Raw genomic sequence first — 72,089 nt, 5'->3', positions numbered from 1 at the left:
TCCCATGAGCGCATTATAGTCGTGGACACAGAGGGGCTTTTCAATGACACGGGTTGCTCGCTCAATTTGGATTGTCGTGTCTGCGTGAATGGAGGAGAGCATGTAAACGTCACGCTTGTCTCTCCATTTCACCGCGAGCAGTTCTTCGTTACACAAGGCAGCCCTCTCCCCTCTTGCAAGACGGGTGGTTACAAGCCGTTGGGGGAAGCCCACGCGACTAGTTCGCGCGGTGCCACAGGCGCAAATCCGTTCTAGAAACAAATGCCTAAAGAGGGCCACACTTGTGTAAAAATTGTCCACATAAAGATGGTACCCCTTGCCGAATAAGGGTGACACCAAGTCCCAGACTGTCTTCCCACTGCTCCCCAGGTAGTCAGGGCAACCGACCGGCTCCAGGGTCTGATCTTTTCCCTCATAGACACGAAATTTGTGGGTATAGCCTGTGGCCCTTTCACATAGCTTATACAATTTGACCCCATACTGGGCACGCTTGCTTGGGATGTACTGTTTGAAGCCAAGGCGCCCGGTAAAATGTATTAGGGACTCGTCTACGCAGATGTTTTGCTCGGGGGTATACAAATCTGCAAATTTCTGGTTGAAATGGTCTATGAGGGGCCGAATTTTGTGGAGCCGGTCAAAAGCTGGGTGGCCTCTGGGACGGGAGGTGGTGTTGTCGCTAAAATGCAGGAAACGGAGGATGGCCTCAAATCGTGCCCTGGACATAGCAGCAGAGAACATGGGCATGTGATGAATCGGGTGCGTTGACCAATATGACCGCAATTCATGCTTTTTTGTCAGGCCCATGTTGAGGAGAAGGCCCAAAAAAATTTTAATTTCGGAAACTTGGACTGGTTTCCACCGGAAAGGCTGGGCATAAAAGCTTCCCGGGTTGGCGGATATAAATTGTGTGGCATACTGGTTGGTCTCTGCCACGACTAAGTCCAAGAGCTCCGCAGTCAAGAACAGCTCAAAAAATCCCCGGGCCGAACCGATTTGAGCCGTCTCAACCCGAACTCCAGACTGGGCGGTGAAAGGGGGAACTACAGGTGCGGCTGAAGTTGGTGACTGCCAATCAGGGTTTGCCAGCACCTCAGGGATTCTAGGGGCTCTACGGGCCTGTCTGCGCGGTGGCTGCGACGGGGTAACTAGTGCACGTGCCACCGTACCAGCTTCAACTGCCCTTCTGGTGCTCGCCACGTCACCATGTTGTACGGCAGTGCTGGTACTAGGTCCAGGGAGGGCTGCGCTGCTGGTGTATGCCTCACCACGTGATCCGGCAGCGACAGCCCCACTCTGCTGCTCTTGAAGCGGATCCTGCATAACCTGTGGTCTAGCGACACGGGGCCGGGTACGCCTGGTGCTGCCAGGGACCTCCACCTCCTCGTCCGAACTTTGGGTCAGAGAGCCACTGCTTTCCACAGGTTCATATTCTGACCCGCTAGATTCATCAGATGAGGGTTCCCACTCCTCATCCGACTGGGTCAGAATCCTGTAGGCCTCTTCAGAAGAATACCCCCTGTTTGACATTTTGGACTACTAAATTTAGGGGTATTCCCTGAGACTACCCAAGAAAAAAAGCAAGCCTGTCTTACAAAGGGGAGGCTAGCGAAGTACCGGAGGCCGCTGCGGTTGATAAAAAATATCAAAACTGATTTTTTTATCGCCGCAGTGCGTGTAAAATGAATGTGCAGTGATCAAAAAATATATATTTTTTGTCACTGCGGTGGGGCGGGCGTGGGTGAACGCACGTGTGGGCGACCGATCAGGCCTGATCGGGCAAACACTGCGTTTTGGGTGGAGGGCGAACTAAAGTGACACTAATACTATTATAGATCTGACCGTGATCAGTTTTGATCACTTACAGATACTATAAAAGTACAAATGCTGATTAGCGATACGCTATTCAGCGAATAAAAGTGACTGCGGTGCGGTGGGGTGGGCGCTAACTGACGCTAACTACCTAACCAAGGGGCCTAAACTATCCCTAAAACCTAACAGCCAATACTAGTGGAAAAAAAAAAGTGACAGTTTACACTGATCACTTTTTTTCCTTTCACTGGTGATTGACAGGGGCGATCAAAGGGGTGATCAAAGGGTTAATTGGGGTGCAGGGGGGTGATCAGGGGCTACAGTGAAGTGTTTGGTGTACTCACAGTGATGTCTGCTTCTCTGCTGGATCCAACCGACGAAAAGGACCAGCAGAGGAGCAGAGAAGCCATATAACAGATCATATTTACTAATATGATCTGTTATATGGCTTGTGATTGGATTTTTTAAAAATCGCCAGCCTGCCAGCCAATGATCGTTGCTGGCAGGCTGGTGACGAACTTGTTCTTTAACTTTTGCCGGCCCGCGATGCGCATGCGCGGGCCGGCTTGGAGCGAAATCTCGCGTCTCGCGAGATGACGCGTATATGCGTGACTGTGCGCAGCGCTGCCACCTCCGGAACGCGAATCTGCATACAGCGGTCCGGAGGTGGTTAATAGATGTATATAGTTACTCTGGTATAGAGCTGACAGAGAGCAGTTATCTCGTCATACTCCTATTAAACCGGAGTAGGAAAATAGAAAAGGATCGAATCCCTGAGGATAGAATAATAGTAAAATAAAGAAAAGTGACCGCAAATATAAGCAGTAATTAATAAGAACATACTCCATTGCTGCAGGGCACAGCTGCACTTTAATTTTAAGACAATTTTTTCTTTTTTCTTTATTGTCTTCCCGTATATTTTAAAATATGAAGTAAATGTTACGTTTTAAAATCAGACCTTAAACGAGAATCCATTAGCCGCAGGCTATTTGAACCTTAAATGAGCATATCCTGACGCAAAAAAGGGACCATGTGATACAGGCCTTACGGATGCTCTAAAGACATTGTGTTGTCCTTCTGACAGATCAGCAGAAGGGTAAAATAAATAGTGATGTAAACAACATGGCAGCAGAGGCAGCAGGTGTGTGGCATCAGGCGGGTGGAAGCTTCAGAATAGTGGCTGAAACAGGTGGCCAGAAGAAACCTGTCTATTTTTAACAAAGTTTTGGTGTGGCACCCAGAATGATCTTGTCTGATGCGTCAGGCACTGGCTTATGGAAATCCTGGCTGATCCACGCCTGATTCATCTTTACAAAGGTCAGTCTCTCCATGTTTTGGGTGGAAAGGCGGGTTCTCCTTGGGGTAACTATGCCCCCCGCTGCACTAAACACCCGCTCTGATGCCACACTACTGGCCAGGCAGGAAACTTGTCCAGGGCAAACTCAGCCACAAATCAAGTTTGGCTGCACAGTAGTCCAGGGGATCTTGGATGTGGGGTGGCATGGTACAGTCCAAGTATGCCACTACTTGCTGGTTCAGGTTCTGCTCCATGTCTTGCTGCTGCTGGTGGGTGGTTTCTTCAGTAGGCAGGTGAAGAAAAGTGCTCATTTGAGACTCCAGACTTTTAAGTTGCTGCTGATTAAACTGGTGCTGCTCCAGCTCCCCTCCTCCAGCAGTCATGGTAGTGGAACATAAGTGCAGAGGGCCCTCCCAGTCAGACCTTCGTGAGGATGGGTGATGGCGCACATAGGCAGCGGCCAACTGACTACATAAGATGTCTCGATAGTAGAGTTCATCCTCTCTCTCAACAGGTGGAAAAAAGGCCCCCATTTTGGAGCAGTAGCGAGGGTCTATCATGGTGGAGAGCCAGTAGTCATCCTTCTGCCGAATGGTGATAATACGGCTGTCACTACACAAGCAACTCAGCATGCATCTGGCCATTTGCACAAGGGACTGGGAGGGACTATCTGCCTCCATCTCCACTGCATACTGCCACGGTGTGTCAGGGTCATCTATCTGGTCTTCCTCATCGCTTTCTAGCTCCTCCTGCTCCTCTCCTATCACTTGTGTAGAAAAACCACCCAATTCTGTATATATTGCTTGTGCGTGAATGTCCTCCTCCCTCTCCTCCAGTTCAGCCCCCACATGGCTCAGGTGGCAATGAGATGTAGGCGTCACATCTCCAGTCCCCTGGCCAGCCAGATTTATTAGCATCTGCTCCAGGATGTGAAGGAGTGGAATGACGTCGTTCATCCTGTAGTCCTGGTGACTGACAAATAAAGTGGCCTCCTCAAAGGGCCTGAGCAAACAGCAGGTGTCACGCATGAGCTGCCACTGACTAACGTCGAAGTTACACAGGGGAATGCTCCTGTCCGCCTGCATCATCAAGAAATTGTTTACAGCCTTCCTCTGCTCATATAGTCGGTCCAACATGTGGAGGGTGGAGTTCCAATGGCTGGAAATGTCGCATATTAGGCGATGTTGGGAAATGTTATTCTGCCTTTAAAGCTCAAGGAGCATGCTTTGCAGTGTAAGAGTGGCTGAAGTACATGCACAGTTTCTTAGCCATTTTCAGGATCTCATGATCAGTTGGGTGGAAGACTTCAGGAACCGCTTTACAACCAGATTAAAGCCGTGCGCCATGCAGGTCGCATGGGTCAGCCCTCCTTGATGCTGCGCCGACACAATGTTCTTCCCCTTGTCGATGACCATTGTCCAATTTTAAGTTGGTGAGGATTTGATTTCCTCTTGAAGGACGCGGAGCAGTTCCTCCCCGCTGTGATTCAGTTCGCCCAGGCAAACCAGGTGCAGAACAGCGTCACACCGCCGTCATGTAGCCCCCAGCTTTATGCCAGCCATCAGCCTCATGTAGCCCCCAGCTTTATGTCAGCCATCATCCTCATGTAGCCCCCAGCTTTATGTCAGCTAGCAGCCTAATGTAGCCCCCAGCCTCATCTCAGCCCCCAGCCATCAGCGCAAATAAAATTAAAATAAAAACTACTAACCTCTTCTGCTCCTGGATGACGACGCTCCTCACCTCCAGTGCACTGTGTCTTCTTCCTGCCGCGGCTGTGCTGTGAACCAGCGCGCACAGTGTGAGGTCACAGTGTGCCCTCACACTGTGCGTAGCCCTGCACAGCCGACAGCAGAGGACCAGGAAGCGGTGAGTACAGATACTTCACCACTTCCCGGTCATCCGGTACTAATGAGCTTCATTAGTATTCGCTCCATAAGACGCAGGGCATTTTCCCCCCACTTTTGAGGGAAAGAAAATGCGTCTTTATGGGGCAAAAAATACGATATATAGAAAAAAATATATAAAACACCCCAAAACTTGTAGGCCGCAATTTCACAGCAATTCTACAATTAGGGATTAACGAATATATTTATTGTTTAATAAAATTTGAGTAACATAAAATGTGTAATATCAAGCCGCAATTTCACCCCAATTATACAATTAGGGATTAGCGGATATGTTATGTATAATAAAATGTCAGTACCCTAAAATCTGTATAAAGCCGCAATTTCACCCCAGTAGAGAATCAACTATTAACGGATTGAGTTATATATAAAAGAATGTGAATCCCCCAAATTTCGTATTATCAGACTGCAGTTTCACCCCAATAACAGAATTAAGTATTACTGGAATTACTGATGTATCAAATAATTCAAACAGCCTAAAATCTGTAGTATTAGATCACTTTGTAACCCCAATTAGTGCAGCAAGGTGCAATAGAATAGCTCCTATTACCCAGGCTTTACATTGTGCAATTGTCCCTGCTCTCTTCCCTATAGTGTGCATAATGCCTCCCTATTATATCCCTACACTATCACTAAGCTGTCCCTGAACTGCTTAAAGGGCTTCTGTCACCCCACGAAAGTCTTATTTTTTTGGGGGGGCTACTTATAATCCCTATACTGCGATATATCAATACATAATGTTATTAATCATTTTGGTTCAGTAGTTAATTAAAAAAACAGACTTTTATCATATGCAAATTACCTGTCTACCAGCAAGTAGGGCGGCTACTTGCTGGTAGCAGCCGCATCCTCCTTTCATAAAGACGCCCCCTCCTCATGTTGATTGACAGGGCCAGCGAACGTGCTCGTTCTCTGGCTGGCCCTGTCTGCATTCAAAATCTGCGCTGTACCTGTTTTCAGTCGGCCGGGTGTAGATGTGACGTCATCGGCGCAGGCGCATTGAGGATGGAGCGGCCGAGCGAGCATCCTCCCCTCAGTGCGCCTACGCCGACTGAAGACAGGTACGGTGCAGGCTCCAGATTTTGAATGCAGACACGGCCAGAACAAGCGCGTTCGCTGGCCCTGTCAATCAACATGAGGAGGGGGCATCTTTATGAAAGGCGGATGCGGCTGCTACCAGCAAGTAGCGGCCCTACTTGCTGGTAGACAGGTAATTTGCATATGATAAAAGTCTGTTTTTTTAATTAACTACTGAACCAAAATGATTAATAACATTATGTATTGATATATCGCAGTATAGGGTTTATAAGTAGCAAAAAAAAAAAAAAAAAGACTTTAGTGGGGTGACAGAAGCCCTTTAATAGTAATATTTTGTGAATGAAGGCTTTCATAAACACTGTCCATACTGCCTGTAACATTTCTCCCTGCACTAAGTTCACTGTAAAATGGTGGAGACCAGGCATGAGGAGGCTTTTTATAGGGCTGTGACATCACAGGAGCTGGCTATCTGCTCATTAGCTGTCTACACTGCATTACGGATGCCCCCTCGTTCCCGGGCCTCTTACTTTCACTTTGTAACATGTGCATCAGCCATTTTTGAAAAAATACGACTTGTTACCACGAAGCGTAAGGAAATTCTACTTCGGGACGAATCAAATTTTTACTGAAATTCGGAACGAATTCCAATTCGTCACCTTCGATTCGCTCATCTCTAGTAGTAACACTCGTTTGCAATCATCGTTAAGTGTAATACTCCACTGACTGCCCGATGAATGAGTGTTCGCTCGCATAAAAATTTATGTTTGCCAGCGGCAGATCATGCTATCTAATTACGTTCTGCGACTGGCAAACCACTATACAGCATGGGGACGAGCAATGGCATGGCAATCGCTCCTCCCCATGCTGCAGATGAAATCGCTGCATGTAATAGCAGCAGTCTCCTCCACTAGCGAGCAGGCGATTGCCGGGAGGGGAACGCTTCCCTCCTGACAATCGCTTGGTCAATAGGCCTGTGTCATACAGGCTTTAAAGGGTTGTCTCATATGGCTAGGATATGCCACCAATGTCAGATAGGTGCAGGTCCCACCTGTGGAAACCGCACCTACAGTATCCCTAATATGAAGCTCCTAAAGAGAACGATAGAGCACAGCTAATGTGCAGCCATCCACAGAAGTGAGTACAGCACAATGCACCCTCCATTAATTTTACAAAAATAGCCAAGCATGCCGCTTGTCTATTTTCGGTGCTCTCGGGGTGCGCTCTCTGCTAGACCTGGGTTCGATCCATTTGTGCCTTGCCTCCTATCAACTTTAGGTAATATGTTGCAGTATTTCTTTTGATTGATGTCTATTACTACTACTGTTGTTCCTCCATACTGCTTATGGGCTAATTATAGGTGCCGTACATCTGGCTCCTCTTTATGGCTTTTACTTGGCAGTTTTTGTATGTTTACTTGTGGAGGTTTGAGGCCTGCACACACATTGGGGGTAGGGTTTATATTGCTTGCTTATTGCGGCATTTATTATTTCCCCATTCCTCCTCTTGATTTCGGATCCATTATACCTGGTGGTTGAGTCTGGTGGTTGAGCTGCTTATCGCAGCGCTTGCCTGCACTGCTGCTATTCATTTCATTTTAATGTTTGTCTATTATATTGTCTTGTAATATTTATTACTTAATAAAATTTTCATGTTACCATTTTAAAAATTGTGTGGACAAGGGCCTGCTGCCGAGCTGACCATCTAAAATAAATTGTGGGCAAGGGCCTGCTGCCGAGCTGACCATTAAAAATTTTTTGTGGATGAGGGCTTGCTGCCGAGCTGACCATTTAAAAAATGTTGTGGACGAGAGCCACCTGCTGCGTTGACCATTTTAAAAATTGTGTGGACGAGGGCCTGCTGCCGAGCTGACATCTAAAAATTTTTGTGGGCAAGGGCCTGCTGACGAGCTGACCATTTAAAAATGTTTGTGGATGAGGGCCTGCTGCCGAGCTGAGCATTTAAAAAACTTTTGTGAATGAGGGCCTGCTGCCGAGCTGACCATTTAAAAAATGTTGTGGATGAGGGATTGCTACCGAGCTGACCATTTTAAAAATTGTGTGGACAAGGGCCTGCTGCTGAGCTGTTCATTTAAGAAAATTTGTGGATAAGAGCCACAGCTCAGTCTGGTCCCTTATCCCCTGCCACAGCTCTGCGACGGTGTGCTGTTTGTCACCTAAGCAAATTAGTTTCAGCACGGCCTATTGCCGCTTCCCCACTGCAGTGCTACACTGCTTCCAGCTACTGACCGATGGCTGACTGGTGCTGCAAGATGATAATTCAGAGGTGCAAGTGGAGGGGGATGCGGAGGAGGAAGAAGAGGGGGGTTGCAGTCAGTAACATAGGTGGCAGCGGAAACCCTGATGGAAGTAGGGCCCGAACTCCTTGGCGTCGGTAGCACCAGTACCATCCCAGGTTACGACCCGCTCCCGTCCTCCACAACGTTCATCCAGTGTAAAGTCAGGGAAATGTAACGTCCCTGGACAAAAGCGCTTGTAATGTCACTGCCACCACCACCTAATAAAAAATTAAACTGAATGAATGTCACTGATATTTAGGATGCGCACACGTTATACAGTAGGTATAGCGCAAGTAATGTTGCTGCCACCACCGTCTAATGAAAAATGACCCAGAATGAATGTCACTGATATTTAGGATGCGCACACGTTAAACAGGAGATTTGGTGCTGGTAATGTCAGGTCACTGTCAGAATAGGACACAGTCTATGGAAAAATTAAATTTATTGTCACCGAAACAATTTTGAAGCGCACACGTTACACAGCAGATGTGTGCCTGATCAAGTCACTGTCAGAAGCGGACACCATCTATTAAAAAAAAAATTTATGTCACAGAAAAAAAATTTAAACGCACACATTACACAGCAGATGTGGGTCTGGTAAGGTCACTGTCAGAAGAGGACACCGTCTATTGAACAACTGAATTTTATGTCAGAGAAAAACTTTAGAAGCGCACATGTTACACAGCAGATGTGGGCCTGCTCAGGTCACTGTCAGAAGCGGACACCGCCTACGGAAAAAGTGCACTGGATGTCACTGACATTTTTGGGATGCGCACACTTTACACAGGAAATGTAACATAGTACATAAGGCCGAAAAAAGACATTTGCCCATCCAGTTCGGCCTGTTATCCTGCAAGTTGATCCAGAGGAAGGCAAAAAAAAAAAACCTGTGAGGTAGAAGCCAATTTTCCCCACTTTAGGGGGATAAAAAATTCCTTCCCGACTCCAATCAGGCAATCAGAATAACTCCCTGGATCAATGACCCCTCTCTAGTAGCTATAGCCTGTAATATTATTACACTCCAGAAATACATCCAGGCCCCTCTTGAATTCCTTTATTGTACTCACCATCACCACCTCCTCAGGCAGAGAGTTCCATAGTCTCACTGCTCTTACCGTAAAGAATCCTTTTCTATGTTTGTGTACAAACCTTCATTCCTCCAGACGCAGAGGATGTCCCCTCGTCACCGTCACAGTCCTGGGGATAAATAGATGATGGGATAGATCTCTGTACTGATCCCTGATATATTTATACATATTAATTAGATCTCCCCTCAGTCGTCTTTTTTCTAAAGTGAATAACCCTAATTTTGATAATCTTTCAGGGTACTGTAGTTGCCCCATTCCAGTTATTACTTTAGTTGCCCTCCTCTGGACCTTCTCCAGCTCTGCTATGTCTGCCTTGTTTACAGGAGCCCAGAACTGTACACAGTACTCCATGTGTGGTCTGACTAGCGATTTGTAAAGTGGTAGGACTATGTTCTTATCACGGGCATATATGCCCCTTCTGATGCAACCCATTATCTTATTGGCCTTGGCAGCAGCTGCCTGACACTGTTTTTTGCAGCTTACTGTAGTTTGCTGTTTATTAAAATTCCTAGATCCTTTTCCATGTCAGTGTTACCGAGTGTTTTATCATTTAGTATGTACGGGTGACTTGCATTATTCCTTCCCATGTGCATAACTTTACATTTGTCAGTGTTAAACCTCATCTGCCACTTATCTGCCCAAGCCTCCAATCTATCCAGATCCCTCTGTAGTAGTATACTGTCTTCTTCGGTGTAAATTACTTTATGTGGTGCGTATAATTTAACTGTCCGCAGCGGCCTATTACACTGTATTTAGCGCAGGATGCGCTAAATATATATATTGCTGCTGTCACACACAATAGTCCTTAAAAGGACTTTTGGGTCTCTGAAAAGTTTTTTGTATAAAAAATCTTCCTATTACACTCCCTACACTGTCCCTTCCTATGCACAGCTCTCCCTAACACTGAGCAACTTAGCGCAGGTTGCGCTACAAAAATATATTACTGCTGTCACACACATTAGTCCTTACAAGGACTTTTGGGTCTCTGAAACGTTTTTGTACACTTATATATTCGATTACACTCCCTACACTCTCTGTTCCTTCCTATCCTCAGCTCTCCCTGACTTAGGCCTCATGCACACGACAGTATTTTTTCACGGTCCGCAAAACGGGGTTCCGTTGTTCCGTTTCCGTGTGTCTTCCTTGATTTTTGGAGGATCACCAGACATGAAGGAAAGTGAAAAAAAATCTAAGTCAAGTTTGCCTTGCAAATGATAGGAAAAAAACGGACGCGGACGACAATCTTGTGTGCCTCCGTGTTTTTTCACGGACCCATTGACTTGAATGGGTCCGTGAACCGCTGTCCGTGAAAAAAACAGGACAGGTCATATTTTTTTGACGGACTGGAAACACGGATCACGTACGCGGTTGACAAACGGTGCATTATCCAAGTTTTCAACGGACCCATTGAAAGTCAATGGGTCCGCAGAAAATCACGGAAAACGGAACATCGGACACGGAACACAACAACGGTCGTGTGCATGAGGCCTTAGAATGAGCCGAACACACGTCATCAGGTGCTATATAGCACCTGATGACGTGTTTCGGCCAGCCAATCACTGTAATGCCAGTAGCCAACATGTCTACTGGAATTACAGTGAGGGCAGTACTTACCTGCATGTTTATTGGCTGCTTAGCAGCCGCGAAACATGCGGGGAGGAGACTTGAGCATTGCGCTCGAGCACATGCGGTACTCGGCCGAGTACCGCCATGTACCGAGCATAGTGATGCATGCTCGCTCACACTAGTAATCATTAATGGGCAAAGCTACATTGGCTGTCTTGAGTGGTCACCTTCATAATTAGCAATGAGAATACGCGTCTGGATCAAATCCTGATCTAAAATATTTATTTCAAAGGTATGTTCAGGCCATGTGAATAAAATTGTCCAATACAATTTAATTGGAACAAGAAATTCTATGGAATCATTAGTGACCACTAATACGCCTTTTTACTGAAGTAAACAGAGGGGGTTTTAGCTAAACAGCTTGCTTTAATCAATCATTGCATGTACTTAAAATGGTGCATTAAAAACTATAACTTGTCCTGCAAAAAATAAGACCTCATACAAGTACATTGATGAAAAACAAAAAAGTTATAGCTCTTAGAATGCAATTTTTTTTTTTAAATACGTGTGGTCACTAAGGGGTTAAATTACATCTTTGCTATTAAGCTTTTCATTTCTGTATACCGTACCTTACTAATTCTTCAAATTATATACACATTGTGAGGCAAAAGTCTGGACACACCCTTTTAACTGGTGTAATTTGTAGAAAATTGACATAAAATGTAAAGGTATTAATCAGGAGGGAGGCAACATTATTTTGTGGAGGAAAGGTTTTTGAAACCCGCAATATGGTATTTAGTACAGGTTTTTCTAATAGGAATCAGTCTTGACTGTAGTGTTTGACATGATGTGATTGAGGTGTCCACCATTCTGCTAGATGCATGGTTAAATGTTTAATCCAGTCTTCGTGAACATGCTGAAGAAACTAAGGTGGTGCTTCTTCACAGCACTGTAGGATTCGCCATTTCAGTTAAGCCATATTGTGTATTTTTTTTAAGAAATAAATATTTGAGGAACTTATGTTTTAATTTTTGTATATATGTCTGATCAGTGAACTTAACATCCTGTGGATAGTGTATGTAAAAATGTCTAAGGTGATAATACCGCTTCAAGTTCATTTAGTGCTCAGCCAGATAAGCTTTGACACTCTGGACAAGCATAGACTGCGATATGAGTGGAGACATCACATTGCAAAATCAGACCCTGTTGTAATCAAAGTAATATGTCACACCTGACTGCATAGACAGATGTACAGGATAAGCATCCATACTCCACGTTCCACCTTTATTAATTTTAAATGACACATAGAAATGGCGATGTTTCAATCCTGTGTTACAGCAGAGTATTTTTCAAGCTAATTTTTTGATTAACGAAGATGGAAAATTGAAAATATATGCTGTGGCTCCATCTGCTTTTCCTGCACTGATGCAGTGGGAGTAAGGACTATCCTACATATCGTAGACATTCAGATATTCTCAAGTGGTCTATGCTGTCCTAAACTGGTTACCAAGTTGCATATACAGATGTTCCCTTACGTCCTACCAGCAGCACAGATGGGGTTAACTGCCCCCCGTGGACTGGTAGGACCGGCGGAATTTTGAATGAGCCCAAAGAATAACCAATGAAAGAACTCCAGCTCCCCTAAAGGAAGGGGTTCGCCCCCCAGCCCACCGTGTTTTTTTCTGTCCTTTGGACAGGTGGACTGGCGAGTTTTCTCTCCCTCTCTGGGAATTGGAGACTGTTTTACTATGAGTTCATCCTTGTCTCCTTTTTTTAGGATTGCATTCCGCTTGAATGCGCTTTATTTTTATTATTATATTCCCCCCATTTAGCTGGCTTGGGTTAGCGATACCTGGGGGTAATGCTTTGCCTCACTGAGTTGCTCTCCCCTCCTGGGATGTGTCGGCTGCGCTCCGATTCCGGCGTGGCATGGGCGCCGCCATGACCGGAAGTGCCGCGCAGCCGGCTGCGGCGTCACTTCCGGTCTCTCGGTCTGACAGCGTTTTTCTGTTACTAAAGCAAACTTGGTTATGCCGGCCGGGTTTTTTTTCCCGAGGGGGGGGGAATCAAGATAAAGGGGAAGGGTATTCCTTTTACCAAACTAAGGTTTAAAACAAGATATCTGTGGCAGTGACGTTCTGGGGGAGGGCCTGGGTGGAGTATTTCCCTTCTTAAGTTCCCTGATATCTTCAGTCTGTCTCTGGTTGCGCTGCTTTAACAAGCTAGCTCCAGAATTTCCTGTGCTCAGTTGAGAGTTTTTTTGCTATCTTCTGAATTTTCTTCAGCTTCTAATATTTTTCAAGTGCCTGACTTTTCTCCTCTAGTTAGTGCCGCTAACTAATGTGTTTAACTCCCTTAGTTTTTTAGGAATGTTTTAATCTCTTCTTTCGTTTCAGCTATGGCTTCTCCTAGAGAGTCAGACCAGCAGCGGAAGTCTGCGGCCAAGAGGAAACACCTGGCCTGTTATGATTGCAACACGCCTCTAGACGATAGTAGCCCCTATTCCAGGTGCGACAGTTGCCGTTCTGGCACCGCTACAGAACCTACGATGCAAGACATGTACCAGTGGGCGAAGACGTATGTGGACGACTCCATCAAGGGTGTTGTACGGGTACTGAATGAGAGGCTACCAGGCCCCTCTCAGACTCCGATGGAAGTTGCCGCTCCTACTGACAGACCCATGCCTCTCTCTGTGGGGTCATCTTCCTTTGATGAGGAGGAATCGACTTCGTGTTTTTTTACACCCGAAAAAACACAGAAGTTATTGAAGTCCATCAGGTCGGGGGACCATGATGTTGACATAGGGGAGTCTTCCGATCCCACCTGTTGGACTCAGCGGGTCTTTAGGGCGGATGAGACCCTTTTTTCCGTGATGCGCACAGAATGGAAAAAAACAGAAAAAGGTCCAGTCCTCACCCGAAGGTTTAAACTGATGTTTCCGATGGCTAAACCCTTAGTGGAATCATGGGGTTCCATCCCTAAGGTGGACATGTCTATAGCAAAATTGTCCAGGCGCACTCTGGTTCCTGCGGACGATGGGTCTAGCCTGCAGGACCCTCTAGATAGGAGGGCAGAGTGCACCCTGAGAAGGGGCTACTCGACGGCCGCAGCCTCGGCCTCAACTTCTATTGCAGCCACGGAGGTCTCTTCCTTCCTACGTTCTAAGCTGAACCAGATCCAGACTGATGTCGACCAGAGTGTCTCCCGGGACGACATCCTGGCCGCATTTAAATCCGTCAATCTGGCCATGGATTTCCTATGTGACACATCCCAGCTACAGCTAAAGTTGGCAGTCAAGACAATGGCTCTGGTGTCAGCTGCTAGGAGACCTCTATGGCTAAAGCCCTGGAGTGCGGATAACGCATCCAAATATAATCTCTGTGGGCTCCCCTTCGAACCGGACCGCTTATTCGGTTCGAAACTGGACACCATCATGGAGGGACTCTCCGATAAAAAGGGAAAGAGTCTCCCCCAACAACCCTTTCGGGCCCGGGGCAGGCAAGATCGCGGACGCAGATCCAGACAGCAGGCCAGGCGTAGAGATTGGGGGGGGGGGGGGGCAGTCTGGAAGATTTTCCAGACGCTCCCGTAAACCCACCAAGGAGGCAAAACCCTCCTGACTATGGGCCTCTCAGAGGCTCTTGGTTAAACCCTGCTACTCCTGTCGTTACGCCTCTGGATTTTCCCGTACCCCTCCCTCAGCTCCCTGTAGGGGGTCATCTTTCCCATTTCCAGCACGTTTTGGCCCAGGAAATCTCAGATCCCTGGGTGCAAAGCATAGTGGCTACTGGCTATCTAATAGACCTCGTTTCTCTCCCCCCAGAAAGATTTGTTGCCACTCGAAGTTTCCTGCCAGCCAGACAGAAGATCCTAGAATCTTATATATTCAGGACTACATTTCCAAGGGAGCCCTGGAGGAGGTACCGGCAGGGGAGAAGGGTCTAGGGATTTATTCTCGAGTATTCCTGGTACCCAAGAAAACAGGAGATCTCCGGATGATCATAGATTTGAGATTCCTCAATCGATTTGTAAGGAGAACCAGGTTCCGGATGGAAACCATAAGGTCAGTCAGCCAGCCACATCCTCAGTCCTGGGGACGTGATGGCTACTCTGGACCTCAAGGATGCTTATCCTCCACATCCCGATCCATCCTTCCTCTCGGAAATTTCTCAGGATCGCGGTCCAGATTTCAGGCGTGCGCAGGCATTTTCAATTTGCCGCTCTCCCCTTCAGAATCTCTTCTGCCCCTTTTATCTTCACCAAGGTGGTAGTGTCGGTGGTGGCAGCTCTGAGACTCCAGGGACTGACCATTGTTCCCTACCTGGACAATTGGCTTCTTCTAGCCTCTTCGGTCCCTATACTTACTCATCATCTTCATGTCGCAATTTGCTTTCTGCTCCGCCTCGGTTGGATCATCAACTGGCAGAAGTCGAACGTGAGCCCTTCGACTTCAATCCATTATTTAGGATTCGTGGTCAACTCTCTGGAGATGTCCCTCCAGTTGACTCCAGAAAGAGGAGCACGGATTCGGGACCTGGCAAGGTTCCTCTTCGTCCCACGACGAGTCTCCATCTGTACTCTCATGAAGATGTTGGGGCTCATGTCAGCGGCTGCGGATGCAGTCCCTTGGGCTTTATGGCACCTCCGTCCTCTTCAATCGGAGGTTCTAGACAAATGGAACGGCAGCCCTGCGGGGCTAGATTCCCTGTGCTCCCTATCCAACCAAACCCTGAATTCCCTCAGATGGTGGTTCCATCTACCAGCAGGGAAGTCTATGACCCAACCAGTTTGGCTCATATTGACAACAGACGCGTCCCTTGTAGGCTGGGGCGCCCATTTAGACGGATCCCCGGTCGGGGATCTTGGTCTCCTCAGGAGCAGCATCTTTCTTCAAATCTCCGCGAGTTGCGTGCTATCCGGCTAGCCCTCCTCCACTTCGCCCCTCAAATCCGGGGCAAAGCAGTGAAAGTCCAGTCAGACAACATGACTGCAGTGCTTTACATAAACAAGCAGGGAGGCAAAAGATCCTTGCCCCTTCTTTCAGAGATCGGGGTTATCTTGCGGTGGGCAGAGCTGAACCTATCCCATCTATCTGCCACTCACATCCGAGGCTCCCTCAACATCATTGCGGGTCGCCTAAGTTGCGGCTTACCGACCATGGAGTGGTCACTACATCCGGAGATCTTCAGGCAGCTAGTCCTCAGATGGGGCATGCCAGAGGTGGATCTCATGGCAACCAGGTTCAACACCAAGGTGCAGAGGTTCTGTTCCCTATACAGGGATAGACGCTCTGACGATACCGTGGAGGTTTAGGCTGGCCTACATCTTCCCTCCCTTTTCCATGATTCCGAGGGTATTGATGAAAATCCGTCAGGATCAGGCCTCGGTAATAGCCATCATACCATTTTGGCCCAAGAGATCCTGGTTTACCCAGCTCATTCAGATGAGTCGGGGACAATATTGGAGACTCCCCCCGGAGCAGACCCTGGTGTCGTGGGACACTCATCTCTGCCCAGATTCAACCTGACAGCCTGGAGGTTGATCAGGCCCTTCCCAGAGTGGATGGGCTCTCTGAGTCGGTCCTGAGAACCCTGTTGCATTCCAGAGCAGAGTCTACCAAGAATGCCTAATCCCGGATCATGAGGATCTTCACATCATGGTGTAGTTCCAACCAGGTGGCGTCTGCAGATCCGCCCCTCTCTGCAATCTTACAGTTCCTCGAGGATGGGTTAGACAGAGGTCTCTCCCCATCTACCCTGAAGGTTCAAGTTTTTGCCATCTCGGCCTGTCTCAACAGATCATATTCTCGGGACCCGCTCATCAAACGCTTCCTTAAGAGAGCAGAAAGATTGAAGCCTACAATAATGAAACCCGTTCCCCAATGGGACTTGTCAGTAGTTCTCAAGGGGTTAGCATCTCCCCCCTTTGAACCTTTGGAGGAGGCAAGCTTTAAGTTTCTAACTCTTAAAGTGGTTTTTCTTCTGGCTATAACCTCAGCCAAAAGAATTTCTGAGCTGCAAGCTTTCTCCGCTTTACACCCATACATCATCTTTTTACAGGAGAGAGTCCTAAAATTTCTACCTTATTTTAGACCTAAGGTTCCAACTTTTCAAAATATTAACCAGGTAATTTCTCTACCTGTATTATTCTCCGCCTCCTCCTCTGATGTTCCAGTTAGACATCCACTGGACATATCGAGATGCCTCCAGATCTATGTGGATAGATCCAGAGAATTCAGGATAGATGAGAACCTCTTCATCCTGTTTGCCGGTAAGTCTAAAGGCCGTAAGGCGTCTAAAACTACTATTAGTCGCTGGGTCAAGGAAGCCATTAGGGAAGCTTTCACCTCCCAATCCTTAGATCCTCCGGAGTTTGTGAGGGCCTATTCTACTAGGGCTGTAGCTACCTCTGTCGCGGAGAGAAGTCTTCTCCCCCTAGAGTTGATCTGTAAGGCGGCTTCCTGGAGCTCTGAATCAACCTTCATCTCTCACTATAGAATAGATGCTAAGGTAGCAGAGTTTTCGGCCTTTGGGCAGATAGTTCTTACTTCTGCCAGGCATGAGGACCCTCCCTAGGGGATTCTTCTTGCTATCTCCCCATCTGTGCTGCTGGTAGGAAGTAAGGGAATCGTTAATTTCTAACGATAATTTGTTTTCCCTTAGTCCTAACAGCAGCACACAAATTTTCCCGCCCTAAGTACTTTCTTGCTATAGACACAGTGGGCTGGGGGGCGAACCCCTCCCTTTAGGGGAGCTGGAGTTCTTTCATTAGTTATTCTTTGGGCTCATTAAAAATTCCGCCGGACCTACCAGTCCACGGGGGGCAGTTAACCCCATCTGTGCTGCTGTTAGGACTGAGGGAAAACAAATTATCGTTAGAAATTAACGATTTTCTTCCCTATTCATCTTGCTTTGGAGGAGGGTAAAGCATGGCCTTATATGCTATATAGACAAAAGTATTGGTACACCAACATATTATACTTGCAGGAGCTTTTATGACATCCCATTATAAATCCATAAGCATTAATAAGGAATTGGTTCTCCCTTTCTAGGTAAAAAAATTTCCAATCTTCTGGGAAGGCTTTCTACGAGATTTTGCAGCAGCCTGTGGGAATTTTTGTCAATTCATCCAGAACAGCATTTGTGAGGGCCTGGTTAGCTATCTACATTCTAGTTTATCCCAAAGTTGTTGAATGGGGTAAGGTCAGGGCTCTGTCTGGGCCAGTCAAGTACTTTCACACCAACTTCATTCAACTATGCATTTATTAGTTTTGCTTTGTACAGTGGGGCACAGCTGTGTTGGAAAGGAAAAGGGCCTTCCCCGAAATGTTCCCACAAAGTTGAAAACACAATTGTTCAAAATCTCTTATGATGAAGCATTAACGGGGTTGTGCAAGAATGAGGTGTTTTTTACCCCCCACCCACTTGGCCAGACCTGTAAAGGAAAGATTACTCAACTGTTTCCCAGTCCCTTTTCCTCCAGCCCTGTGATGCTCCACTGGTTTCCCTCAATGTCAGAATCCGGTTTGAAATCACTGCAGCCAATCAGTGGCCATGGTGGTGACCAGCTCTCCTTACATCATGGCACATGATGCCCGGAGATGTGGTCTTTGCTACGGCCAGTGATTGGCTGCAGCAATGTCAGATATTGAAGGAGCCCGGCGGAGCATCTCAGGCCTGAAGGAGAAGGAGCAGGTAAGTAATCTTTCCTTTACAAGTGGGGGGGGTTTGCAAAAAATAAATAAAAATAAGAAAACATTCTTGCACAACCCTATTTAAGATTTCCCTTCACTGATATTAAGAAGCCTAGGAAATCCTCTGACATACAACCCCACAGTGTTACGGATATTGGTTGTGGAATTATTGTGAAAACTAACCAGTTTGATTTGATTTTTACAGTTGGCACAATGCAGTCAGGCAGGTAATGTTTTCCTGGCATTCGTTAAACCCAAACTCATCCAGAGTCCAGTGGCAGCATACTTTACACCGCTGCATCTGACACTTGGCATTGTGCTTGGTGATGAAAGGCATGCATGCAGCTACTCGGCCATGGAAATCCATGCCATGAAGCTCCCGACACAATTTTTTAGCTGATGTTAATGATGGAGGAAATCTGGAGCTTTATGCACTATGCACCTCAGGACTCTGCAAACCAGCTCTGTAACTTTACATGGTCTTTGTGGCCGAGTTGCTGTGGTTCCTACACAATTCCACTTTGCAATATCACTCACAGTTGGTTGTGGAATATCTAAGAGGTAAGAAATTTCATGAACAGAGTTGTTACAATCAGGGCTGTGGAGTCGGCGTCGAGGAGTCAATTTTGGGTACCTGGAGTCAGAAAAAAATGAACCGACTCAGACTACAGTTGAATAATAAAAAAAAAAGCAAGTTTAAATGTCCCAATTCACAAAAAATTATAATTAATTACCATATTTTTCGCCCTATAAGAAGCACCTAGGTTTCTGAGGAGGAAAATAATAAAAAAAATATTTTGAACCAAAAGGTGTGGTTTTGAACTAATGGTGGTCTGTGGATGACACTGTTATGGGGGCATCTGTGGATGGCACTGTTATGGGGGATCATTGTGGGGGCATCTGTGGATTGCACTGTTATGGGTGTGGATAGCATCTTATCTTATGTGTCATCCACAGATCCCCCCCATAACAGTGTCCCTTTGTAGTGAATGGGGGCCGGCATCTGTTTCTGTAATGGCAGTGGGGCCCGGTGCCTGCTTCATTCATAAAGTGGGCGGAGCAGGAGCGTGAAGTAGTGAGCAACGCTACGAGCACCTACCCGGCCTCCTGACTGCCAAGAAGTTACTTTAACAATACCCACAAGTTAGATATGACTACCGTATACTACAGTGAGCGGGGCCCGGTGTAGTAGAATACAGTGACTGCACCGGGCCCCGCTGCCATTACAGAAACAGATGTCGGCCCCCAGCCCCTCCTCCCTCTCAGCCTATTCACCGGACGGTCGCAGCATTCAGCCCATAAGACGCACTGCTATTTTCCCCCCGCTTTTGCGAAAAATACGGTACTTCTCTACTGTAAGAATAAAGGCCAATGCATGCAGTGCATCACACTACCGCAAAACGAACACGTTAAGTGACCATGAAGAAGCATGCTTTTCATATGCTTCACTATATGGCTCGCAACGCACAGTTAAGGAGCGACAATACTTACACTTTCCGCTGTTACAGGGAACGCAACGTCCATGGTTAACCTAGCCTCTCACTGATAACTGATTAAGTAAATATGTTTTTTGCAGGACTAGAGACACTTGTATAAGTGAAGGGAATGGATAGTTAATAGTTCAAGACTGAAGCTGTAAACCATTTGAAAAACTGCTGTCATTCAGCTAAGGCTATAAAAACTTGTAAACCTCAGGTTGTTAGCTTAAACTTTAAACATGACTATGGGATTCTACTAGGGAAATCATGTTTTACAATTAATGCCCCTTCCTGGATCCTCCCACTGCCCGATCTTCAGCACACAAAGGAGAAGGCAGCAGCTTCCTAGCCAGTAGTTCTGTGGTAATGACATGTATGTTGCCTTTCTTTCCTTAAAGGAATGTATAAAATACATTCGCATATTAAATACAGAGGAGTCTGAGTCGGAAGTACCAAAAACTGAGCCCTGGTTACAATGGTGGCATCCTATTACAGTACTACACTCGAAAGGAAGGTTTCACACTTTTTTTTATTCCTACTTTTTACAGTTTTTTTGGTGGAGCAAAAAACATCACAACCATAGATGTTGACTAATAGGAATTCATAAAACACCCTACACTGTTTTTGTAATAGCATTTTAAGACTTTCCTTGCTTTTTTTCATTGCCCTTGCCTTTTTTTTTTTTTTTTTTTTTTTTTTTCAATCACAGCATCCTCTGGGTATGGTTCTTTTTCAAATATTTTCCCAGAGACTTATCTATAGGGTGGCTTAAAGTATAACTGTCGTATTATATATATTTTTTTGGAGTATTGGATTGTGGTGACCCCATTTCAACTTTTCACTGTGTATTCAATTACCCCTTAATTGCACATTTTTGTTCCCTGCACTGCCTACTTTTACCTGTGCTTAAAAGAAGGTTTCTAGGCATGGTCCGTCTATCTGTTGAAGGACGGATAACGCAGAGTGCAGGGTCACATTACTGACAGCCAGGGACTGTAAGTAAATGATTAAAGCCAGGTCCTCCCCAGCAGCTGATAACAGTGCCTGGGCTGTGTGCACTTCTCCCTGTCCCTGCGCTTGGCAGACACTCCCTCACTCAGCAATGCTGGAGAATGCAGAGTTTGAGCAGCGCACAACAGGGAAGGGAGATCTGCCATCTGCTCAATGTATAATGGAAAGCAACATGTGGTAAGAGGACCCCTTTGTGCTGCAGGAGATTAACCCTTTAGGGGGGGGCTCTGGTTACTGACACTTTTGGGGGGCTATTGTTACTGGCTAGTGAGGGCAGGCGGGATTAGCCTCAGGGTGAGGGCAGTGGCGGCCATCTTAACTGAATAGTGAAATTGCAGTTTTATGCAGACTGGTTGCTAAGGGCTGAATCTTATTAAATATGGGGTAAGTCAGTCTAATAGTAACTGATTCTGGAATATCATGTTATTAGTAACTACATATATGAAAATTGAAATTAGGCTCTAAATGTGACAGTTATCCTTTAAGCTGAAAAATATTGTGCAACTAAAAAGCATCACCCCATTTGCAAGTAGGTGAGTCATACAATGGCTAATACTACAACTTCAATAGGAGATATGTTGGGCAGATTATCACCATCATTTTCTAGCATCAGTGAAGAAACTGAGTCTGTAGCTCCTTTTGTAGGAAACTTACAAATGATGACAATTGCAAAGCATTTATTGTGTTTTATTTTGGTTTTATAAATGAACAGCATAAAATATGTTCTGATAATGATATATGGAAAAAAAGGCAGCCAAGAAACCCTAAAATAGAGTCAAATAAAATATTTTGTAACAGTCTGCCAAATATTACATTTTCTACAAGAGATTTTGAAAACAGGCCATATCATATAATCAATGCCTAAACTGCAATATCTGTGAGTTTACTCTTTGCAAGGGAACGCCAATATAAAATATACATGTAAATTGTATGGCAAAACATGAGTATATTTTCGACATAGAATAATTAAAGATTTCCAGTTTTATAAAGAATTTTTTTTTTTTTTATCCATCATATAATAAAAAGGTCATGCAACTTTCAAATCTGTGTATATCCTTTCCTTACAGCTGTCAAGATCACTGCTTGCAAGAGATCGGAGCATACAAAGATGTATCCCTCGTTTGTACTGCGACATGTCTGAAAATGTATTATATTATTCTCCTCCCGCACAATATGGAATAACCCACGGCAGATTTCACAGATGATTCTACAGCTTAATCTTCATGCTTTAAATCTGCTTTTGTTTGCCAATTTACTGCAGCTTTCTTTCTATGTACGGCAAAGGGTGAAATCCATAATAAAAACCTGCACTGCATCTTAAAAGGGATTGTCCCGTAAAAATATTCCAGTTTTCAAACCAGCACCTGGATCTGAATACTTCTGTAATTGCAAGTAATTGAAACTTTAGAACACCCACAGAGTTAGGCCTCTTTCACACTACCGTTTTTTTTTTCCGTTTTGCGGTCCGTTTTTTGCGTTCCGTATACGGAACCATTCATTTCAATGGTTCCGCAAAAAAAACGGAATGTATTCCGTATGCATTCCGTTTCCGTATTTCCGTTTTTCCGTTCCGTTGAAAGATAGAACATGTCCTATATTTGGTCGCAAATCACGTTCCGTGGATCCATTAAAGTCAATGGGTCCGCAAAAAAAACGGAACACATACGGAAATGCATCCGTATGTCTTCAATTTCCTTCTGAACCATCTATTGAAAATGTTATGCCCAGCCCAATTTTCTCTATGTAATTACTGTATACTGTATATGCCATACGGAAAAACGGGACGGAAACACAACGGAAACAAAAAAACGGATCTGTGAAAAACGGAACGCAAAACACTGAAATGGACATACTGTAGTGTGAAAGAGGCCTTATTCAGTGAAATCCATCTGCATGTAATGGCACCTGCTGTTTGTTAATTTTCTAATTTGTGTCCACCTCATTGCGGTGGACAAACTTGCTTAGTTCCATTTTTCAACTGCCATCAGGTAAATCAGAAAGCACACCACCCCTGAGCTGCCAGTTTGAAATAAATCTAGCAGACCAATTGGAGGAATCAATAGGGAGATATCTGTATCCATGTGAGGTACAGGGCTGGTTCTAGCCAGTCTTGTTAGAAAAAGATTGTCATATACTATATGTCTCATTTTTTATTTATTTTTTTACATTAATCATGGGATAATCCCTTTAACTACCTAACTGTTTTGCCCCAGTCCAGCTCCAGCAGTGGGAACAGTAGCTATCTCCTGAATGGTAGCAGCTAGAAACCGTCAACTGGTCTTGTTTGAAAGCTGACATTCCAGGCTTACATACAAGACCAGCTTTCATACATGACCGCTAAGGTCCAAGCAACAGAGGAGAAATCACTATCACAAATAGAGTCAGGAATAATCGCGGGCAAGACCTGCTGTTACTTTCTAAGTGATATCTTCCCCTATCCTGAATGTATTGCTGTCATTCTAGAATTGTCTGAAAGCTAAGCAGCCCTACCCTATCCACTGTTGGAGCTGGACTCCCGAAAAACAGTTAGGTGGTTAAGGTACATGCAGATTTTTCCACAGCCTGTAGATTAGAACCATTTTAAATTTCATCCATTCGGCTGCTACAGTAAAGTTTCCTCCCATGAATCCGGGCAGAAAATGGGCAGCATTTCCATTACGTGAAAGTAGCCTACAAGTCCTTCAACAATGTATGTGGGAAATTGCTATGTAATGTCCTCAGCCAGTGAATGCGAGTGATGAAGATTTCTATAACTTATTACAAAATACATGTTTTAGTCATACCAAAACCAGAAACAGCCTTTAATGAAAGCTTACATACCTACAAAAATAAAAGTTCGGTAACTAACTGCAACATTCCTATGTATTTGAAATAAGGCAATGATTGTTCACTGTAACATGTGGAATCTAGAAAGTCCACTATTGATAAAATAAGAAACAGGACAAAGGCAACATTACTAGCAATCAAGCAAGCAAAAGCCAAGTACATACATTCTAAAAGTATCTTTTGGAAGTAAACTAGAATTATTGCATCCTTATATACAGTCATAAAAGGCACATCTTTTGTGTTTCATTTAAACGGCTTTTCCCATGAAAACAAACCATTAAAGCACACTGACATCATACACCAGGGGTCCACTGCCAAGTTAAAGCTGCTCCCGCTCTGGTAGGCTTGGCCTAGAAGAACTGCTCACTCATTGGGGATGGACAACATAAAAACTTCCCACTGCAATGATTACAGTTGATTACCTGGGTCTCCAGAAGCTGGACCCCTAGCAAGAATCTGTTTTTAGAAAAGCAACGTTGAAATGAGAAAATGACCACTTTTATATAACATGCACTGCATTAAATTTATTACAGTTCTACCACTTCTTACCAGCCCAATTGAATAAGGAATTTAGTATTGTAACAAGTCTGAAAAGGTGTGGAAAGTGGATGTGGCCTAACAGGAATGAGGTGTGCCGCCATGCTCCAAAAAAACCTGTTGAAATGTTGTTACTTTTTAGGGGTAAAGAAGGCTAACAAATATGTGGTGGAAACTTAACTTGACACCACTGGTGCCACAGACGCTGTGATAATTGTGACAAAGTTGGAGACTGTATAAGTTTACTCTGTCTTACTTTTAGACAATAAACATAAATGTGAGCCAAGGGGGTAGATTTTTAATAGTACTTTACACTGTCTAAGAATATGAATCACAGTCCTAATATTTTACTATTCTGGCGTATGGATCTTTATACACCTTTGGTGTAGTTTTACTCCAAAAATGTGCCAACATTTGGGCACATGGATTCACATTTAGGTCACACCCCATTCTTGGGCAGCCAACCTCCTTTCCAAGAAGCCTCAAACCTTTTCAGACTCCTTGTCTGAAAAGGTTTGTTGCTTCTTGGAAAGGAGGTTGGCTGCCCAAGAATGGGGTGTGACCTAAATATGAATCCATGTGCCTAAATGTTGGCGCATTTTTGCAGTAAAACTACACCAAAGGTGTATAAAGATCCATACGCCAGAATAGTAAAATATTAGGACTGCGATTCATATTCTTAGACAGTGTAAAGGTTGTAAGACAGTTGGTAATTGTTAGGCAAAGCATTCACGTCAGTTAATTGGCACACTTTCAGTAGCAATTCTGCTCTTTTGTCATCCCTTCAGTTCTGCTACGGTCAGTATTGGAAAGGTCTTCAATGTTGGCTTTTACCCTTGCAATGTCACTGTCAATCACAGCCACCGCTATCTTGGATTTCAGAATATTAAATTCAGTAGCATATCTAGACAATTAAACACGTACAATATGTAATTTATACCGTTTTGTCATCTACTTTATAGTACGGGAAAAACAATTGTCTGATCCCTGCACAGTGCTGTGGAAATGTCAAAGAAATGTAGGTTAAGGCAGGTTAAAAGATTAAGACCACTTGTGGTGTATTAGAGATTTTCAGTGAGGATTCTGCACCAAAAATTTGCCATACAGCAAAATTCAAATAAAAGGCATAGGTCCCATTCATACTCTGCAGGAAAATAAAAATAAAAAACACCAGCGAGTTCAGAGCATGCAGTGGATCTTAAAATCCACAACATGCTCGAAGCTGCCAAAGATTAGTTCTCAATTTTTCATGGATTTCACCCACTCTTTATTGAGAAGTAAAACTGACAGTACGTAAACTTGCATGTCAATGTATATTTGGATTTACTATAGATTTATGTAGAGTTGAGCTATAGAGAAGCTCTGAAGTGCGTAGATCCAGCCCTAAGGGGAAGTGAATCTACCAAAGAACAGGATGGAGCGGCTTTGCTTGTGTATTATAAAGAATAGGAAAGGATGATCACAAGTGAATCTTGGTACAATACGAGCACATCGCAGCATAATAACGGCTCCTGTGGCAGCAGCCGCCTCTGTGCCCTCCTCATTAACCTCTACAAAAGATTTATGGAATACTTTAGACAGAACTAAATCGCGATCACCAGACATCCCTGCAAGATCACATTTGCCGACGTCAAAGGCGTCAGTCATGCCTAAACCTCCAAGCACAGATTCGAGATCGTAGTCGTTTTCCAGCTTGAATCTAGGCAAAGAGAGTTCCACTTCAGTTCTGTCCATGTTGTCTGGATTTGTCAGATCTGCAAATTTCTCATAAGTGAGTTCCTGTTCAAGCTGGAAATTAAAAAAAATTAAGTTATTATTAACCAAACGTACACATCAAGTCGACGAGAGGGAGAGAAATAAAACGCACACTTTATCAAGATTATGGTGATTGGCGTTCAACGATTAACAGATACATCCCAGTTTTATAAGAATTTATAACAAAGCTCTGTTCTCCAGCATCATGGCTTCCCTTCATCAGGGATCCATGACAGCTGAAACAGATCAGTATTGACCTATAAAGGCGTCAGTCAGGTTTCCATTGGGGTTCCAGTAGTTGTGATGACAAGAACAGCTCTGCAAACTGCAATGCTTGCCATAAAATACTAAAGCCAAAGACAAAAAAATGCAATAAAAGGGAAAATGGAAAAATAGACTAGGATGTAGCTGCAAAAGCAAATAAATTATGAAATTTGATTTCCATACACAAAATTAAAATTTGAAGCAAATAGAAAAATCTATATGTGACAAGGATTGATTGCCAACGAATTTCCAGAGAATTACATAAAACTTGCACTCGTTCAGGTTTCATTATTAGTCATGCAAGAATATTATATATATATATATATATATATAAAAATTAAAATGCAATAGCTTCACCTACTTGCAAGTAATCTCTTACCAATTTTACTGCATCCATCTTGCAAGATAAATTCTACAAAAGGACATTGAACTGCACATTACACTATTCAAATGTCTAACAAAGCAGTTGATAGTCCAGGGGTGGATACAGTACATAATGCATTTGGGGAAGAACGGTCTTTGGACCCTTTGTTCTCAAAATAGTTCAGCATATTGCTCCACCCTTAGGTCTCTCTAAGACTCCGTCAGGTATGGTGAGCTATAAAATTCATTATCTCAGTCTCTTACGGGATACACAAAGAAATTGCTGTGCACCTTCCCAGCTATTTATTATTATTATAATGTCTTGACCATGCAGCCTCCGAAAAATGCCAGTGGGAACTAATAGGAGAAGGGTGCTTACCTTGGCCTTCACCAGTCAGATACTGATGGTGCAGGTGTAAATACTACATGTGCATATACTTTTGATAATGTTAAAAGAACATTATTCTAACATTTAGTTTAATTTATTTGGCCCCTAAAGTGGAAAAAATTAGCACAGCTTTTCATACAATGTGCAGTAATCCCAGTGGTAACCTGTTAAACCTCAGGGACAATCAGCAGTGGGCACAAGAAGAAAATTCACGCATTATGTCAAATGTATGGTCTGTAATTTTGACTTCTTCTCCCATGATGTTGCTTTGATTACTAAAAGATCACACAGTTCCCCAGAAATCTCATCTCAGCACTCACCAGGATTGTGATATAGTAAAGACTGGAAATGCCCAGTGGGCAATCCCAAGCCAGGCAAGTGCTCAGGCTCTACTCCTGCTCTGTGCAGTGCACCGACAGCTCCACCATTGTCCTATGTACTGTAACTTTCTTCCACACTGGTAAGGACTGGAATTGTCAAATCAAGGACCAAAATAAATAAATATAGTGTTGGGCAGGATTTTCTTAAAGGGGTTGTCCCACAAAAATATTCTACCAGCACCTGGATTTGAATACTTTTGTAATTGCATGTAATAATTTTTGTATAGCTACTGAGTTATTCAATAAAATGTATCTGTATACGGCCACTTAATTTCTTATTTCTTTGACCACCTCAATAAGAAGGCCGCACATGTTCAGTTTCATCTTTCAACCTCCTCCTGAACTGTGATAGGGAGAGCTGAGACATGACTCCTGAGCTTCAGCAGATAATACACTCCCCTTGAGATGTCAGCTTGATATAAATCTAGCAGAATAAAAAGATAGAAAAACGACTGGCACTCACTATGTGGTACACATCAAACGTACTATTTATTATCTGCCCACTCAGCAATGGAGTAGTAGCAGCAACACATACAATTACACTAAAAATATGCACTAAAAAACCCCCTAAAAGGAATAAAAATACTTAAATGCCCTGGTTGTATGGATATATAAATACAAAAACGCATGTGTCAAATCATGGGACCTCCTGGGATATATGGATACCAACAATAGAGCTTGATGGTGTATATCCTGATCAATCCTATTGAGGATAATGTCTCTAGAGTGGCATGAATCGCCAAACCAATTGGTCTCCTATACAGTGTCCACAGTCTGTGTGTACAATTGTTCCGGATCCAAAAGGACATCCACAAGTTACAATGGCTATGATGTTGATGCTGCTGGGGGATATCACTCCCCTATATGTAATGCTTATTTCAGCAGTCCTTTGGCCGGTTTGTATTATGGCCTTGACATAGAATCTGTTAGAGGTAAATATCGCTTACCCTTAGACGAATGTTACAGACAGTCCGGTTTGGCCGCTCGCTGTGCCGCTCACTTACAGCGTCCTAGGCGGGTTTACAGCAGTCAGGCTCTGGTCACTCGCTGCACCGCTCACTCTCGGCGTCCTCGCACTCTGGTATTGGACACGTGGTACCTCAGAGGTATCGCGGGACTTGGAAATCCACTTCCGGTATTCCTGTGAGAAGGTGCTTTAGGTAAAATGTAGAGATGGAGCGCTCCACTTATGAAAGATGATTCAAATCTTTATCATCATATCCGGAATATTGCTGTAGACAGGGATATAACGCTAAACGCGTTTCGAAGACTTCCGTCCTCTTCCTCAGTAGCTACTATAGCTACTGAGGAAGAGGACGGAAGTCTTCGAAACGCGTTTAGCGTTATATCCCTGTCTACAGCAATATTCCGGATATGATGATAAAGATTTGAATCATCTTTCATAAGTGGAGCGCTCCATCTCTACATTTTACCTAAAGCACCTTCTCACAGGAATACCGGAAGTGGATTTCCAAGTCCCGCGATACCTCTGAGGTACCACGTGTCCAATACCAGAGTGCGAGGACGCCGAGAGTGAGCGGTGCAGCGAGTGACCAGAGCCTGACTGCTGTAAACCCGCCTAGGACGCTGTAAGTGAGCGGCACAGCGAGCGGCCAAACCGGACTGTCTGTAACATTCGTCTAAGGGTAAGCGATATTTACCTCTAACAGATTCTATGTCAAGGCCATAATACAAACCGGCCAAAGGACTGCTGAAATAAGCATTACATATAGGGGAGTGATATCCCCCAGCAGCATCAACATCATAGCCATTGTAACTTGTGGATGTCCTTTTGGATCCGGAACAATTGTACACACAGACTGTGGACACTGTATAGGAGACCAATTGGTTTGGCGATTCATGCCACTCTAGAGACATTATCCTCAATAGGATTGATCAGGATATACACCATCAAGCTCTATTGTTGGTATCCATATATCCCAGGAGGTCCCATGATTTGACACATGCGTTTTTGTATTTATATATCCATACAACCAGGGCATTTAAGTATTTTTATTCCTTTTAGGGGGTTTTTTAGTGCATATTTTTAGTGTAATTGTATGTGTTGCTGCTACTACTCCATTGCTGAGTGGGCAGATAATAAATAGTACGTTTGATGTGTACCACATAGTGAGTGCCAGTCGTTTTTCTATCTTTTTATTCTTTACTACTGGACTGACTGAGTGAGCAGCCCCTCGACTAGAGCACCCCTACCGTATTGAGGAGGGTGGTGAGCTATCCACAAACTTTTTACATTACATAAATCTAGCAGAGCAATGAATGGGGAGATCTTTGGATCCATGTGAGGTACAGGGCTGGTTCTAGCTTTGTTAGAAAGAGATTGTCATGTACTATATGATGACTGGTTTTAATTTTTTACATTATTCGTGGGATAACCGCTTTAAGGAGAGCTTGAAAACCTCATGGGTTCAAAGGACGGCCATTGGACACTTGCAACCTTGTTTAGATATAGTTAGGTCCATATATATTTGGACACTGACAAAATTTTTGTGTTTATTACCTGTTTACTAAAACATATTCTAGTTACATAATCGACATGGACATAAAAGTCCAGACTTTTAGCTTTCATTTGAGGGTATCCAATAAAAATTGGATGAAGGGTTTAGGAGTTTCAGCTCCTTTACATGTGGCACCCTGTTTTTAAAGGGACCAAAAGCAATTTGACAATTGACTCAAAGGCTGTTTCATGGGCAGGTGTGGGCAATTCCTTCATTATTTCATTCTCAATTAAGCACATAAAAGGCCTGGATTTGATCTGAGGTGTGGTGCTTGCATTTTGAAGATTTTGCTGAGAAGTAAACATGCGGTCAAAGGAGCTCTCCATGCAGGTGAAACAAGCCATCCTTCATCTGCGAAAACATAAAAAACCCATCCGAGAAATCGCTACACTATTAGGAGTGGCAAAATTTACAGTCTGGTACATCCTGACAAAGAAAGAAAGAATACACTGGTGACCTCATCAATGTAAAAAGACCTGGACACCCACGGAAGACAACAGTGGTGGATGATCACAGAATAATTACCATGGTGAAGAGAAACCCCTACACAACAGCCAACCAAATGAACAACACTCTCCAGGACATAGGCATATCAATATCCAAATCTACAATAAAGAGAAGACTGCATGAAAGTAAATACAGGGGGTTCACAGCATGGTGAAAGCCACTCATAAGCCTCAAGAATAAGGCGGCTAGATTGGACTTTGCTAAAAAAAAAATCTGAAAAAAAACAGCACACTTCTGGAAGAACATTCTTTGGACTGATGAGACCTCTACCAGAATGATGGAAATAAAAAAGCATGGCGAAGGCATGGTACAGCTCATGATCCAAAGCATACCACATCATCTGTAAAACATGGCGGATGCAGTGTGATGTCTTGGGCATGCATGGCTGCCAATGGCACTGGGTCTCTAGTGTTTATTGATGATGTGACACAGGACAGAAGCAGCCGGATGAATTCTGGGGTTTTCAGAGACATACTCTGTGCTCAAATCCAGCCAAACTGATTGGTCGGCGTTTCAGAATACAGATGGACAATGACCCAAAACATAAAGCCAAAGCAACCCAGGAGTTTATTAAAGCAAAGAAGTGGAATATTCTTGAATGGCCAAGTCAGTCACCGGATCTGAACCCAATAGAGCATTTCACTTGTTAAAGACTAAACTTCAGACAGAAAGGCCCACAAACAAACAGCATCTGTAAACCGCTGCAGTAAAGGCCTGGCAGAGCATTAAAAAGGAGGAAACACAGCGTCTGGTGATGTCCATGAGTTCAAGACTTCAAGCAGTTATTGTCAGCAAAGGGTTTTCAACCAAGTCTTAGAAATTAACATTTTATTTGCATTTAATTTGTCAGATTACATTTGAGCCCCTGAAATGATGGCATTGAGTTTAAAAATGCTTTAGTTCCTCACAGTTTTGTGCAATCATTTTATTAAACCCACTGAATTAAAGCTGAAAGTCTGAGCTTCAACTGCATCTGAATTGTTTTGTTCAAAATCCATTGTGGTAATGTACAGAACAAAAATTAGAAAAATGTTGTCCCTGTCCAAACCTATCTGGACCTAACTGTATGTGATAAAAGTTATTTTTCACCAATGGGACATCTCTCCACTGCCACAAAAGGTATGATAGCACACGAGTTTCAGTCCACTACCCAGCTCTGTATTAGTTTACTGGGCAGAGAGCTGGGCTAAAAATGTACAGCTGTTAAAAGACCACAATTTTATCTTAAAGAGCAACCAAAGTAATGCAACTCATTGTGTGCAACAAATGTCTATTCTAGTTAAGGACTCCTGTGAACTATTACACACAAAACAATGTAACAAAAAAAATAAAAAATGACCCATTATACTACAGAGGAGAATTTATTGTGGCCTTGAGCTGTTACACGTATAAGAACATTACTTATATTAATGAAAATTAGAGGAATAATCATTGCATTTAAGGTGTACCATATGAATAGCAAATGTTAATTGCAGAAATTGTGCAAATTATTCATGAAAAGTAACAAAAAAAAAATACATTTGGTCTTGCAAATTGTAAAACGGACCTGACAAGCATATATTCAGTGTGGAGGCCCAACTGTAATGAGTCGTTCTACAATAAATAGATTATTGCAAACCTTTAGGAGGCCAGACACCGCTTGGAGTCATGTTTTACTCTATGAGTATCTAGAAATGTATTTTCAATATGCAGCTTTAAATGTTATTTAAATTAAAAAGATTAAGTATAAAATATAAGGCACATCATAGTTAATTAAACTTGAGTTGTATGTGAGGAGTACTGATAGAAATCATACTCGTGTATAAAAGACTAATTCAGCTGAAAACAGTATTGATTTTATTACAATTTCTCAGGGTGCCGCATATCTACCAGCAAACAAGATGCTGCGGCTTTGTGTGTGAGTAATGAAGAACAGAAAAGGATGGTCACACAATATCGTTGGCACAATCATTGCACAGCGGAGCATCATAATCCCCGCAGTGGCTGCGGCAGCCTCTGTGCCCTCCTCATTCACTTCCACAAAAGACTTGTGCACTACTTTAGACAGCACTAGTTCATTATGGCTAGACATTCCTGAGAAATCGGAGGAGCCTTGGTCAAAGGCATCAGGCATTCCCATGTCACTAAGTACAGCTTTCAAGTCATAATTGTCTTCTAGCTTAAACTTTGGCAAATGCAACTTCATTTCTGTAATGTCCATTCTTTCTGGATCTGTCCATTCCAAAAATTTGCTATATGTTAACTCGTTTTCAAGCTGAAAAGAACAGAACATTACAGTTAAATTATAAAGACTTCTCAGAAATTTAGAAACCAGGCATGTTGAAGGACAACATACAAAGCTAGGCGCTGAGGCCAAATAACACCATACCCTAAAATCTAGAAACCGAGAGCCCAGTCATAGGAAAAAAGTGATAGCAAATTCACAGAATACTATGCTGACCACACACATAGGATTCATTGTTTGGCCAAAAAGCCATGTCCCCTATACAATGAAGCCTGGACCTGCCGATGATGCAGGTTTATTTCCATAAACAGACTGTGCTACATTCCTGCCAGACACTGGTGGCAGCATCTATCAGTCATGGAAGCTCCTGGGAAGAAATGGAAACCATAATGCAGTGCTGGATCCTTTGCATGCTGGACTCTATTGACTTATAATGGAGCCTGTCAGGTTCTGCCCCAATGTTCGTCATATTTGACGGGGGAAAATAAATAAATAAAAACGGACCGCATGCATCACTATTGTTCTAGTCAGAAATCTGCAACAGAGGCTCTAAAAGGAGAGATACGAGCTAACAATCTAAAGGAGATACACTCGTTATACATACAGGGTGGAATACAGTGAACACTATCAGGTCAATGTCTATACTTAAAAGGGTTCCCCTATACAATACTTTTACCATGACAATGTATAAATAAAAGGTAACATATGTGAACCTTTAACAGATACTGCTTTAAAAATACAACTACACAAAATACAAAAGCTACAGCTCTATCAAGAGATAAAGTTGTGGGTGCACCCTTATTGGGTTATATATAAAAAAATAAGGTCTATTCCAAATCCCGATAAAGCCTTCACATGTATGCAGTAATGACAATAGTTATACTGGTACTTACATGAATTGTAACCAGTTCCATTTTCCCTAAACCCATCACAGGGCAGTGTTCATGTCAGTGTCATAAAATTCTTATATCGCTTCTATATACAACACTAGGGTTAGACACTGACAGGTAAGAAAGCTGACCCTCCCACAGGCCGAGAAAGGCGGCTGCAATATTTAGCATGAACAAAAACTGTTTAAAACAAATACTTTCACTAATGTATCCATTACTGATAATATTCCTAACAGAGTATACAGTAATGGGGAACCTAGGAATGGTTGTTACATTTATTTCCTTTTTAGAACAGGTGTAATACAATTGTGTACAGAAATATACACCTTATCCATATTACTGCTTGATCAGACAAAATAATGTTCCGACAAGCCCTTTAAATACAGTATATAAATACAGTAATTATTATATCAGGTGTCTCTGTATTTTAAAGCTACCATCAGGAACAGAGACCCTCCATATCTTACTTACTCAATGACATACACATATGACCAGATTCACCATTTTCTTAGGAAAGGCTGTTTGCTGAATCTGATGCTAAAGTAAACTAATAGTAAAATGTGAATAAAGAATTACGCTAGCATGACTGAGAACGATCCACTGATGCAGGATGATGTATGAACTTCTGTTGCTATAGATGTACATATGTACACATCACATTGACCAAGAGATGCAGAAGAAGAACTGTGTGTCCTGATCTTTTGGCACGACCAATGTCTTCTGATAAAGAAATGATACATCCATAAAGCAGAAGAGCAGAATGAATATGGACATGTGAACAGTTTCTTACCTTTTCCAGCCCAGTGGTTCCATCTTGAATATCATCGGGGAGCATTATGATCATAGACAATTTGTTATTAACATATGGTAACTCAAGGACCTTGGTGAACAACTCCCCAACATAAGTCATTGGATATTTGGCCTTTTTATACATCATCTGCACTGGTTTGGTCTCATTCTGAACAAGAGAGGAGATTTGGATTAGCACTCAAAGCATTGTGTTCACACAACTTCAGAAATGAAATAGAATATGGAAATACAATATTCATTTTAATTCACAGGAATATCAGGAGGTCTATGGTCAACATGAAATTCATTTATGAATACTGATAGCTGCCTATGACGTAACAGGCAGATGTACGTATCATTTCATCTTTTTCATAGAAGATCATGAGGATTTTAAAGACTTTGGGGGTCATTTATTAAACAGAAATACGCCTAAATTAGGGGTATTTCTGGTGCAGATTGTGGTGCAATCTGCGACTTCTCCCCACTCACACCAGGTCTAAAAAAAGTGGGTGTGGCTTGGTCGGGGAAGGGGACGGCAGGCCCGTCTCATTTACCATTTTCTACGCCTGTTTCAGCTGTAGAAAATGGTCTAAAATGTAAGACAGCTAGGGATCTGTCTGACACTTAGAAGTGGCGGTGGATCTGCTGAACTTATGAAGAGGCCGGCACCTCTTCATAACTCCAGCGAATCCACCGCCAAGTAGAGGGGTTATTAAGATCAGCATCTAAAACGCCGGTCTTAATAATTGTGCCCCTTCATCTTTACAAGGCAGCTATACTTTTTTTGCTTTTTTTAAGTAGGTCGAGAATTCTGGTGGGAAAATGTAAGTGTGTCTTATGGGGCAAATACTAATGAGCGCTTCCATTGAGACATGAAGAAAAAGAGCTGGATCCTAGGAACGGTGGCGTTTCAGAACAGGAGAGGTAAGTTGATTTTTTTTAATTAATTTTATTTGCTCTGTGACATGGGGGTCTGATCGGAGGTCTGAATGAGGGTCTTTTACATTGGGGTCTGCGCTGAGGTCTGATCAGAGGTCTTATTAACATTGGGGGTCGAATTAATGGTCTAATCAAAAATATTTTTTTCTTATTCTCATCTAAAACCTAGGTGCGTCTTTTAGTGTGAAAAATACTGTCATTTCTTTGTTGTTAGAGGTGTACTGCTTCTCATGCATAAAAATTAAGTACTAAAATGTAAATACTCAGTACATACCTTATTCAGCCTGAAGGGCATCTCACGTGTACAATTTCTGTCAAACTGAGAAGCCCAATTTCCTTTGAAATAAATTGCATTGACAAGAACTAATCTGGTGAGGGAATCCACACTGCCACTGGGCAACAGGTCCTGGATCTTACCTGCAATGAAGGTGGAAACATGAATGTAGAATGCTTGTATAGTCAGAAAAATTTAAATTAAATAGACCAAAAAAGATGTTATAGCGTGTGGTCGTGGGCTTTAAACTTTAAACATATGGTATGAGTTTAAAGCTCCTTCAGTCTAGCAAAAGGTGAAGACGGAAATGGTTTGTAACAACTTCTGCTACCTTTATTGCAGCCGATACAGCTTGCAGTGAATACAGGAAGCAGCAATGCCACAGCCTCTCTTGGGCCTGGCAATCATGATCATATTTCAAAAAAAAATCCATAATATAATATAATATATATATATATATATATATATATATATACACACACACACACACACACACACACACATACATACACACATACATACACACACACACACACACACACACATACAGTGGGGAAAGTAAATATTTGATACAATGGCAATTTTGCAAGTTTTCCCACCTACAAAGAATGGAGAGGTCTGTAATTTTTATCGTAGGTACATTTCAACTGTGGGAGACAGAATCTAAAAAAAAATATCCAGAAAATCACATTGTATGATTTCTAAATAATTAATTTGCATTTTATTGCATGAAATAAGTATTTAATACAATAGAAAAACAGAACTTAATATTTGGTACAGAAACCTTAGTTTGCAATTACAGAGGTCAGACGTTTCCTGTAGTTCTTGACCAAGTTTGCACACACTGCAGCAGAGATTTTAGCCCACTCCCCCATTCAGATCTTCTCCAGGTCTTTCCGGTTTCGGGGCAGTCGCTGGGCTACATTGAGTTTCAGCTCACTCCAAATATTTCTATTGGGTTCAGGACCTTGAAATGCTTCTTATCACTCCTTAGTTGCCCTGGTTGTGTGTTTCGGGTCACTGTCATGCTGGAAGACCCAGCCACGACCCATCTTCAATGCTCTTACTAAGGGAAGGAGGTTGCGGGCCAAAATCTTGCAATACATGGCCCAATCCATCCTCCCTTCAATATGGTGCAGTTGTCCTGTCCCCTCTGCAGAAAAGCACCCCCAAAGTATATTTCCAACCCCATGCTTCCCGGTTGGGATGGTGTTCTTGGGGTTGTACTCATCCTTCTTCTTTCTCCAAACACGGCGAGTGGAGTTGATACCAAAAAGTTCTATTTTGGTCTCATCTGACCACATGACCTTTTCCCATGCCTCCTCTGGATCATCCAGTTGGTCGTTGGCAAACTTCAAATGTGCCTGGACATGTGCTGGCGTGAGAAAGGGGACCTTGCACGCCCTGCAGGATTTTAATCCATGACGGCATAGTGTTTTACTAACGGTATTCTTTGAGACTGTGGTCCCAGCTCTCTTCAGGTCATTAATCGGGTCCTCCCATGTAGTTCTGGGCCGATTCCTGACCCTTCTCAGAATCATCCTTACCCCATGAGGCGAGATCTTGCATGGAGCCACAGACCAAGGAAGATTGACAGTCATCTTGTGTTTCTTCTATTTTCTAATAATTGTGCCAATAGTTGTTGCCCTCTCACCAAACTGCTTGCCTATTTTAGGTAGGCGATCAAATACCTTTTTCATGCAAAATAAAGCAAATTCTTCATTTTTGTGTCAATTTACAAATATATGAAACAAAGAAGATAAGTAAAGAAATTCATTTTTGCATCCCTAATAGGAAAAATATATTTCTATGAAAAAAATATCTACGGCCCAATGCATCATGAAGAAATGGCGCCCGCTGTGCTCATGTGTGGGTGCCATCTGTAAAAGACCATCCTGCTCCATACATGTACAGCACTGGGCGGGAAAGGGTTAAATAATATCATCCTCTGCCAGCACCTTCTGTCTTCTGCTCCACCCAAGAATTGATCTCCTTTCTGCAATCATCTGCCTTTGTAGAGAAGTCCACAGACTGTAAATCCGCATGGTAGTGTTTCTTAGTGGATCCCAGGAATTCCTGCAAAATTCAAATATCATTTCTTGACTGAAGCATTTAAAGTGCTATCTACCAGGAAGCCTCACTAAATATTAAAATAAAAAATTCCTGGAATCTTGCAGTTTCACATTGGTCACTGAACCACACAATAGACTGACACTTCCTGTTCTGTACAGATCACTTCTCAGCAGTTCCCACATTATCACATGCAGGATTACAATAAGTAATAACATTCTCTAAAGTCAATGAGTCATCTGTACACTACAGGCTATTATGGTACATGTGGTGGCTTTTAAGCATCTCTGAACTATTGTTCACACAGCAGCGAATCACTTTAAAAAAAACTACAATCAGAATTTAAAAAGATTGGAAAAAAGAATATGTGTCATGTTTTAATTAAAGAAAAGATGAGGTAAGATATTCCCTTTAAAGAGAGACTGTCACCAGCAACCTCCCTGTCCAACTATTTGCATAGACAAATAGAAGTGGTTCCCCTGATTAAAACACTGTTGCTTTTTCTTTGTTGATTTGAGGCTCTGTTCCCAAATTAGACTTTTTCTTAATAAGGAAATCAGGCATTTGGTGCAATGAGCACATCACCATTGCTCTTGTTGCACCCAAGCTCTTCTCTTTTCTATGGCCAACCCCTCCCTGCTTTGATTGATATGGGCCAGGCAGAGGCAAAGTAGCAAGGAAGAGGCTAAACACAAATGAGAGGCGCTTGAGGGCAACAAGAGCAAAAGAATTGCTCTCATTGCTCAAAAGGCGTAATTTGCATATTAAGAAAAAGTGTAACTCGGGAACAGAGTGAGGTTAAAAAAAAAGAAAAAGAAAAAAGGTATTTTTTGAATTTTAATTTCCCTGCTTTTTGAACAGATAATGATACCTCATAAAGTAGTTTTTAATTTACATTCCCCATATGTCTACTTTATGTTGGCATCATTTTCTAAACGTAATAAGTGGAAATATACAGAGGCTCTACTTTCAGAAATTCACGGATAGGTGCTCTCTCCGGATAGGCAGCACCTTTTGCCGGAGACTCACCCCGAGCAACGCGAGACGCCATCCTCTACACCACGTGGGACGCTACCAAGGATACCGGAAGTAGGAGACACCGCTACAGACAGAGAAACAGAAAAAGTCGACGTGCGCACCAACGCTCCCCAGGATCGGACCACCGCCAGCATATACCACCTATCCGGACACCTCTCCGATGGGGTAAGACTGTTCCAGCCTTAACATATAATAGACTGTCCCCATCTACCTGGACACAACAAGGAATTGTAACATTGCAATACAATACAATCTGCCTTCAATTTGCTTTTACAGTGAACTTTATTATTGTTTGATATCCGGATACCCACGTTACACTTAGCTGGGCACATACAAGCCCACTTCAACGTGGATTTTATATATATTTTATTATACTAGACAGACTGATCACTATATAAGAACACTGTGCATCGTGGCTCAAGTTATCCTGACGCCACTTATTTGGAACTACTTATTTATACCCCTGTGGTTTACATAGGAAAAGTACGTATTGTGGCACAAATAACTGTGACGCCACTCATTTGGAACCACCTATTTTACACCCCTGTGGTTTGTGTAACAGTATTACGCATTGAGGCTTAAACTACCCTGACGCCACTTGTTTACACCCTTGTGGTTTAAAATTTTACTTCTAATAAATAATTTATGATTTATCCATATGTGTACCTAGAAATTTGAGTGCCCTCCATTTTATATCCATTTTCTAAACGTCATTTATGGCAACCATTGGCCCTCTGTTATCGCAGTGTGGTGGCTGATGAAGAGACACAGGGAGCCCCCTCCCTCTGCAAATCACTTATATGCGTAGAACAGCATTGATCATGGCATCCAAGGGGTTAATCCGCTGGCATTAGCGTTTTCAGCAATGATGGTGGATACAACAGGGGCCCTGGCCCCTGTGCTGATGGTGCAAGCTCCAGCATCCCATAGTATTATAGCAGAATTCACTTCCTGCTGTGAATAATCAGGTGAACCACAGCTATGTTTATATTCAAAACGTTTGATAGGGAGGTCACTCGTGGCAGATTCCCTTTAAATGAACATGAAATTCTCATATCACTCTTCAGATGGGCAGTTTTCTGAGAGCCTGTATTATCAAAGCCGCAAGCTTCCGGTAATGCTCACGATCCCACGTGTAGCGATCGGAGGAGTCGGAGAGATTTTAAATTGAAAAAAAAAAATAATTCTAAAGCACCTCCCTTTCCCCAAAATGAGAATAAAAAATGTAGAGATCGCACTGCACAATAATGAGCCCTCATACAGTTCCGCACACATAACTACAAAAAAGTTATAGGGACAGAAATGACAACAAAAGTTAGTATTTTTTTCAGTATCAAAACTCAACAAAAACTATACATATGTAGTATAGCTGGATTTGTACTGACCTGGAGAATGAAGATCACGAGTCATTTTTACCACATTGTGAACAACGGAAAAAATAAATAAAAAATCTGTAAAAAACCTGTGGCAAAATTGCATTTTTTTCCCAATTCCACCCCATTTGGAATTTTTTTCCACTACACCCTATGCCATATTAAATGGTGGCGTTGGAAAGTACAACTTGTCCCACAAAAAACAAGCCCTCATATGGCTATGTGAATGGAAAAACAAAACAAAAAAAAAAAAAAAAAGTTATGGCTCTGAGAAGGCAGGGAGCACAAAATGAAAATGCAAAGGCGAAAAAAACTCCCGAAAGGGTTAAAGGAACGCATCCTTTTTATTCACCAATTACAACCAGATAGACAGAGGTTCTCTGATGTCTAGATGGGAAAGTGTTCTAGGCATGCTCTGTGCAGTGGTTGTATAGTAGTAGATAAGATGTTATAGATCCTCTGCTATCTGACATTGTACACCTGCCAGTGATAATAAGGAGATGACTGCTAAAAGGTGATCTCTACAGACATGAATGGTCAGCCTATTATTAGACTTGATGGTCAGTGTGAAAAGAAAGTATGTTTAACATAAAAACTTGGTTTAAATGATAGGGCATTTTCTGATTATACGTTTCCTTTAACTTACATCAAGGAACGTGAATGACTTATCTCCATACAGGCGGTTAGCAGTACTTAAAAGATAATCTGTGCCTGGTTTGTTGATATCAGAGATCAGGGTCTGAAATGCGGCATGGACATCTTTTGCCTTTTCAAACTGTAGAACCTGTAATAAAATCATTCACATTGCAGTTAATTTTGAGTAGAAAAATATCCTAGTTAAATACATTGTGAGCCCATGTGTCATAATTGGGACTATCTGCAGAGTTCTAGCTTCTTGTTTACTGCAGTATGAGATAACGTATCTAAAAAAATGCAGTTTATCAGATAACTTGGCAGAAAATCATTGGTGACCACCTAGTTTCTTCCATGTCAGCTCTCTTGGCAAAGGATCAGCTAAAACACTGTCAGTCTGAGGATCTACACAACAACAGACAGATTTTTTTTAAAGTACGACAAGAGTTTTTGGTTTTATCTAGAGTTGACCTTCATTAGCACGTGGTGCTATTTTCTAGGACCTTATACCAAATGGGGTTGTTCCAGAACGACAACTTTTTATCTATACAAGCGTCTCATCGGTGAGGTTTCAAATGCTGAGACCCACACCTATCATCAGAATGGAGATCCTATGAACCCAGAGTGGTGGTCAAGCATGTGAACTGCTGCTGCTCCATTTAAAGTCTGTGGGACTGTCAAAGATAGTGGACTACAGTGCTTGGTGGAAATGGAATGAAGAAGCAGTCTGAATGCTTGATCAAACGGAAGACAACCACCATTCTCACGATTGTGGGGATTGCGGCAGTTGGACCAACACCAATTAGGTACTTACTGCCTATCCTGTGGCTAGATGAGAAGCTGTCTTTTTGGGACGACCTTAGCAGGGAGGAACAGTTAGTGATCACCATACTACTGCTGCTGTAGAGGAACTTAGTGATAGGAGGTGGCCGTAATAAAAATGCAGATCCTTGTGAGGGCAATAAAAGGATGATATTCCTATTCAGTTTTCTACTTCCAGAAACCAGTAGTTGCTGTTAGTGGTAGGAGTTCCTGTATTTAAAGGCAAAAATGACGCAACATATTGGAAAAAGGTTTAAGAAAACCTCAATGAACCCTCCATACTCATATGAGCAGAGCTGTTTATAATTACACTTTTTTTAAAATAAATTTTATATTTTCTTCGAAATTGAAAAGCAAGACCAGCCTCCCTGGGCAATTGTGGCCAACTGTACCTCACTGGTGAAAATATAGCATTCCACAAGTCCCAAAAAAGAGAAGTCTCAAACCAATGTCTTTCAAGAGACAGGTCACAGTCAGTCACTGCTGCTGTCGTTTCAGTACCCACCTTTGACATCTGAGCAGCAGTATTTCCTTTGGCTCCCAAGTAAATCATTGCTAGAGCGGAGGAGATGCTTAATGGGGAGAAGAACAAGTTGCATCTGTTATCGCTTTCTGTGAGCTTCTTAAACAGATTAATAGCAAAGGTTCCATTGGCTGCACTGAGGGAATCCATTGTTCAGAGCCTGCAAGATTAAGGAGAAATCACCGGTCATTAACATACTTGGAGAAAACCTAATATCACTGCAAAGAGGACACCATACTATCTACGGACATGGAAGAAACTGCAAAGATATATATTTCAAAAAACAATGTCACATAGAAAATCAATGGGAAGAAACGTTATCAGAAATTGTGAGCTAGACGCTTCAACTCTTCCTAGAAGAAGCAGTGGCCATGGACTACGATATATGCTGCTTTTTGTTCTCCGACATTACTTGAAACATGTGCACGTGGCCGACTTTCTTATACATGGTGGGTATCTTGGGGGGGGGGGGGGGGGGGTTGTCAGTTAGTTAGGCATTTGCACACTCTAGGCTGCAGTGGTGACTATTCTGGTACGTGGACTGGTAGATAAAATAAACTGTAGAACCTTTCAAATTGTTAAACTTTTTGAATTTCGTTTCATGTTCATCTTCTAAATCTCTCTTATCATCAAACCATGGATAAAATAGATTCTTACTGTTCTTAAAGGGTTTCTACCACCAGAAATACTTTTATGTAGCTGACTGACATTAGCGATGCGCTAATGTCAGCACTACATAACAGTATGTTTCAAACGTTAGTCCCTGCAGCCGTTTTGGTTAAAAAAGCACTCTTATTATGCCGCCCAGGTCCAGTGTTGTGCCCGCCCAGCTCCTCTTGATTGATGGCACTGTCCGCCGCATCGCTGCCGAAATCCCGCGCCTGCGCCGTTCACTTCTGTTTTCGGCGCAGTGAGTGAATGATGCGATCCTGGTGCCGGATTCCTTACTGCGCCTGCGCCGACTACGTCACAGTGAGGAAGCCAGCATCAGGAGAGCGGCCTTCACTCGCTGCGTCGAAGACAGAATTGAACGGCGCAGGTGTGGGATTTCGGCAGGGATGCGGCAGACCGTGCCATCAATCAAGAGGAGCGGGGCGGGCACAACACTGGACCTGGGCGGGATAATGGATGAGTAGACGGAGCCTCTAGGTGCTGATTTTACGCCCACATAGCACCTAGAGGCTCATTAGCATATTATAAAAGTGCTTTTTTAACAAAAACGGCTGCAGGGACTAACGTTAGAAACATACTGTTATGTAGTGCTGACATTAGCGCATCTCTAATGTCAGTCAGCTACATAACAGTATTTCTGGTGGTAGAAACCCTTTAAGAACGTAACTGACGATGTGGCGGTTTTCTGAGTCATGTTCCCCAAAGCAAAAAGCAAGAGAATAAACCAAGGAGTGGTTTTCTCTTGAAGACAGCCTGATGACTGCAATGTCATATTCATGAGCTTAAACTTCTCTAACCAGCTAAACAAAGTGTATTTTCAAATTTGAACTTAAAGGGGTTCTCCAGAAATTAAGAAAATGAAAATACCTAAATATTACTTTGTTAGAAATATATTCCCAAATATCTTTCATTAGTTAAAGGCTCTTTTTGTCTGGGGAGCAATCATTAGGATAAATAAAATGGCTGCTGTTCTATTAGTGCACACAAAACCTGTCCTAATCACATAGCAGGACACAGCCACATCCCCACCTCCTCTCTGTACTTCGTCTCCTCATGAACTCCTCATTCCTATGGAGATTCAGCTGAAGATCATATTAAACAGTATTCAGGGCCATAACCCCTGACAAGCAGAGCAGAGAGGAGGATGTGGCAGCTCTTTACCTCAGGGCTCTGAAGTAATTTGTCCTCCTGTGTGATTAGGACAGGTTTTGTGTGCACTAATAAGACGGCGGCCATTTTATTTCTCCTAATGATTGCTCCCCAGAGAAATCGAGCCATTATAACAAATGAAAGGTATTTGGAAATTTATTTATAACAAAGTATTATTTACGTATTTTCATTTTCTTAATTCCTGGAGAACCCCTTTAAAGAGGACCTTTCACAGGTCCGGACATTGTCATATAATTAGCTGGCTGTGTAGGGCATACTGAAGTCATGTTACATGTCTTCTATACGCTTCTCTGTTCGCCCGCTGTGCCCCCCGTATTGGTTTCCTGTCTGGTATGTAAATTCATACCATCGGTACAGGGAGGAAGAGACGGCCATGTTTCTCAATGGGCGTCTCCTTCTTCTTGGCTGTAGCGCTGTCCAATCACAGCGGAGAGCGTCACAGCCAGGGAGAAAAAACAGCTCACCTTCTCCCTGTCTGGTCCTGTCAAAGTGGAGAGGGAGCAGCAGCTGGAGACAGAGCTGAGCCAATAGGAGTAACAGCAACGCCCCCATTGCTCCTAGAGGCTAATTTGCATATATTAAAACATCATTTTTGTCAGCAATGAGGACACATAAACATGGGACCAACACAGATGCCTTTAGCTGCCAAGCGCACATGTAACAGGTCAGTCAGATTCATAAATACAAATCTGTTGACCTTTAAGAAGTAATGGGGAGACTTTTGCTGCATCTCCCGAGTTCATATCAGTGTTATTGCTGTTCCTCTGCTTTATAGCAAATAATCTGACAGTGCTGGGCACAGACTAGAATGGGGTCTGTCAGGTTTCCGTTAAGGAATACAGCATTTCACCAGACATAATAGCACAACTCGCTGTGTTATATTGTCCAGCGTTTCGGCTGAATCTGTAATGGAGGCTCCTAATGGAGACAGCAATGCAGTGGAAGGTCCGCAGCGGGAAAATCAGCACTTAACTGCGGATTTTGCTACAGGTTTTGGTGCGGAAGTGCCACAGATTTCACCCTCCATATTTAATAGGGTGACGTCCACAACATAAATTGCAACACTCGGGATTTAAAATCCGCGCTAAGTTACGTGCAGATACTGTTGTGGAATATTTCCACAATGTGTGGATGAGATTTTAATAAATCTCATCCACTTCGACAGTGCCGTAAATGCTGCATGAAATTCCATTTTGGAAAAGTAGCGGTGATTACTCTATGTGTGGCCGTACAGAAGCTGGATAATAAAGTGGAGAGGTGTCTGGACGATTCATCAGCACGGTTTCTGTACCACACTGGAAGCCTATCAAGGCTATGGTTGTCTCTGTGACAATACTACCAGATACCATCAGAGTTACACATCTTATAAAAGATGAAAGTCATGGCAGTGGTCAGAACTAGGCTTGAGCGAATCGGGTTCGGATTGCTGTGTTCAAACTAGGGGTGCACCGAAATTTCGGCAGCCGAAAATATCGGCCGAAAATGCACCTAATCCACTTCGGCCGATATTGTTACATATCGGCCGAAAATATGGGGTGTGGGATTTGTCACCCACCATCTGCGGGCGGGCGGTTTACTTTGTCACTGCATCTTTATTTTACCTTACAATCGTGAGGCTCCAGTAACTAACAACTCTGCAGGCAGAGCGGAGGCCGGCGTAACGTCACTTACTCACGTGACGCGCCTGCTCCGCCTCCTTCATTCATAAAGTGGGCGGAGCAGGTGCGTCACGTGAGTAAGTGACGTTACGCCGCCCTCCGCTCTGCCTGCAGAGTTGTTAGTTACTGGAGCCTCACGATTGTAAGGTAAAATAAAGATGCTGTGAGCAGCAGGGCCGGGGCTGTTATGGGTAGGGGGGATCGGTCTATGGAACTGCTATGGGGAGGGGGGATCTGTGCACTGCTATGGGGAGGGGGGGATCTGTGCACTGCTATGGGGAGGGGGGATCTGTGCACTGCTATGGGGAGGGGGGATCTGTGCACTGTTATGGGGAAAGGGATCTGTGCACTGTTATGGGGAAAGGGATCTGTGCACTGTTATGCCCATAACAGTGCACAGATCCCCCTCTCCATAACAGCGCCACCCACAGATCCCCCTCTCCATAACAGCGCCACCCACAGATCCCCCTCTCCATAACAGCGCCACCCACAGATCCCCCTCTCCATAACAGCGCCACCCACAGATCCCCCTCTCCATAACAGCGCCACCCACAGATCCCCCTCTCCATAACAGCGCCACCCACAGATCCCCCTCTCCATAACAGCGCCACCCACAGATCCCCCTCTCCATAACAGCGCCACCCACAGATCCCCCTCTCCATAACGGCGCCACCCACAGATCCCCCTCTCCATAACGGCGCCACCCACAGATCCCCCTCTCCATAACGGCGCCACCCACAGATCCCCCTCTCCATAACGGCGCCACCCACAGATCCCCCTCTCCATAACGGCGCCACCCACAGATCCCCCTCTCCATAACGGCGCCACCCACAGATCCCCCTCTCCATAACAGCGCCACCCACAGATCCCCCTCTCCATAACAGAGCCACCCACAGATCCCCCTCTCCATAACAGCGCCACCCACAGATCCCCCTCTCCATAACAGCGCCACCCACAGATGAATTTCATTCATGAAAAAGAATTATTAATAAAATCATTAAAAAAAAAGTATTTTAAAAGTATTTGGGCAAAAAGGCAGTTTCGGTTTCGGTTTCGGTTTTCGGTCAAGGGCATCCTGAATTTTCGGTTTCGGTTTCGGACCAGAATTTTCATTTCGGTGCACCCCTAGTTCAAACCCGATTCGTTTGAAGACTTTGTTTACAATATCTACTCCGTAGTGCACTAAAATGTATGGGCTCCGCTGAGGCCTGGCAAATCTTGCTGCAAATAACGCAAGGCTTGCTTCGTCTCTCTTCTATGATGTCACAATTAGTTTATGCCTAGTTCCAAAATCCGAAGCTGAACTCTGCTTCGCTAATGAAATTTTAAAACCGTAAGTTAAATATTTAAAGGGGTTGTCTGGGTTCAGAGCTGAACCTGGACATACCCATATTTTCACCTAGGCAACCCCCCTTACATGCTCTGATGCTTTCCTTTGCCCTGCGATGAATCGCGCAGGGAAAAGGCATTTTCAGGAGATCCGGTGACGTACCGGGCTTTCCTTAGGGCTGCCAAGCTGAGGCTTCCGCCCAGCAGTGTATTCCGTCACGTCACCGGCACTGATGGACCTGTAAAATGGCTAGGGCAGTGCTAAAGCCGGCCCATCAGAGCCGGTAACGTCACCGAATACACTGCTGGGAGAAAGCTTCCGCCCAGCAGTGTATTATTGTAAATAAAAAAGCCCTTGCCCTGCGCGATCCAGCATTATCCCAATTAATGACATCCGTGACATTGACCAGTTCCACTCCCATGAATTTCAAACCCCTTGGGTTCTTCTCATGGTGCACCTTAAAATGCATAGAGACACTATGGGTAGTTAGACCTTTTTTAATGTTACGGATGTGCTCCTGTATTCTAACTTCCAGTTTCCTGAGGGTTCTTCCTATGTGCTATATTGATATGCTGAAAAATCATTTTACTTCTGTGAGTATAATAAAGCAGAATCTTTTAACTGTGCCGGAGGTACTCTCACTATTGTGCGGTTTATGACATCTTGCAGAGGAGCCTACGACGATCCAGCATAGATTTGCTGAGTTTCAATCTGTGTTGAAGCACAGTGCGATCCAACTGAAGGGTGTCTGTCTTGAGCCAGATAAAGTCTGAGCTGGGCGGGGGGGTCAGGTCTGAGCCTGGGTGCGGGGGGGGGGGGGGGGTCAGGTCTGAGCCTGGGTGCGGGGGGGGGGGGGGGGGGGGGAGGTCAGGTCTGAGCCTGGGTGCGGGGGGGGGGGGGGGAGGTCAGGTCTGAGCCTGGGTGCGGGGGGGGGGGGGGGGGGGGGGGGGGGGGGGGGGGAGGTCAGGTCTGAGCCTGGGTGCGGGGGGGGGGGGGGGGAGGTCAGGTCTGAGCCTGGGTGCAGGAGGGGGGGGGGGGAGGAGGTCAGGTCTGAGCCTGGGTGGGGGGGGGTCAGGTCTCAACATGGGGGGGGGGGGTCATGTCTGAACATGGGTTGGTTAGGTCTGTGCATGGGGGGGGGGGGTCAAATCTGAGAAGGGGGGAGATCTGAGCACTGAGGGTCTGACACTGGGAGTCTGATTTGTGTTGTCTGATCCAAGCATTGGGGGTCTTATTTGGAGGTCTGATGAGGTTTGGGGGATCTGATTTAGGGGTCTGATGAAAAATATATTTTATTTTTTTCTCTGCCAATGAAAAATAAGAAAAAAATATTTTTATCAGACCTCAGAGCAGATGAAAAATATTTTTATTCTCTTCGTTTTCTTTATGAAAACCTAGGTGCACCTTGTAGGGCGAAAAATACGGTGACTCGTGTGTAAGTGTATAGCTTGTGGCTCCTGGTAGTCATACTTTTTTTTTTTTTTTGGCTCTTTGTGTCTATAAGGTTGACCACCCCTGGTATATAGTAACAGGTGTCAGCTCTGTCCATTACAAAATGGATGAAGAAGTGCAGTTTTGCCACTACTACTAGTGCCACAGTGCCAGCTGATTGTTGGAAGCGCAGTGTGCTGGATGAGATATTGATGGCCTATCTTGAGCCTAGCTCATCAATATTAAAATCCTGGAAAACCCCTTTGAGGCTAGAGTATGCTCAGATCTGTATAGTTATTGTTGTTACAGCAACAGGACTCCTGCCTAACGGAAACCAGGATGGATCCGTTATGCTGCCCATAGACTTCTATTATGACGGAATGCAAAATGCCTCTAAAGGTTTCCCCTTTTGCATTCGGTCTTAAGAATTACGTTATTTTCCAATATAATGGAAAATAATGAAGTAATTCACAAATCACCCAAACCCGGACTTTGCAGTTCAGGTTCGCTCATCCCTACTAGTGACATTCACAAATTCGTATTTTGCATGGCTTGAGACATACAGCGATATCTGGATTAGCTTGTGTAGGGCCTTTCCACAGTTACGTGGTCACCTTATCCTCACAATTACTGTTGTCCGGGCTTTTAATACCGATGACCTATCATCAAGATGCATGCAGTACTTTTAGTCCGGCCGCCTCTCGGCGTTCGCTGCCGTGCTGCCACCGGAACTCCGCCCCCCACCCCATTATAGTCAATGGGGAAAGAGCGGCAATCCGGGGGCACATGTGAACTAGCGGCAGGACGGATATGACAGGCTGTTCACCCGCCGGAACAGCCTGCCGGAGTCCCCTGGCGCTAGTGTGAAACTAGCCTAAAGGTAGGGGGCTATTTAAAGATCTCCACGTTGTTTCCTGTCCCTGTGTTAGCTTTCTAAGTATAACAAAAACGTCCATCTGTATGTCGTAAGGCTATAGCTTGTTGGCAAGTGGTCAACCTTGTAGAGATCCTAAGTTCAAGTCCCAGGTGAGACTTGTGTTTTTTTTCCACTCTCCTTTAAACCATAATAAAAGGCTATAGCTTTACTGTATTGAGAATAGTGTTCTTTATGCTTGGAAACCTAAACATATTACTCGTTTATTCACAGGCTCAATATACGATTATAAAGAAATCTACACAATGTATTAGCTTCTGAAGTATAAAAAAATTCTCAGTATGATAAGGCTATATACTTATTATGGGTTAAATGAGGGACCAAAAAGAAATATCTGAACAAAAAAATCTGAAAGTCTCTCCCAAGATTCAAACCTGGGATCTACATGCAAGGCTGACCACTTAACCCCAGGCTACAGCCTTATCACATTGAGGACTGTGATATTTCTATACTTAGAAAGCTAATACATATTATTGGTTTCATAATAATTATATATTGTTCCTATGAAGAATCCAATAATATGTGTTAGCTTTCTAAGCATAGAAACCCTCTATTCTCAATATGGTAAGGCTATAGTAAGTAGTGTATATGATATATACAGTACAGACCAAAAGTTTGAACACACCTTCTCATTCAAAGAGTTTTCTTTAAATTTCATGACTATGAAAATTGTAGATTCACACTGAAGGCATCAAAACTATGAATTAACACATGTGGAATTATATACATAACAAACAAGTGTGAAACAACTGAAAATATGTCATATTCTAGGTTCTTCAAAGTAGCCACCTTTTTCTTTGATTACTGCTTTGCACACTCTTGATGAGCTTCAAGAGGTAGTCCCCTGAAATGGTTTTCACTTCACAGGTGTGCCCTGTCAGGTTTAATAAGTGGGATTTCTTGCCTTATAAATGGGGTTGGGACCATCAGTTGCGTTGAGGAGAAGTCAGGTGGATACACAGCTGATAGTCCTACTGAATAGACTGTTAGAATTTGTATTATGGCAAGAAAAAAGCAGCTAAGTAAAGAAAAACGAGTGGCTATCATTACTTTAAGAAATGAAGGTCAGTCAGCCGAAAACTTGGGAAAACTTTGAAAGTAAGGGCTATTTGACCATGAAGGAGAGTGATGGGCTGCTGCGCCAGATGACCTGGCCTCCACAGTCACCGGACCTGAACTCAATCGAGATGGTTTGAGGTGAGCTAGACCGCAGAGTGAAGGCAAAAGGGCCAACAAGTGCTAAGCATCTCTGGGAACTCCTTCAAAACTGTTGGAAGACCATTTCAGGGGACTACCTCTTGAAGCTCATCAAGAGAATGCCAAGAGTGTGCAAAGCAGTAATCAAAGCAAAAGGTGGCTACTTTGAAGAACCTAGAATATGACATATTTTCAGTTGTTTCACACTTGTTTGTTATGTATATAATTCCACATGTGTTAATTCATAGTTTTGATGCCTTCATAGTCATGAAAATAAAGAAAACTCTTTGAATGAGAAGGTGTGTCCAAACTTTTGGTCTGTACTGTACATGCAAGGACACAGCTCTGCCCTCAGCATGCTGATATCTAGCCCTGTTAATCAAGGGGAGGGGAGAGTGTGCAGAGTAGGGATCGACCGATATTGATTTTTTAGAGCCGATACCGATAACTTGTGAACTTTCAGGCCGATAACAAACCGATATTCCCTATTCACCCTAATAGAGCTCTATTAGGGTGAATAGGGTCTTACACTGTCCCTGCTGCCCTGTGCATAGTACACACAGCAGCAGGCAGCTCACCATGGCAGCCAGGGCTTCAGTAGCATCCTGGCTGCCATGGTAACCGATCGGAGCCCCACGATTACACTGCTGGGGCTCCGATCAGAACTGCCACTGCCACAAATGAAATTACTTAGGTTGGGGGGGGGGGGGAACCCTATGGTCACTGCCACCAATGACTTTAATACTTGGTGAGGGGCGCACAGCGCCACCAATGATAATTAATTTTTAATACAGATACAGGAGGCGGGTACAGCCGGCACCCGCCTCCTGTATTTGTATTAAAATTATCATTGGTGACACAGTAGCCAGGCACCTGCTATGTTGGCTGATTGACTCTGGGGAGGACACTCAGGAGCAGGAGGCTGCTGCCATTCGCCGAACACACTAACTGAGACGGCACAGCGGTAAACCATCCCCTGTCTATCTTCCTGCTTTAACCTCTTCAGGACACGTGACGTACCGGTACGTCATGTATAGTTCCGATCATCCCCGCCCGGCGGGCGGTGATCGGAACCCGGTGCCTGCTCAAATCATTGAGCAGGCACCTTGGCTAGATGCGCCGGGGGATCCTGTGACCCCCCCATGTCGGCGATCGCAGCAAACCGCAGGTCAATTCAGACCTGCTCTTTGCTGCTCTTTCTGATCCCCGCGGTCCCTGACACTCTGGTATAAACGGCTGACAACTGTGCTGCGATGTCAGCCTTTTAACCCTTTCCATACCGCGGTCTGTACGGACCGCTGTATAGAAAGGGTTAACAGTCAGGGGGCTCCCTCCCTCTCCCATCGGGGGGTGTGCCTTTGCAGCCCCCAGACAGGATGGGGTCACAGAGGGAGGGAGCTCCCCTCCTTCCCCTTCCCCGTCTGCTCAGTTGTGGCAGGCGGCGAAGGTTCCCATGGCAACAGGACGCCTTCTCAGGCATCCTGCTGTCCATGGTGCTGAACAGATCTGTGCTAAAGGCATAGATCTGTTCAAAGTGTAAGTAAAATACAGTACAATACACTATATAGTGTACTGTACTGTATTATACAGACATCAGACCCACTGGATCTTCAAGAACCAAGTGGGTCTGGGTCCAAAAAAAGTAAAAAAATAAAAACACATTTATCACTGATTAAAAATGAAAAAAAAATAAAATTCCCTACACGTTTGATATCACCGCGTCCGTAATGACCTGATCTATAAAACGGTCATGTTACTTTACCCGAATGGTGAACGCCATAAAAATAAGAAACTATGATAAAATTGAAATTTTGCCCACCTTACTAACCAAAAAAGGTAATAAAAGTGATCAAAAAAGAAGTCGTATGTACGCCAAAATAGTACCAATCAAACAGTCACCTCATCCCGCAAAAAAAAACTGAAAAAACTATGGCTCTCAGATTATAGAGACACTAAAACTAGATTTTTTTGTTTTTGTTTCAAAAATGAAATAATTGTGTAAAACTTACATAAATAAAGAAAAGTATATATATTAGGTATCGCCGCGTCCATAATAACCTGCTCTATAAAAATATCACATGAACTAACCCCTCAGGTGAATACTGTAAAAAATATATAATAATGTAAAAAAAGCAATTTTTTGTCACCTTACATCACAAAAAGTGTAATAGCAAGCGATCAAAAAGTCATACGCACCCCAAAATAGTGGCAATCAAACCGTCATCTCATCCCGCAAAAATTATACCCTACCCAAGATATTTGCCCAAAAACTATGGCTCTCAGACTATGGAGACACTAAAACATGATTTTTTTTTGTTTCAAAAATGAAATCATTGTGTAAAACTTACATAAATAAAAAAAATAGTATACATATTAGGTATCGCCGCGTCCGTGACAACCTGCTCTATAAAAATATTACATATCTAACCTGTCAGATGAATGTTGAAAATAACAAAAAATTAAAACGGTGCCAAAACCGCAATTTCTTGTTACCTTGCCTCACAAAAAGTGTAATATAGAGCAACCAAAAATCATATGTACCCTAAACTAGTACCAACAATACTGCTACCCTATCCCGTAGTTTCTAAAATGTGGTCACTTTTTTGGCGTTTCTACTCTAGGGGTGCATCGGGGGTGGCTTCAAATGGGACATTGTGTAAAAAAAAAAAAAAACGGTCCAGCAAAATTTGCCTTCCAAAACCGTATGGCATTCCTTTCCCTTTGCACCCTGCCGTGTGCCCGTACAGCGGTTTACAACCACATATGGGGTGTTTTCTGTAAACTACAGAATCAGAGCCATAAATATTGAGTTTTGTTTGGCTGTTAACCCTTGCTTTGTAACTGGAAAAAAATTATTAAAATGGAAAATCTGCCAAAAAAGTGAAATTTTGAAATTGTATCTCTATTTTCCATTAAATCTTGTGAAATACCTAAAGGGTTAACAAAGTTTGTAAAATCAGTTTTAAATACCTTGAGGGGTGTAGTTTCTTAGATGAGTCACTTTTATGGAGTTTCTACTCTAGCGGTGCATCAGGGGGGCTTCAAATGGGACATGGTGTCAAAAAAAACAGTCCAGCAAAATCTGCCTTCCAAAAACCATACGGCGCACCTTTCCCTCTACGCCCTACTGTGTGCTCGTACAGTAGTTTACAACCACATATGGGGTGTTTCTGCAAACTACAGAATCGGGGCAATAAATATAGCATTTTGTTTGGCTGTTAACCCTTGCTTTGTTACTGGAAAAAATGGATTAAAATGGAAAATTTGCCCAAAAAAATCTAAATTCTGAAATTTTATCACCATTTGTCATTAAAGGGCTTCTGTCAGCCCACTAAACCGTTTTTTTTTTGTTTACTAATAATCCCTACACTGCGATTTATGCATACATAAGTTAAATAATCATTTCTGTTCAGTAGAATTTTCTAAAAAGCGATTTTTAAAATATGCAAATTACCTTGCTACCAGCAAGTAGGGCGGCTACTTGCTGGTAGCAGCCGCATCCTCCGACCCTAATGACGCCCCCTCCGCATTGTGATTGACAGGGCCAGGGAACGGAATCGTTCTCTGCTGGCCCTGCCTGTTAGCATTCAAAATCTGGCGCCTGCGCTGCGGCCGTACGTATCTTCAATCTGCGCAGGCGCACTGAGAGGCGGCCGCTCTCTCCTCAATGCGCCTGGTGTAGCTGTGACGTCATCGGCGCAGGCGCATTGAGGATGGAGCATATTTTAAAAATCGCTTTTTGGCAAATTCTACTGAACAGAAATGATTATTTAACTTATGTATGCAGAGCTCGCAGTGTGGGGATTATTAGTAAACAAAAAAAAAAAAAAAAAAAAAAAACGGTTTAGTGGGCTGACAGAAGCCCTTTAACTCTTGTGGAACACCTAAAGGGTTAACGACGTTTGTAAAATCAGTTTTGAATATCTTTAGGGGTGTAGTTTCTAGAATGGGGTCAATTTGGGTGGTTTCTATTATGTAAGCCTCACAAAGTGACTCCAGACCTGAACTGGTCCCTAAAAAGTGGGTTTTTGAAAATTTCTGAAAAATTTCAAGACTTGCTTCTAAACTTCTAAGCCTTGTAACACCCCCCAAAAATTAAAATATCATTCAGAAATTGATCCAAACATGAAGTAGACATATGGGGAATGTAAAGTAATAACTATTTTTGGAGGTATTACTATGTATTATAGAAGTAGAGAAATTGAAACTTGGAAATTTGCAATTTTTTACAAATTTTTGGTAAATTTGGTATTTTTTTTATAAATACAAATAAATTTTTTGGACTTTATTTTACCAGTGTCAGGAAGTACAATATGTGATGAAAAAACAATCTCAGAATGGCTTGGATAAGTCAAAGCGTATCAGCACTTAAAGTGACACTGGTCAGATTTGCAAAAAATGGCCTGGTCCTTAAGGCGAAATATGGCTGTGTCCTAAAGGGGTTAATATTAGCAAGAAATTCATTGGAGGCAGTGGTGCGGGCAGCTTCAGAGCCCGCTCATTTTATTGGGCTCTGCGGCGGCCACGTCATAGGAGGGAGGGATTCCCTCCCTCCAGCCTTCCTTCCTTCTCCACTGACTGCGGCCACTGAACACGGCGGCGCGTGCCAAGCGCCATGTTTTCTCATAAGCGAGCAGCGCTGCACGCATTATCAGCATGGTTAGATGCCAATACAGACTTTGAAAATCATGAATATCGGTAAATCCGATAATCAGTCGATCCCTAGTGCAGAGCACAGGGGGTGTCACAAAAAGCAGTGATCCAGGGATTCTGCCCTGTCCCCTGGTGCTCCAACATGTTCATGTTCATTTGCATATGAATAAAACATGGATATCTCTGCAGCTGCTTGGCATTCAGACAAAAGAAAGGTATAGTTTTAATCAGCATACTAGGTTGATCATGCTGACCGAGCTTCTTTAAGCAGGTTTGCTGGTCTGTGATAGTTTGTATTGTCAGACAAATATTATTTTTTGCCGATTTAGCGATATGGTGCATATTGCCAGCAGTGCACATTTGTTCCAAGAGCAGCCGATCAACTGTTCATGTGGGGAGTTGTAGTGAAGGTTGCTGATCTCTGCCCTATAGTGTAGAAATTGAATAACTTGAAATAACCAGAATACCCCTTTAATAAACGGAGTCCTGTCCATTGCATAGAGCAGGGATCAGAAACTTTCAGCACTGCAACTACAACTCCCAGCATGCACACTTGGGCTACATGCACACGACCGTTGTGTGTTTTGCGGTCCGCAAATTGCGGAACAGCACGGACAGCCATTAATATAACTGCCTATTCTTGTCCGCAAAACGGATCAAGAATAGGACAGGTTATATATTTTTTTTGCGGACCACGGAACGGGGCAACAGATGCGGACAGCACACGGAGTGTTGTCTGCATCTTTTGCGGCCCCTTTGAAGTGAATGGGTGCGCATCCAAGCCTAAAAAAACTGCGGCTCGGATGCGGACCAAAACAACGGTCATGTGAATGTAGCCTTACTCTGCTATGTTTGTAACTCCCCTAGAAGTGAAAGGAGGACTCTGGGGAGTTGTAGTTTCAGAACAGCTGGAGTGCCGGAGGTTGCTGATCCCTGTCCTAGAGGCTCTATGCAATGTAATATAATATAATATGGTGGAAATGAACTACAGGAAACAGTACAAAGCACCCAATTCTGTCTGGCATATACATTCCTGATCAAAAGTTTAAGACCACTTGAAAAATGGCAAAAGAAAAATCATATTTAGCATGGCTGGATCTTAACAAGGTTCCAAGTAGAGCTTCAACATGCAACAAGAAGAAATGGGAGTGAGACCAAACATTTTTTGAGCATTCAATTTAATGAAAACAACGTATAAACTGAAACAGGCTGTTTTTCAGCTGATCAAAAGTTTAGGACCACACCTCCAAAAAAAAAAAAACTAAACCCCCCAAAACTGAAATCCAACCTCCAATCATGAACTCAGTAATGAGTAGCTCCGCCGTTATTGTTTATCACTTCAAAAATTAATTTCGGCATGCTTGATGCAAGCGTTTCCATGAGGTGAGTGGGAACATTTCTCCAAGTGGTGAAGACGGCCGCACGAAGGCCATCTACTGTCTGGAACTGATGTCCATTTTTGTAGACTTCCCTTTCCATCCATCCCCAAAGGTTCATAATTGGATTTAGATCAGGGTAACACGCAGGATGGGCCAAAAGAGTGATGTTATTCTCCTGGAAGAAGTCACTTGTCTTGCAGGAATTGTGTACTGTAGCGTTGTCCTGTTGAAAAACCCAGTCGTTACCACGCAGACGAGGGCCCTCAGTCATGAGGAATGCTCTCTGCAACATCTGGACATAGCCAGCGCCCGTTTGACGCCCCTGCACTTCCTGAAGCTCCATTGTTCCTCTGAAGGAAAAAGCCCCCCAGACCATTATGGCGCCCCCTCCACTGTGGCGCGTAGAAAACATCTCAGGTGGGATCTGCTTGTCATGCCAGTAATGTTGGAAACCATCAAGGTTAAAAAAAATTCTCACAAGAGAATAAAACTTTCTTCCACCTTTGAATTTCCCATGTTTGGTGCTCTCTTGCAAAGTCCAAACGAGCAGTTCTGTGGCGTTTAAGAAGACGAGGTCTTTGAAGACGTTTCTTGGTTTTGAAGCCCTTCAGTCTCAGATGCCGTCTGATGGTTATGGGGCTGCAGTCAGCGCCAGTAAGGGCCTTAATTTGGGTCGAGGATCGTCCAGTGTCTTGACGGACAGCCAATCGGATCCTCCGGCTCAGTGCTGGTGACATTTTTTGGGTCTTCCACTTGACTTTTTTGTTCCATAACCCTCAGGATCATTTAAGAAATTCCAAATTAATGTCTTACTACGTCCCACCTCAGCAGCGATGGCGCGCTGTGAGAGACCCTGCTTATGCAGTTCAACAACCCGACCACGTTCAAAAAGGGAGAGTTTCTTTGCCTTTGCCATCACAACGTGTGACTACCTGACAGAAAATGACAATGAATCCACATCTTTGCACAGATTTGGCCTTTTAAAAAGGCATGTGATCCTAAAATTTGGATCAGCTGAAAAACAGCCTGTTTCAGTTTAATTGTTATTTTCAATTAATTGAATGCTCAAAAAAATGTTTTGTCTCCCTCCCATTTCTTCTAGTTGCATGTTGAAGCTCTACTTGGAACCTTGTTAAGATCCAACAATGTAAAATACGATTTTTTGCCATTTTTCAAGTGGTTTTAAACTTTTGATCAGGACTGTATATCAGTAGGATCTGTATAAATGCATTCCTACACAAACCAGCCCATAGAGACCTGACATGCGCGGGGCTCTGACATACACAATACATGCGCGGGGCTCTGACATACACAATACATGCGCGGGGCTCTGACATACACAATACATGCGCGGGGCTCTGACATACACAATACATGCGCGGGGCTCTGACATACTTTTTTATATTTTGAATTAGCCTTTCTGACAGCAACTGTTGATCTATCAAACTTAATCCAGATCTGATTTTTAGCACGTGTCACCAAAAAGTATTCAATAGTGGAGGAATCCGGACGCAGCATGGTATATATTACACAGGGGGTAGATTAGACAGATAATGACACTGCAGCATGGTATATATTACACAGGGGGTAGATTAGACAGATAATGACACTGCAGCATGGTATATATTACACAGGGGGTAGATTAGACAGATAATGACACTGCAGCATGGTATATATTACACAGGGGGTAGATTAGACAGATAATGACACTGCAGCATGGTATATATTACACAGGGGGTAGATTAGACAGATAATGACACTGCAGCATGGTATATATTACACAGGGGGTAGATTAGACAGATAATGACACTGCAGCATGGTATATATTACACAGGGGGTAGATTAGACAGATAATGACACTGCAGCATGGTATATATTACACAGGGGGTAGATTAGACAGATAACGCAGAGCCGGGCTCATCACTCACCTGCGGTAACGCTGGGATAGAAATTTGGGAGTGCCGCTGCTTCCAGTCCCGGCCGCTATTGAGTGCTGGTATCTCCTCCACGCCCAGAGTACAGAGTAGAGGGATCGGCAGATTGTGTGCTGACGTCATGATCATGTGACACATGCATCACTAATATAGCTGAAGCTGACAGATGCCGGAAGTGTTGGCCACGTGACACATCAGGTGACAGAGAGAGTTGGAGATTTTTCTTTGGAGGGGGCAGCTTTTAGGAAAGCATTGTGTTTTTTTCTAGGTATTGTGTGCGGTCTGTGCTGAGTGAGCTGGTCTGAAGTGCCAGTGCAGGAGGAGGTGATGTGTGCAGCAGCAGCCTGTGTCATTCCTCATGTTGTGTAGGTTTTATAAGTATAGTAAGTGCAGCAGAGCATAGCCAGATATACAGTGTGTGTGGAGTGCGTGCACCAGAGCTGTGTGTTGTGTACCTCATAGCAGTTGATTTGTACCTAGGTTTATGCCATCTTTCCCAACAAAAAATACTGGCCAAGCAAAGCCATACCCAAAGGGGGTATTAATGCCCCCCCCCCCCGTAATAGTAATGCCCCCATTAGTGCCCCCCAGCATTAATAATGCTCCCTTTAGTGCCTCCAGCATTAATAATGCCCCCATTAGCGCCCCCCAGAATTAATACTGTCACCATTAGTGCACCCAGTTATACTAAAGGGCTTATCCAATCCTATAAAATGTCCCCCCATATGCCGGGCCGCTCACATTGAATATACTTACCTGGCTCCCTGCTTCACGCACCACTCTGGTTCCCCGCACCACCACTGCTGCGTCTCCTGATGTGTGCATGAAAACATCCAGTGTCGGGAGGGGGGGGCAGGCAGGCTGAGGACGAGCATCAACTAGCATCACGGTCCCCGTCCCGCCTGCCATTGGCTACTCCCCCACGACACTGGATGTTTTCATCCGCGCACGGGGAAAAGCGGCGACGCAGTAACCAAGGTGGGGGGCCCAGTATATTGGGGGACTTTTTATAGAACTGGATAACCCCTTTTAATGCACCCATTAGTGTCCCCTTGTAATAGTAATGCACCCCAGAATTAATGCCCTCCAATGAGAGTAATGGCCCCATTTGTGCCCCATAAGTACCCCCAGGAAGAATAATGCCTCCAGGAAAAACAATGCCCCCATTAGTGCCACCCAGTAAGAATAGTGCCCCCTGGAAGAATAACGCCCCCATTAGTGTCCCCAGGAAGAATAATTCCTCCATTAATGCCCCCATTAGTGCCAACCAGGAAGAATAATGCTACCCATTAGTGTCCGCCAGGAAGAATAACGCCCCATTAGTTCCCCCTTCTCTGCTTCTGCCCAAAGAAAAATGCACTCACCTCATCCATTTGCTCGCGCCACTGTGAACACACGCTGCTGACTGGAAGCTCAGGACAGGATTAAGCTCCAGCGTGATGAAGTCTCACAGGCCCTGTCCTGAGCTTCCAGTCCAGCAGCGCGAGCAAATGGAGTGCTTTTTTTATTTTATTTTTTATTATTAGGAATGAGGGGGGGAAGGGAGCTAAAGGCTAATGCTAATGAGCGCTCCTCAATGTAAAAAAAGTACCTACACCGGCAGGGCCACTAAAATACTGGCCTTGCCGGTGAGATACCGTCCGTGGCAACCCTATTTGTGGTAATAGAGAAGTTAAGTAGTATTTGGCGGCTCTTCTCCCCTATCGCTATAGGTTGGTGCTCTGACTGGTATGGTGCTTCCACCCGGTCATATAAGTGGAAAATGGATAGTTAAAATAGTTTTAGTCAGGCACTCACCAACTGGCACGACACAGGTGTGTGTGTGTGTATGTGTATATATATATATATATATATATATATATATATATATACACTGCTCAAAAAAATAAAGGGAACACTTAAACAACACAATGTAACTCCAAGTCAATCACACTTCTGTGAAATCAAACTGTCCACTTAGGAAGCAACACTGAGTGACAATCAATTTCACATGCTGTTATGCAAATGGGATAGACAACAGGTGGAAATTATAGGCAATTAGCAAGACACCCCCAATAAAGGAATGGTTCTGCAGGTGGTGATCACAGACCACTTCTCAGTTCCTATGCTTCCTGGCTGATGTTTTGGTCACTTTTGAATGCTGGCGGTGCTTTCACTCTAGTGGTAGCATGAGACGGAGTCTACAACCCACACAAGTGGCTCAGGTAGTGCAGCTTATCCAGGATGGCACATCAATGCGAGCTGTGGCAAGAAGGTTTGCTGTGTCTGTCAGCGTAGTGTCCAGAGCATGGAGGCGCTACCAGGAGACAGGCCAGTACATCAGGAGACGTGGAGGAGGCCGTAGGAGGGCAACAACCCAGCAGCAGGACCGCTACCTCCGCCTTTGTGCAAGGAGGAACAGGAGGAGCACTGCCAGAGCCCTGCAAAATGACCTCCAGCAGGCCACAAATGTGCATGTGTCTGCTCAAACTGTCAGAAACAGACTCCATGAGGGTGATATGAGGGCCCGACGTCCACAGGTGGGGGTTGTGCTTCCAGCCCAACACCGTGCAGGACGTTTGGCATTTGCCAGAGAACACCAAGATTGGCAAATTCGCCACTGGTGCCCTGTGCTCTTCACAGATGAAAGCAGGTTCACACTGAGCACATGTGACAGACGTGACAGAGTCTGGAGACGCCGTGGAGAACGTTCTGCTGCCTGCAACATCCTCCAGCAATGCCAGCATGACTGTTTTGGCATTGGGTCAGTAATGGTGTGGGGTGGCATTTTTTGGAGGGCCGCACAGCCCTCCATGTGCTCGCCAGAGGTAGCCTGACTGCCATTAGGTACCGAGATGAGATCCTCAGACCCCTTGTGAGACCATATGCTGGTGCGGTTGGCCCTGGGTTCCTCCTAATGCAAGACAATGCTAGACCTCATGTGGCTGGAGTGTGTCAGCAGTTCCTGCAAGATGAAGGCATTGATGCTATGGACTGGCCTGCCCATTCCCCAGACCTGAATCCAATTGAGCACATCTGGGACATCATGTCTCGCTCTATCCAGCAAAGTCACGTTGCACCACAGACTGTCCTGGAGTTGGCAGATGCTTTAGTCCAGGTCTGGGAGGAGATCTCTCAGGAGACCGTCCGCCACCTCATCAGGAGCATGCACAGGGGTTGTAGGGAGGTCATACAGGCACGTGGAGGCCACACACACTACTGAGCCTCATTTTGACTTGTTTTAAGGACATTACATCACAGTTGGATCAGTCTGTAGTGTGTTTTTCCACTTTAATTTTGAGTGTGACTCCAAATCCAGACCTCCATGGGTTAAAAAATTTGATTTCCATTTTTTTTTTTGTGTGATTTTGTTGTCAGCACATTCAACTATGTAAAGAACAAAGTATTTCAGAAGAATATTTAATTAACTGAGATCTAGGATGTGTTATTTTTGTGTTCCCTTTATTTTTTTGAGCAGTGTATATACTCACCTAAAGAAGTATTAGGAACACCATACTAATACGGTATTGGACCCCCTTTTGCCTTCAGAACTGCCTTAATTCTACGTGGCATTGATTCAACAAGGTGCTGATAGCATTCTTTAGAAATGTTGGCCGATATTGATAGGATAGCATCTTGCAGTTGATGGAGATTTGAGGGATGCACATCCAGGGCACGAAGCTCCCATTCCACCACATCCCAAAGATGCTCTATTGGGTTGAGATCTGGTGACTGTGGGGGCCATTTTAGTACAGTGAACTCATTGTCATGTTCAAGAAACCAATTTGAAATTATTCGAGCTTTGTGACATGGTGCATTATCCTGCTGGAAGTAGCCATCAGAGGATGGGTACATGGTGGTCATGAAGGGATGGACATGGTCAGAAACAATGCTCAGGTAGCCCGTGGCATTTAAACGATGCCCAATTGGCACTAAGGGGCCTAAAGTGTGCCCAGAAAAAATCCCCCACACCATTACACCACCACCACCAGCCTGCACAGTGGTAACAAGGCATGATGGATACATGTTCTCATTATGTTTATGCCATATTCGGACTCTACCATTTGAATGTCTCAACAGAAACCGAGACTCATCAGACCAGGCAACATTTTTCCAGTCTTCAACAGTCCAATTTTGGTGAGCTCGTGCAAATTGTAGCCTCTTTTTCCTATTTGTAGTGGAGATGAGTGGTACCCGGTGGGGTCTTCTGCTGTTGTAGCCCATCCGCCTCAAGGTTGTGCGTGTTGTGGCTTCACAAATGCTTTGCTGCATACCTTGGTTGTAATGAGTGGTTATTTCAGTCAACGTTGCTCTTTTTATCAGCTTGAATCAGTCGGCCCATTCTCCTCTGACCTCTAGCATCCACAAGGCATTTTCGCCCACAGGACTGCCGCATACTGGATGTTTTTTCCTTTTCACACCATTCTTTGTAAACCCTAGAAATGGTTGTGCGTGAAAATCCCAGTAACTGAGCAGATTGTGAAATACTCAGACCGGCCCGTCTGGCACCAACAGCCATGCCACGCTCAAAATTGCTTAAATCACCTTTCTTTCCCATTCTGACATTCAGTTTGGAGTTCAGGAGATTGTCTTGACCAGGACCACCCCCCTAAATGCATTGAAGCAACTGCCATGTGATTGGTTGACTAGATAATTGCATTAATGAGAAATAGAACAGGTGTTCCTAATAATTCTTTAGGTGAGTGTATATATATAAATTGCTTTTATTAGTATCTGTATAAAAAAGGGGGGTTTAAAGGGGGAGATATATTGGTAAAAAAAGGTGTAATGAATTGATAAAAATTAATGTTTCATGATGGTGTTAAGACATAGTGGTATACGACATAACTAGTATGCTAGTAATGAGCAAGAATAGATGTATAATAATGTCAGTGAGTAAGCGACGGAAACAGCAACCCCTAGTTGGGTGACTGTCCCTTCATGCAAAAAGAAGTGCAAAAAAAGGGGATGTTTTCCCATTAAACATTAGTTGGATGGTGGCAAATGGTATGTGCCATAAATGTTCTAGTTCACAGTAGATAGGTTCATTTGTAGCAAAAAAAATTGTAGCAAAAAGATTTCCTGAACAGTTGGTATTAAAACAGCGGCAAAATAAAAGCGGTGGTTAATGCCATGAATATTGGCTTGCAATGTGTGTATTTACTTGTACCAACAGTTGCTTGCAGTTTTCCACTTGACGATGGCAGGTTGTGCCGTGAATATATTAACTCACATAAAATGAGTGTTATATATATGTATACTGCACTTTCTGTTGCTGTACTATACATTGAATCCTGCATTAATACAGCTGCTCTCTCATAGGTCTCTAAACAAACCTTGAAGAAACCCAGAAAGACTATGAAATGCATCCAATGCTGTGCTAAACTTCCTGATAAATATACTAAAAAGCTCTGTAAGGAGTGTATTACAAGAATTGTGAGAGATAAACAGCCATCTATCATGCAGGAATTCAATTCCATGATCCAAGAGGAAGTTTGATCTTCATTGGCATCCTTTCGCGAAGAAGCCCTTGCAGTACCTCCGCCAAAACGCCAAAAATTGATAGACATATCCTCCTCAGACTCTGAAGACGAGCATCCCTTATCTGAAGGGGAAATAACAGATGAATCAAAAAAATTCTCTTTCTCCACAACGGAGATGAATGACCTTTTTAAAGGTGGTTAGAGATACTATGGGAGTAGAGGATGTCCAAAAACCTCGCTCAGTTCAGGAGGAGATGTTTGGGGGATTAAAAACTAAACGTTCTAGAGTGTTTCCCATAAACGAAAACATTAAATGATTATGGATGAGTGGGCATTCCCTGAGAAAAAGATTAGGCATTTCTAAGGAATTCAAGAGCAGGTTATTATTTGACCCCACTGAAGCTAAGGTATTTGATGAAATACCTCGAATTGACATCCAGGTAGTAAAGGTAAATAAAAAACAAACAAAAATAAAACCTTGCTACCTTTTGAAGACTTCCCAATTAAAAGATACCATGGAAAGGAAAGCGGATAGCCTCCTGAGGAAATCTTGGGAAGCGGCAATGTATTGCCTTAAGACGAATATCACCGCAACTTCAGTGGCTAGGTCGATGTATCTGGTTGAATGAACTAGAGAGACATCTAATTAATAAAACATTGCGGGAACAGATATTAGATTCAATTCCATTATTGAAATCCGCTACAGGCTTTCTAGCTGATGCCTCAGCAGAAACTATCCGGTTTTCAGCTAAAGATGCGGCTTTATCCAATGCTGCCAGAAAAGCTCTTTGGATGAAATCCTGGGAGGGAGATATAGCATCCAAAATGAAGTTATGCTCGATAGCTTTTTCTGGGGAGTATGTATTTGGCCCGGTCCTGGACATGATCCTAGAAAAAGCTACCAACAAGAAAAAAAGTTTTAATGAAGAAAAGCCGACAAAAAGGAAATTGCCCTTTCGTCCCCAGTTTAATCAAGGGAAATCCTTTCTAGGAAAAGGGAAAACGGGCCACTGGAGCTAACTAAAAGGGGGACGGGGTAGAGAATATCTTCTTAATCCCCAAAACAAATCCAGCAACAAACAATGACGCCAGGATAGGGGGAAGACCAAAGACTACCCGCAGTACAAATCCGTCACTTCAAATCCCTGGGCTTTAAACATAATAAGGGACGGTTACAGGATAGAGTTTTCTTCCCCCACCCAAAAAGATTCAAAATCTCTCATCATCCGGCACAGTTACCATTAATTTGGGAAAAAATTCAGGATCTCTAAAAATTGGGAGTAGTAATTTCAGTCCCTCTATCTCTACAGGGTCAGAGCTATTACTCAAACCTGTTCCTAGTAAAAAAAAAAAAAAAACTGGGGGTGCCTATCTAATGGTAATAAACTTAAGGGACCTAAACAAGCATGTTACCTATAGGAAATTCAAGATTGAATCCCTGAGCTCCACCATCCTTCTAATAAAAAAGAACGCCCTGATGTGTACAGTCGACCTAAAAGACGCGTACTACCACGTCCCGATCCGTACCGAGTCTCAAAAATACCTGAGGTTCGCCATAAAAGATCACAGGGGGAACCTAGCCCATTTTTAATTCGTCGCTCTCCCCTTCGGGATATCATCTGCCCCCAGAATATTCACCAAGCTAATCGTAGAAATTATCTCCCTTTTGAGAACTCAGGTCTTACAATCATCCCCTACTTAGACGACTTCCTAATCATATCAGACTCAGCACAACAATTAAAAATAGATCGAGACAGGTTTTGCAATCTTTTAAAAAATCTAGGATGGATAATAAACTTAACCCCTTAAGGACTCAGCCCTATTTCACCTTAAGGACTTGGCCATTTTTTGCAAATCTGACCACTGTCACTTTAAGTGGTGATAACTTTAAAACGCTTTGACTTATCCAGGCCATTCTGAGATAGTTTTTTTTCGTCACATATTGTACTTCATGACACTGGTAAAATGAAGTAAAAAAAAATCATTTTTATTTATAAAAAAAATACCAAATTTACAAAAAAAAAAAAAAATTGCAAATTTACAAGTTTCAATTTCTCTACTTTTATAATACATAGTAATACCTCCAAAAATAGTTATTACTTTACATTCCCCATATGTCTACTTTATGTTTGGATCAATTTGGGAATGATATTTTATTTTTGGGGGATGTTACAAGGCTTAGAAGTTTAGAAGAAAATCTTGAAATTTTTCAGAAATTTTCAAAAACCCACTTTTTAGAGACCAGTTCAGGTCTGAAGTCACTTTGTGAGGCTTACATAATAGAAACCACCCACAAATGACCCCATTCTAGAAACTACACCCCTCAAGGTATTCAAAACTGATTTTACAAACTTTGTTAACCCTTTAGGTGTTGCACAAGAGTTATTGGCAAATAGAGAGACAATTTCAAAATTTCACTTTTTTGGCAGATTTTCCATTTTAATATTTTTTTTCCAGTTACAAAGCAAGGGTTAACAGCTAAACAAAACTCATTATTTATGGCCCTGATTCTGTAGTTTACAGAAACACCCCATATGTGGTCGTAAACTGCTGTACGGGCACACGGCAGGGCGCAGAAGGAAAGCCATGCCATACGGTTTTTGGAAGGCAGATTTTGCTAGACTGTTTTTTTGGACACCATGTCCCATTTGAAGCCTCCCTGATGCACCCCTAGAGTAGAAACTTCAACAAAAAAGTGACCCCATTTTAGAAACTACGGGATAGGGTGGAAGTTTTGTTGGTACTAGTTTAGGGTACATATGATTTTTGGTTGCTCTATATTACACTTTTTGTGAGGCAAGGTAACAAGAAATAGCTTTTTTGGCACCGTTTTTTTTGTTATTTACAACATTCATCTGACAGGTTAGATCATGTGGTATTTTTATAGAGAAGGTTGTCACGGACGCGGCAATACCTAATATGTATACAATTTTTTTATTTATGTAAGTTTTACACAATGATTTCATTTTTGAAACAAAAAAAAATCATGTTTTAGTGTCTCCATAGTCTAAGAGCCATAGTTTTTTCAGTTTTTGGGCGATTATCTTAGGTAGGGTCTCTTTTTTTTTTGTGGGATGAGATGACGGTTTGATTGGCACTATTTTAGGGTGCATATGACTTTTTGATCGCTTGCTATTACACTTTTTGTGACGTAAGATGACAAAAAATAGCTTTTTTTTTTACACCTTTTTTTAAAAATTTTTTTACGGTGTTCACCCCAGGGCTTAGGTCATGTGATATTTTTTAGAGCCGGTCGATACAGACGCGGAGATACCTAATATGTATACTTTTTTTATTTTTTATTTATGTAAGTTTTACACAATGATTTCATTTTTGAAACAAAAAAAATCATGTTTTAGTGTTTCCATAGTCTAAGAGCCATAGTTTTTTCAGTTTTTGGGCGATTATCTTGGGTAGGGTATGATTTCTGCGGGATGAGATGACGGTTTGATTGGTACTATTTTGGCGTACATGCGACTTTTTTGATCACTTTTATTACCTTTTTTGGGAAGTAAGGTGGGCAAAATTTTAATTTCCTCATAGTTTTTATTTTTTTATTTTTATGGCGTTCACCGTGCGGGAAAGTAATATGACCATTTTATAGATCAGGTCGTTACGGATGCGGCGATACCTAATATGTGTAGTGTATTTAATTTTTTTATTTTTTATTCAGTGATAAATGTTTGTTTTTTTTATCTTAACTTTTTTCACTTTTTTTTTACTTTTTTTTGACCCAGACCCACTTGGTTCTTGAAGATCCAGTGGGTCTGATGTCTGTATAATACAGTACAGTACAATGTATAGTGTACTGTACTGTATTTTACTTACACTTTGTCTGAACAGATCTATGCCTTTAGCACAGATCTGTTCAGCACCATGAACAGCAGGATGCCTGAGACGGCGTCCTGTTGCCATGGGAACCTTCCCCGTCTGCTCAGTTGTGGCCACAACTGCGCAGACGGGGAAGGGTAAGGAGGGGGGCTCCCTACCTCTGTGACCTCATCCTGTCGGGGGGCTGCAAAGGCACAGCAGCCCCCCGATGGGAGAGGGAGGGAGCCCCCTCTTACTGTTAACTTTTTCCATACAGCGGTCCGTACGATCCGCGGTATGGAAAGGGTTAAACGGCTGACATTACAGATGTCAGCCATTTATATCAGGGTGTCAGTAATGTGCTGACACCCTGGTATACCCACTGGCCACCAACGATTATTCAAGAGGAGGCGGGCGGGGGATCGCGATTCCGCTCCGCCCGCCCGCCTCCCGGACCGCCGGCAACACCTCTCCTGCACCACCCACCGCCATAAAAGCATTCAGGGGTGCAGGGGAGGGGTGAAAAAAACTTTATATGGGGCATTTTAAAGTTTGATCGGCAGATCAGAAGCGGCAGAAAGCGCAGGTCTGAATTGACCTGCGGTTTGCTGCGATCGCCGATACGGGGGGGTCATATGACCCCCCCCGGCGTTGTGACAGGATGCCGCAGCGCCGCAATCTCATTGTAAACTCATGACGTACCGGTACGTCATGGGTCCTTAAAGACTCGGGAAACATGCCGTACCGGTACGTAATGCGTCCCTAAGGGGTTAAACAAGTCCTGCCTATCACCAAAAACAAGGGTAAAATTTCTGGCAGTTCTTTTAGACTCCACAAAACAAACTTACTTCCTTCCAGAAGGAAGGATAGGAAATATACAAAAAACTGTCAAAGTTTTTAAAAAAGGAGGTTTTATTCCATCAGGGAGACAATGAGTCTCTTAGGGCAGATGACAGCCTGTATTGTTGCAGTTCCATGGTATCAGGCCCACTACAGAACCCTCCAGGCTTGGCTTTTGAAGAAGTGGGACAAGCACCAGTCATCACTAGACCAAAGGATTCGGATCCCAGGACACGTAAAAAGCTCCACACTCTGGTGGTTGGATTAAAAAAATCTAAGGAAGGGCGTAAAATGGCAGAAAACACCAGCAATAATTATCCACACCGATGCAAGCGGCACGGGATGAGGAGCAATGGTCAACACAAACCTCTATCAGGGAATCTGGTCTATGGAGATAGCAAAGCGATCCTCGAACTATCGGGAACTCAGAGCAGTATGGGAGACCTTGAAGGCAGCCTCAACAGAAATAGTAAACAACCACATAAAGATCTTCTCAGACAACGTGACAACAGTATCCTACCTAAAACATTAGGGGGATACAAGATCAGTAAGACTACAAAATCTATCCACAAAAATATTCTCCTGGGCAGAGGGAAAAGTAAAATCTGTCTCTGCCATTCACCTAAAAGGAGAACAGAACTTAATAGCAGATTTTCTGAGCAGGACCACCATAGATCAGGGAGAATGCTCCTTAAAGGGGTATTCCCACTTCATTAAATAGGCTTTTCCTAAATGATTGCCCCCCATTGAACATTTTTTATTATATATGTTATTAAAAAAAACGTAACATTCGTCCAAAAACAGGTTCTATTTGAACCCTTTGTTTATTCAGGTCTCCCATGGATAAGGCCTCATTTAGCTGGCCGCATCCATGTGCCGCGCCTGCGCACAGCGGTCTAAGGCAGGCATGCTCAACCTGCGGACCTCCAGCTGTTGCAAAACTACAACTCCCAGCATGCCCAAACCGCCTACAGCTATCAGCCTACAGCAGGGCATTGTGGGAGTTGTAGTTTTACAACAGCTGGAGGGCCGCAGGTTGAGCATGCCTGGTCTAAGGTATTATCCGGCCGGCCTCTCAAGTAATATGTGAACGCGCACGTCCGCGCATGCGCAGTATATCCAGCGCGTCGGAGATAGATCTGCGCATGCGCGGGCCTCCGAACAGTTCGGGCGAGTCAGCGGAGTGAGCGGACGGACGTCGGAGGAACGGGATACTGTAAGTATAATATCTACTGGCCCACTAATCCACCAACGATTATTGAATATTCGGCAATAAAGGGGGTTCATAGTGAATTCAATGGGGGCATTTTTATGTACACTGGGGGCAAGTATATTATATGTATGGACACTGGGGGCAACTATATTATATGTATGGACACTGGGGGCAACTATATTATGTGTATGGACACTGGGGGCAACTATATTATATGTATGGACACTGGGGGCAACTATATTATATGTATGGACACTGGGGGCAACTATATTATATGTATGGACACTTGGGGCAACTATATTATATGTATGGACAATGGGGGCAACTATATAAAATGCATGCACACTGGGGGCAACTATATGAATTTTATGGACACTGGGGGCAACTGCATGCATTTTATGGAAACTGGGGGCAACTGTATGCATTATATGTACACTGGGGGAAACTGCATGCATTTTGTGGAAACTGGGGGCAACTGTATGCATTTTATGTACACTGGGGGCAACTGTATGCATTTTATGTACACTGGGGGCAACTGCATGCATTTTATGGAAACTGGGGGCAACTGCATGCATTTTATGGACAACTGGGGGCAACTATATGAATTTTATGGACACTGGGGGCAACTATATAAAATGGATGGACACTGGGGGCAACTATATGAATTTTATGGAAACTGGGGGCAAGTTTATGAATTGTATGGAAAACCATAAAATGTAGCGAAGCTAATCGTGTTGCAAGCATCCACACGGATAGCAGGGGAGTGGATTACCAAGGTATGACAGAAAAGTGGAAATCTAGATGACATGGGTGCGGAAAACCATAAAATGTAGCAGAGCTAATCGTGTTGCAAGCATCCACAGGGATAACAGGGGAGTGGATTACCAAGGTATTACAGAAAAGTGGAAATCTAGATGACATGGGTGCGGAAAACCATAAAATGTAGCAGAGCTAATCGTGTTGCAAGCATCCACAGGGATAGCAGGGGAGTGGATTACCAAGGTATGACAGAAAAGTGGAAATCTAGATGACATGGGTGCGGAAAACTATAAAATGTAGCAGTGCTAATTATGTTGCAAGCATCCACAGAGATAGCAGGGGAGTGGATTAACAAGGTATTACAGAAAAGTGGAAATCTAGATGACATGGGTGCGGAAAAACATAAAATGTAGCAGAGCTAATCGTGTTGCAAGCATCCACAGGGATAGCAGGGGAGTGGATTACCAAGGTATGACAGAGAAAAGTGGAAATCTAGATGACATGGGGGGAGGGGAATACACTGATATATAGAAAAGTTGGATATGAATGTTATTACTCAATTTAGTACAGCTATAATCGTAAGAATACAGCATCTGTGCTGTTCAGTGGTTGTTTTAGGGGAGTAAAAAAACAAAAATCATATTTATACAAGGTGTCATGCATTTGTGCTGTAGTAAATTACAGTTTTTGATGCACAGATATAGTGTTGAATATATTTGGAAAGTTTTATGTGTGGATAGTGTAGTGTCCCACTAGGTAGGCGTGGGCACTACACAAGGGTCAATTGGGACAGAAATATTATTTTTAACTATGCATTTAATGTATTTTTCTATGTGTTTTTACATGCAATGTTTCCCCTGTGTTAATGCTTAGCAGGCCTAGTTGGGTGTAATTAGACATCCTAGATACTAGAGGGAGATAGGGAGCCCCTAGTATAAATGTCCAGGCCCAGACAGGGAGGAGTTAGTTCATAGTCAGGAGTCTGTGGAGACAGAAGTGAGAAGGCACCAGCCAGAGATATCCTGAGGGCCTCCTCCTGACATGCAGCTTGATAGCCCTGGCTGCTAGCTACGTCCAGAAGGCTAGGGAAGAACTCTAGCCTGCCTGTAGATCAAGTGAGCCTCAGTTAGCTCAGTGGAGATACCCCAGTAGTAGGAATGTACCTCCTGGGAGAAACCTGCAGCTTCCCTACCAAGTAAGGACAACACAGCAAGGTCAGATAAGTAACCTGATGGGCAGAGGTACTATAAAGTAAAGAGCAAGCGCCAATACTGGAGGAAGGATTTATATACCAAGGATTAAAGCCAGCAATTAGGCATCCGGGCCTTGGGATCCAGCCAGCTAGAATAGCTG

General features: G+C 43.5%; 1 protein-coding gene across 3 annotated transcripts; it reads right to left on the bottom strand.

The window, feature by feature from the left end:
- Positions 1–25,473: 25,473 nt before the first annotated feature.
- Positions 25,474–58,751, bottom strand: LOC121001046 (serpin B6-like). Of its 3 annotated transcripts, XM_040431935.1 has the most exons (8): positions 58,647–58,751; positions 42,277–42,454; positions 40,963–41,100; positions 37,794–37,911; positions 35,836–35,978; positions 34,624–34,791; positions 32,734–32,973; positions 25,474–26,091 (listed from the first exon to the last, which is right to left on the bottom strand). In XM_040431935.1, the coding sequence occupies exons 2-8, from the start codon at positions 42,442–42,444 to the stop codon at positions 25,927–25,929; spliced, it is 1,140 nt and encodes a 379-aa protein (XP_040287869.1). In that variant the 5' UTR covers positions 42,445–42,454; positions 58,647–58,751; the 3' UTR covers positions 25,474–25,926. The 3 variants fall into 3 exon arrangements, with proteins under 3 accessions (XP_040287869.1, XP_040287868.1, XP_040287867.1); XM_040431934.1 differs by lacking the exon at positions 32,734–32,973 and having other exon boundaries at positions 25,474–26,331; XM_040431933.1 differs by lacking the exon at positions 25,474–26,091 and having other exon boundaries at positions 32,062–32,973.
- Between the last annotated feature and the right edge of the window lie 13,338 nt (positions 58,752–72,089).

Source organism: Bufo bufo, chromosome 5 (assembly GCF_905171765.1).
Source record: "Bufo bufo chromosome 5, aBufBuf1.1, whole genome shotgun sequence".
Classification (NCBI taxonomy): domain Eukaryota; kingdom Metazoa; phylum Chordata; class Amphibia; order Anura; family Bufonidae; genus Bufo; species Bufo bufo.
This window is presented reverse-complemented; position numbering and strand designations above follow the sequence as displayed.

Coding starts and splice junctions, on each gene's coding strand:
- LOC121001046 (XM_040431935.1), bottom strand. CDS start 42,444: ATGGATTCCCTCAGTGCAGCCAATGGAACCTTTGCTATTAATCTGTTT. Junction 41,101..42,276: donor CTGCTGCTCAGATGTCAAAG/GTGGGTACTGAA, acceptor ATTTTATTACAG/GTTCTACAGTTTGAAAAGGC. Junction 37,912..40,962: donor AGTCATTCACGTTCCTTGAT/GTAAGTTAAAGG, acceptor TGAATTTTGCAG/GAATTCCTGGGATCCACTAA.